This window comes from Phragmites australis, chromosome 18 (genome assembly GCF_958298935.1).
Source record: "Phragmites australis chromosome 18, lpPhrAust1.1, whole genome shotgun sequence".
NCBI classification, from domain to species: domain Eukaryota; kingdom Viridiplantae; phylum Streptophyta; class Magnoliopsida; order Poales; family Poaceae; genus Phragmites; species Phragmites australis.
The window spans coordinates 352,172-422,927 of NC_084938.1; the positions used below are offsets into that span (position 1 = coordinate 352,172).

Here is a 70,756-nt window from a genome sequence, read left to right on the forward strand (position 1 = left end):
TGATGAAAACTATTTTATATAATTAAACCTAATTTTTAAAATACCTAAAACATTTATTTACAATTTTTTAGAATTATTTTATAGCATAAAACTGAATAAACCAATTTTATAGAATTTGTTTGCATTTTTTAAATTAAAACTAATTTTATATGCAACAAGACATATTAAAATCATTTATTTAACTCAATAAAACACATTAAAACATTATTTGAAATAATCTAGATTTTCTAAAACCATTTTCTAATTAAAAACATTTATTCTTAATATTAAACCTACTTTCAAAATTAAAATAGAATTAAAAACCTATTAAAAACATTTAATTAAAACCTATTAAAACAGAATTAAAACCTATTAAAAACTTTTGTTTAAAAGATAAACTAATTTCTAAAAAATTCTATTAAAAGAAAACCTATTTTCAGAATTATTCTATTTTGTGATTTATTTTTCTAAAAAAATTGAATTATTACGCAAGCGCTGACATCACTGTTGAGTGGACTTGTGTGGCTAACATAGGTGACACGTGTCTACACGTGAAGCTGACGTGGACTATATAAACCCAATCATCAAAGTGGACATGTGGCGTCATCCTACTAGCTCGCAAAGGGTATCTCACCTTTTAATCTCGGCCGTTGATCTACGATCGGATGGTGAAGGGTGGGCTGCCTTGGCTCTGGTGCGAGGGCATCGTCGACGGTGGGCAGACATGGTGATGCGGCTCGGGAGGTTGTCGGAGTTGAGCTTCGGTGGCTGGTCTTTGACGGAGAGCAGCGGAGCACAGAGAGAAGACGACGGCAAACCCGTTTGATAGCTCGAATGTCGGCGAGGAAGATTAGAGAAGCACGGCGTTGATGACAGAGCTCGGTGATGGTTCGGCGGCAACGATGAAATTTGACGGCGAACGGTCAAAGACAATGATATGTGGTTAGTGAATGATGTCGTGAGCTCGAACAACATCGGAGCATCGTGAATCGGCTCGGCGACGGTGGCAAGGCTCGACGGAGCTTCGGCGACGGCATGGGAGCTCTCGGATAAGGGAATTTCGATGAAAAAAGGGGGCTTAGACGCGGTGGATCAAGAGGAAACTTGGCCGGGGTCGGAGCGGGTTTTATAGCAGTGAGAGGGACGGTTGCCGAGACGTGGCGGCAGTTTCGACGAGCAGTTGGGCGAGGGTGGGCCCAAGAGGTTGGAGCTTGGCGGTTGCGGAGACGGGGATCGCATGCTCTGGTTGGAGATGGCTCACCACGACGCCATGGTCGGCACCACAGGGGATTTCAACAAACGGTGCTCCATTCAGAAAGAGCCTTCACGACAACCACATCGTCGGTGCAACATGCCACCATGGTGGAGCCTGCACCACGATGGCATCATGGGCGTTGGCCTCAATAATCTGGAATGTGGGAAGCCAATTGGATACGACTCCATGGTCGATTCCTCGTCAACAGCCTTTGACATTTACAACTATCAAGGATAATTTACAAGTCTACTACTTCAAGCTCATGGAAATACTACAACATTTTCTACTGCTAGTCAATCTTGTTTGGTTAATGAGTACTTGCCATGAAACATAATTTGAAAATTTATCTACTGGTTCTGGCATAAATTTCCTTCCCTACTCATGTCTACGAGTTTTGCCATTCACCAGGAACACATAAATTCAGAAGCCATCTTTATTGAACAAAATCTGAGTACTATTTGAAAAGAATCAGAGAAAAGCACATCGGCTGAACACATCTTGTTTCATAGCAGTGTTATGCATTTACTAATCTCCAAAATCAAAAACAGATGTGATCGGTGAAGTCTGTTTGATCAGTAATTACAAGAGGATGAAAAAGCATACATCCAGTGCTGAAAACATAATTTGGAAGGAACAAGGAGGTCGATGGGGGGGGGGGGGGGGATTGGTACTGAGTAACCACTACTACACAACAACACATATATAGCGTCCTATCAGTGCCGATTCGATAGTAATCGACATTGAAGACATATCAATATCGGTTGTTAAATTTTTGCGCGCGAACAACAGCTGAAAAGATAAGAATCGGCACTGATAGTCACTATCAGTATCGGTTCCAGCCATGAACCGGCATTGATAGTCACTATCAGTATCGGTTACAGCCATAAACCAGCACTGATAATCAATATTAGTGTCGGTTCTATTTACGAATCACATTAAAAATTCATAACTTTTTCACATGAAGTCGGATGGGAAAAAAATTTATATAAAAATTGTAGCTCTCAACGAGATCTACAACTTTGTAGTTGATCACTTTTTATTTGAGGTCATTTAGATATCCAAATAGCTATTCAAACGTTCGGTCAGAAGATGTCAAAAAAGATTTATTTTACCACTATACTCATAGCTGAGATGGTTAGAGAGTTTATGCGTGCGCACATGAGGTCTTGAGTTCGAGTCTTGATTGTTGCATACGAGCGAATATCATGTGAGTTTGCGAATATTAGGCGCGGTCGGGTGGACGACCTCTAGTTGGGTGCCTTTGGTCGCGAAAAAAGAATTTTAAAATTTTTTTCGGCTTGAAAAACGTTGAATCGATACCGACTATCAGTACCGATCGATACTGATAGTGATTTTCAGTGACGGTTCTATACCCGGTACTGATAGTAAGTGACTATCAGTACTGAATAATCAGTGTCAGTTCAAAATCTGTCACTGATAACGATTTTAAAGCGATACTGATGAGATGTTTTGGTGTAGCGAAAGGTGGCCAGCACTGGTACGTAGAGGCCGTCTCCGGCAAACTCCATCGTGGTCCAAGCCCGCTCAGGCGATGCTGTGGCCCTTTCCATTCCGAGCTCTGTCCTAGTCAAAGCCATGACCGGCGATGTCGGTTGCGGTGAAGACCAATTCCTGCCGAAGTGTCGTCGCGATCGGAGCCGGCGATGTTGTTGCGGTGGATGTTGAGGAATTAGATTGGGTTTGGAAGTACGCGCAGCGCAGGGGGTCGGGAATGAGATTATGGGTTAACGGGGAGTTAGTGAGGGGTTAATATGAGTTAGTGGGTTATATGCTTTAAGATTTGTGCTGCCACATGTCATAATTTAGAGGGAGTCCAGCTTGATGAGCCTAGAGAAAACTGGTCTCGTAGGATTTTTCTCCTGTTTGCTTGCTTCTATGCACGTACCCTTCTAGCTAGTTTCGTTCCATGCATGCACGTGTGGTCGTCTTGTTTATTTGTATCTGATTTGGATTTTGTCTGCTTGTATTGTTCCCTGTGCATTTGTTGTAAAGGGCCGGTGTGTGCTATCTTGTGCGCTGGTCTTAAGTTCCAATAAAGTTTGCTTTTCAGATATGAAACTAGTGAAGATGTGTCTGCCAAATAAAACGGGAGATAATTTTCTGTAAAGTTACATTGTAGTTTATATAGAAAAGGAATTAGCATCGAAGATCAACTCTGCTGATATTATTAAATTTTATGATCTAATCGGTTATAGTAGAGCTAAATTAAAGTTAAGTAGCAGATATTATTAAATCTTATGATCTAATTAGTTCTCGTAGAGCTAAACTCAAATTAATATAAATGTAATATTTTTGTATTGTCAAGCATATGCTACTTATGTTAGAATTGATCTTGGTCTTATGTTTTGACGTGTTCCCTAACGTAACCGATAAAGAGTGGGAGTTTGTTTTCCTCTCCCGCGCTCTTATTGAAAGCCCCAACCAACCTATAGTTGTGATCCCACCTTGTGCTGCACTATATAAACCAAAGGGGGAGTCCCGTGCGGCGTGCAATCATAATACCCACGTTTGCCTTAACCTCCTCTCATATCTTCTAATCCAATCCTAAGAAGGCGCAGAGAACAAGGTAAAAACCGCCGCCGCCGCTTCGGGATCACTTCATCAAGCTCGGCTACCTCTACATTAAGCTGGCCACACCTACGCCATCTTCATCACGCCGACGATAACATCACTAACGATCTGCATGGCATAACCTTCGTCACCACGCAAGGCTACATCTACATCGTGGTCTCCGTCCTTGTCTAATGGCGTCACACAACAATAGTATGTCTACACGCTTCCACAAATAAGACGGTGTCTATTGCTAGGGCTATAATTTATGTTGTGATAGATTAAACAACCTTGTTTTGTTATCCTATATTGGTGCTAATTAGTAGAAAAGATAATTTATTTTTTTATCACAAAATATATGTTGCTATAATTATTATTTATACTCAGTTAAGTCAATATATATACATATATACTATCATATCATACTTCTTATCTGATAATTGTTGTTAACATTGAGGAGTGGCACCCCTCATATTCGATTCCCAGCTCGGCCTTGTGTTTAGCTTTTGCAAATTTTACTCTACAGTATGTTTAATTTATTTCTCTCTCTCTCTCTCTCTCTCTCCTCTGAATGGATTGAGAAGGTAGTGAGATAGATAGATTCGGCAGAGATCATCAAACGGGTTGAACTTAATCAGGCATGGATGCTGCCTGTCGTCCATTTTCGAGCAAAAGCATCATCACTCGATGGGCTTCGCTAGGTGCAGAAATGACAGCAAATGACCTACAGTACAAATCTACAATGCTAGCTAAATGGATCCTGCAAAAAGCGCGCCAACTTTGCAGTTGCCGTCTCGTCGCCGCTCCATCTTTACAACTTGGCCGTCAAAAGGTGGTGCATGCTGGCCACTGTTTGTTTTGTTTCCTCACGTTTCAAACTTGGATTCAGTTGAGTTTCAATGCCAACCCAGCTTGAAATGAAATGCATGCAGAAGGGCACACTCATCACTGCCTCCGCCTGAGCCGCTCCTCCACTAGTCTACTACTAGGCTGAGTACTGATCCATGAATGAATGCTTCTGGTGTTCCAAAAGAATATCCTCTGACTACATCGGCCGGCACATTTCCCATGAAAAAACCTTTCTCTCTCTCTCTCTCTCTCTCTCTCTCTATACTCTTTTCTTTTCAGCCATGTTCAGACTTGAGCATGTCGATTGCTTCCAAAAAACAAAAAAAACTGTCCTTCTAGCTATGTGCAACTTGTTTGCTTTGTTCCTGCCTCCTGGTACTGGTAGTAATCATCTATAGTGGAATGGTCTGTCACAGCATGCATCTAGGAGTAGTGATTTCACTCGATTAGTGTCTTGTAATTTGCATCTTGATTGACGCTGCTGTGCTGCTGTATAGGATACCGGAGTAGCAGTATCAATTGCGAGTGAGTAGCAGCTAGGCATGCATGATGAGTTTTCCGCACACCTAGGAGCAGAAAAGAGGATACAAATACTAGGAGCGAGTCATGTTCTACTATGTATGTAATCGATCGATCATTGCACAACACAGCTAGGCAGGGCAGCCTTATGCATGGGCATGGCCAGGCCAGCTGCAGCTACTCCATCTCCCTTGCTGCTGCAAGACTTTGGCTCCCTCATCGATCTATCGTAGACTACTGTGCTGTGCATGCAAATGCAACCATCTCAAAGCTTTTGGTCAAGTCCCAGCCACCCTACACCTACAGGCCTTTATCATTCTACTCTCCAGAGTTTTGACCATGTGTTGGTACTACTGGTACTGTATGCAATAGTGTAACACTTGTTAACACCATTTTTTTAGACACATTGTTCAGCACTAAATTGCAAAAAGGAATGACTTCCTATCAACATACGATTGGAGTACAGTAATACAGTATCACCAAGGCGCGTTGATGTGGCCACAGCTCTTCATTTGGACAACCCATGAAATTATGTCCTTCCGTCCTGGAGAAAAAAGTTGTCAAAAATATAGAACAAGCCAAATCCAAGTCACCGGAGGTAGGTAGCCTACTCCATGCTGATAAAAGGCTACTGTTCCAGACCAATAAAAGCATAAAAAAGAGAAAATTCACTGTATATACAGTAGCTGAGATACGTAGACTTTTTGTTCTCCTCCTTCCTGAGTGCCGTGGAGCCTGCCTACCGGTAAACCACGGCCGCGCAGGAGCATTATTCTTATAACAAGGCATCATGTCCTATAGTGGTGTGGACATATATATATATAATGGAGTGAGTATTCAAACATGATGAATCGATCTTAGCTAAGAACAAGTGGCATTGTTATACGAATAATTGGTTGGGAGGGGCAAACAACATACATGCTCTTTGATTTCCGCAATCAAATCCTAATCGTCCTCTCCTTCTCCCAAACCCCACGAGCGCCTAGACAATGGCAAGGGTCTAAACCAGAATTGATTCTATAAAATTTGCTTCTGTAAAGGAGACCCGCCCCGTCCTGGATCAGAGAGAGGGATCCTCTCCCTTCCCTCAAAAGGCGGCCATGGCATGCCATAGGGAGGAGGGGAGGGAGGGTCTGTACGGGTACAAGGAAACCCATCATTCCAGCATCGGACCCCAGCCAACCAAGTGTCCATTCCATTTCCATGCCCCCTGCCATGCCCCTGCCATGGGGACTTGGACTGAATATACTACTGCGGTAGGAGTATTACTGTCCTCCTACATCTCTCAAATACCGAGTACGGACGGACAAATCTCTCGGAATCCCTGCCCGCCTTTGAAACTTTGTCGTCCGACGACTCTCTATCTCACAAATCACATATGCCTTGGTGGTGTGCATGCATCTAGAACTAGAAGCACATACGTATATGCCTTGGAATGAAGATGCAGGAGGAGATGGCACGGCAATAAATACAATATAATCATCCTTCCCCCTGCACATGAGACACCCCATCATTACGGGAGATCCTTCCCAGACTCCCTCGTCCTCTCTCTCTGTTCACAAAGACTTTCATAAGATCTCATCTATACAGTGATTTAATAATAGAGAGAATGTGAATACGTGTCATCCTGTGATCCAATGACTGAGTCTTCCGTATAACAACCTAGTCCTATAATTTGCTTCCCTCCCTTGTGCTGCTGCTTCTGACTCACTCTCTCACTCAGGCTCTTCTTCTGTCTATAAAAACCCAAAGACAAAGAGGAGCCTCCATCTCCATGCACCACCACCATGAACTCCTTCTACTCCTCCATGGCGCACGGCCTCGACGCCCTCCACCGCAGCCTCGCCTCCTCCCCGCACGCCTTCCTCTCCGCGCCCTTCCTCCAGCAGGCCGCTGCGCTGCTCCGCTCCCTGCACTCGCAGCTCGTCCACCTCGTCCAGCGCCTGCACCTGCCCCCCGGCGAGAGCTGGCTCGACGAGTACATGGACGAGACCTCCCGACTCTGGGACGCCTGCCAGCTCGTCCGCGCCGGCGCCTCCGCGCTCGACGCCTACTGCGCCTCCACCGCCCGCATTGCCGCCACGCTCCACGACTGGCTCTGCAGCCCCAACCCCCACGCCGCCCGCCAGGTCCAGAGGGCCATCAACGCGCCGCGACGCCACGCCGTCGGCCTCCAGCAGGAGAACCGCGCGCTCGCCGACAACCGTCTCGACCCCGCCTCGCTGCTGCTCGACGACCGCTCCCCGCTTGAGTTCAAGCTCAACGCCTTCAACGGCTTCCGCGGCGTGCTCTACGCGCTCCGCAACGCCAGCTCCTTCCTCCTCATGCTCCTCATCTCCGGCACCGTCTCATGCCTCCCGGACCTCGCTCGGACCAGTGGTGCCGGCGTCGCAGCGCACCAGTTCCGCACCTCGGGCGCCGGCTACGTCTCGTCCATGGGGCGCCTGCGCCAGCGCGTCGCCGAGGAGATGGACGCCGTCGACCACTCTGGGATCATGATGTACGAGTTCCGGCAGGTCAGCGCCGCCATTGATAGCCTCAAGGCAGAGTTCGACAGAGTCGTTGCCATGGGGTACGGAGGCTCCGTCGAGATCCGCGGGAGCCTAGGTGACAGAGTGGAGATCGTCAATGGCTGGGTCGGGATGCTGAGATCAGGTGCTGAGAGTGTCATCGGTGAACTCGATGACTTCTTTGATGAGATCGTGGAGGGCAGGAAGATGCTCTCAGACCTCTGCAGCCATCGCTGAAAGAAACTTCATTTGCAGACTGAAGAGTTCAGTTCAGCAGGAACAAACAGAGCACGCGGCAGCAGGATGCATGGTGGAGGTACTATGGTAGATAGAAGAAGGCTAACAAAAATTTAGGTGCTTTTTTTCTTTTGTTTTCCTGGTTGGGTGTAGTGCAGTGCAGGTAGCTGTCTCTAATGCGTCTGTTACTCTCTGGCTAGCATTATAGGGTGTCCATACTTAAGTCATGCAGCAGGATCGTCATCTTTGTATTCTTCCTTCCTAATCGATGGTACTGGCAGTTCGCAGTGCTTAATCATGCCTATCTATTGTCAGAATCAGAATCAGAACATATGTCTGATTTATATAATATATATATATTTTTTAGATTGCCGTTCTATAAAGACACTAGTATAATAGTGTATGGTGAAAGGACGAATCTGCATGTGCGACCAATGAAATCTCGGAAAAAGGAAAGCAACTCTTTGCCCTTTTCTATAACTGGAAAAGTGCTGTGGAGGTGTAGGCAACTTGTTGGACATAGGAGACAAAAGGCTAGTAACTGGGGGGAAATTAGATCTTATAGTTGTCATTCCTTTTGCTTGTTCTTCTTTTTGTTTTTGGTGGTGGGCTTATTGCTTACGTTATCATTGATCACTCCACCAGTGCAAGAATATGGCGAATGGTAGCATAAAGATTGGTCATTTTCCTAAAACAGAGAATATGAAGGGAAGGAACTAAGAATGGTACCTTTGTGCGGCTTCGCGAAGTTTGTGAGATGATTCTCTTTGATCTCCAACAACAGTCACCATTTGGTTTGCGGAATGATGAGACGCCCTTCTGGAATTGGAACAGGATGATCACCTTGTGGACCTCAATCAGATGAAGAGGATTGGCAGGGACAGCTGAAATGCCAAATTGATTGAGCTGCCTTGGAGAGTCAAGAGCTAGAGAAATGATGGTAAGCAGAATTGCTATCCATATTCCATACTTTTGGGGTTGGGACTCTGCCTCTGCTAGGAAAAGCTGAATATGAATCCACCAAATTGAACCACTCATTCTGAAACGGCAACAAGGATCACTTCCTAAGGCAGGATTCACAAGCAATAGCCAAAGTATACACTTATACTAAGATTTGGTAGGTTCATCATCAGCTCCTGATAAAAAACAAAATGCACGTCATGAGTTAACCATTGAACTTAAAACTCCAATTCAACCTGACCAGGAGAAACCAGGTTAAAATTAGCCAACCTGCTGGAATCTCTTGCCATCAGTTATCTGATCAGGACAAAATTATAATATAAGCTCTAACTGGATTATTCTCCTCGATAAGTAACACGCTTTGGCTATAGAAAAAGAAGTGTAGTTAGCACCGCCCTGATCTGTGCAGTTTGTACTCTTTCTAAAAGGGGATAATTAACAGGTTAAGTTTCAGGAGAAGTAATGCATGATCAGAATAATTTGCATCAGCAAAGTTCAAGGCATGTTAATTGTTGCATAGCAATAAACAAGCATATAGAACAACTATAAAGAGTATGCACATCATCAGGCAGCCACTTTCTGATGCAGAACATTTGCAGAGTTGCCTCATCCCCAGGGAATTTTGTCTGAAATGAAAAAAAGAACAAATTACATTTTGTTTCATTGACTTCATATGAGAATGGTTTGGGGGCATAAATACATACTGCTACTACAGAAAAATAATACAGAACACACAAGTAAGCAACTTGATCTCACCCATTTTAAGTAATAACAGAACTCGATTTATGAATGGAAACAGTTAGTGGTATGTATCATACCTGAGGATCTGCAAAAGCTGTACACTGTACAGTAGTGAAAAATCTGCATTGTACTGTGTGCAGCAAGATCAAGAGGCATTTATGCTGGTCCTCACTTTCCGATGCAAGCAAAGCAATTAAATTGGATTCAAATCGAGATACTTTCAACAGAGATAGAAAATGTCTAACTTGGACATTTAGTCATGCCATGAGTGAAGAACAAAAGAGCAAGTACAGACTGCTTCAGCCCCATCGATGATAAGCGCAAAAGAATAATCATATAAATTTTGTAATTTCACTATAATAATTGTGAAATTAACAATGAACATTTGTACACGTCTTGTGGGCCTCACTTGCCCCAACGATTTTCCTAAAAGCTGCAAACTTTTGGAGAGATCAATAGTGAGGCCTTCCTATATACACCATTTTACAAAGAGAAAATTAGCTAAACAACAACTGGAAGGCTTCAACAGAACTGTCAGGAAATCCTGAATAGGATTAGGCGCATGCCTCAGCCTCAATTGGATGCTGAACCAGGCTATCCCCATTCTGGACTTCTACTGAATCGTGATTGCTATGACCAAAGGATTTGCATGACTTAGAAGGATTATCAGGACTCCAAGTATCTGGAACTGCAAGGAAGTACTTTGCCATGAACTTCCTAAACCTTTTCTTGTACTCCCTGGGAGAAATTACAGTTGGTGAAACATTCTTGGGTACAACCAGAGAAGTCTTCACCCATGTCTCTAGTTGTTTGTCCCAAGTGTACTGCCTCAGATAATCAATGATGCCAAATACAAGCTCATGCTTTTGTTTGTCCACTCCCACAAGCAGAGAATAGTCCATAACATTAACCGACTGCAAGTACAATAATTATATTAAGAAATGTTTTAACTGAAAAACCTGATTACCTGTAATTGTAGTGAACATTTGCTTTATACATACAGTGAGGAAAGATGTGTCATTCCAGATTGCACGCTGCAAAAGATGCTTTGTTCTTCCACCAATATAGATTGGAGAAACACGCATGTCCTCAACATAGTTTTGATCCAGGTAAACAGTCTCATGATCATTTGAGTCAGCAACCCAACGCGAAAAAATAGCACCTTTAAGATCATAAATCCGCGAAATATTGTGGCCAAAGAGAAGATTTTCCATCACCATCAGGTCGATCTTTACCTCTTTGCCATGCCTTATTTGCTTCACCTGAAAAGTGCAAGTGACACCACGTGAAAAAACATAAAGTCAGGAAAATGAATTGAAATCAGACTCGAGCTGTTGATATAAACTACCTGATAGATTCCTAATATTTTGGCAAGGCAAGTTTGGGATCCAGTGTCTAGAGAATGGTTAACATGCTTGAAGTAATCAGGGGCGAATTTAATAAATGACTCAAACTCTGTTTTCTTGATCTGCTTTATGATGAACCTATCATCCATTGTCTTTGCAAAAAAAGCTTTGCTCTTTCCACCTTGAGCATCCCACTTCTTGCAGCGGCTTAAGGAAGTAATATATGCAAGCTCAGATGGGCAGCACTTCTTTCTAAGAGCGTAGAACTGATTAGCATATATACTAGTAACCGAATATTTGCCTTTTAGTGCTATTTTCCCGTTGACAGTAATTTCTGGATGCATCGAGGACAATAAAGGAGAGCTATCATAACCGGAAAAGTCATCAAATGAAAATGACGAGAGAGACGACAAGCTTGCTTCAGAATCTAAAGATCCAATAGATGACCACGGTGATGAATTGAAAGAACTTTCAGACAGAAAGCTATAGGATTTCTCCATTGTTTTACAATGCGCTCCCCTGGCATCATCCACTTCATTCTCAACAATGGAATCTATTAAATGGTGACGTTCTTCAGATATGGCAAGAGCACGAGCTATTATGCTGGATACCTCATCCTCCAGCACGCACAAAATACTACTACTTGGACCAACTGCGAACTGCGGAGAGACCACCTCATCATGTTGTTCAAACAAGGGAGACAGATAGGATGGTGAATAATGGTTAATGAGTTCAAAAATTTCCAAATATCCAACTTGAATGTCCTTCCTGTAAGCCAGTTGAGACTCAGAAACTGAATTCCAAATCCACCTGTCCCTGTCATCCCAATAAGGATATCCGAACTGTTGGGGAGTGCTAGAAGGCTGCTGCACCATGGGTATTGGATCCGCCACCACCACATTGCCCTGGACCTCTGTATTGTTGGATATCTCGAAACAAGAAACTTTTTGGGTTTGTGTTGTGCTGTCTTCCTCGACATGACCAGGATCAATGGAAGATTCTGCATCTTTAATACCTCCATTGCAAGAAAGTTCCGAGTGGCCAGCTCCCTGAGTTTCATCAAGCAAGGATGCTGCAGCCTCCCCTGGTTGATGGGCAAGGTAGAGTTTGTTACTTGCGCACTCAGTGGTACTGGCTACCCCAAAAGCATTCTTAGTTTCATCACATGTGAATTCACTTATTTTCTTATTAATATCAAGGTTTTCACAGGAAATCCTATCAACAGAAGAGGCAGGATTCTTGCAGTTAGCAAAACTTTCTAGTCTGACAGATTTACAGTTGAACAGTTGATGTAGCCGACGGTCCCATATGTAAAGCTCAAGTAGAAGGTCCTGATAGGACCAGTTTATATTCAAAAGCTCATGCACAGATGAGGATGGTCTCCCATTTTGATCAATGGTCTTGCCTAGAGAACCCTGCATAACAATACAGATAACCAACCAATAAACAGAACAAATACCTAGGCCAATAGAAATCAGAACAAGGATGCCTACCTCAAAATTGTTTTTTTCTTTCATCAACAACTCTTCGAGTTCAGAGAAGTCCTTAAAAGGGAGTGAACTGCCACGATTGGTAGCCAACATTATCACATCAGGATGCTCATTCTTCAAGCGTTGTAGCAAGCTTGCAACCTCAGAAAACAGTGCCGTACCTCTAGCATGAACCTTGAAATATGCAACACAAACATTAGACACCATTTTACATGCACTGAAGATAAGTAATGAACGATATGGTTTGAGAATAAGCTCTACATGTCTGCTCTCTCCTTCGAACCAATCCTGTCTGACGGGGTTGTGGAATTGGAGAGTGGGTTGTGGTTTGCAGGTAGTGTAAATTTCAACTGATGAGTACCGGAACATCGCAACTTTGGATCCCAACCTGAAATCAGTAAAAGAAAAAAGAAAAATAAAGTATTCATCACCAAAATAGGAAAAAGAAATAGTTGCCCAACCTGAACAGAAAGGGTTAATCACTAAAATGGAAAAAAAAAGTTAATTGGCCTTGTTACGCTACAGGTGATTAAGGAGTTGCTTCCATTTGAATTATGTGTATTTCATGTAAAAAAAAAAGTATGCCTAGCATACCCAAAAAAGCGCAAGCAATCCCTGTTCACCAAATGTCCGCATATGGATAATCTTCTTGCTGCAGAGTGGCTTGAAAAACTAAGTTCCAGGAATTTCCCAAATGAGAGGTTGCGCGCTTCAGATGACATCAGTACTCTTGGATTCGATTTGGATATCCCATGTTCATGATCACATCTCAAGCATCTAGTCCACATCCATATTTTCCCTTCAGATTCACCAGGCAAACAGTGTTGGGGCACCAGATGCTTCACTAAAACAGTCAAATTTCCATTTCGATGAGTATAAGAGTACATGTGAGCCTCTGGAGGCTCTCCACATGAGGAGCAGCTCAGTTTCTGCTAAAAAGAAACACTGATGAGCTGAGCCTTCATCTAAACCAAATCAAATTGCGTTGCTAACACAAAAAAATGGATATTTCATGCAAATAAGAACAGATACTAAAAGGTGAAGAAGTTACCTGATTCTGCAAAATGTCTTGCAAATATCGCCCCAAGGACACATCAAAATTCCCATAGTATTTTATACGAGATAAATGACTAGGCTCACAGATAACCTGCTTTGCGATGCATTGGCTAGACAGTAAAATCAGTATGCTGTGAGAATCAAGTGCATCATCTGCTTGATCTTCCTCGACATATTTCTCTTTGATAATGATACTGGTACTAGAGTGTTCCCCGTTTTCTGCCACAACTGGTGATTCTTCATTTTTATCACATGTAGAAGAACCTGTTGGCATTATTTCTTGAGTTATTTCTTGTTTCTGAAGAACATCTGTGTGCTCCACATTTTCACTCAAAACTGCAGACTTTTCCACCTTTGAACCTACATGGATACCATTAGTAGCCGATTCTTGACCTGATTCAACCCTGCCTTCTTTCTGGTTACCATTTGTCTCTTGCAATGATGTGACAGGTAAATAAATATTCTGATGACATAACATGTCAGCGAATAATTTCCTCAACGGTCCTGGGACTGGTGATGTTAGCCTTTCAGCATTATGTGGTGGCCTCGAATCATACTGGATACTTGCACCTTCTCCAAGTTCATTTGCAGAGCTGCTTGTTGTTGAACTTGGAGCATCTAGGTTTCTTTGAGATCTCAAAGTTTTGTTCACATCAGCATAGCCATTAGAAGTGGCATGGTACAGTCTAAGTGCTGGAGAGTTATCACGTGAAGGAAAGCCAGGGATAGTACTACCAACAGCAATTGCTGAAGGCCCTTCCATACCAGTAACAGAAATTTCTTTTGAAACATTTTTATCATTTAGGAAAACCCTCTGATCTTCAAAGAAAGATGTTTCAAGGATTAAATGATATGCTGCGAAGACTGTGAAGTGCATGACTTGCTTGACTTTCTTCAATTCTTCGCTATTAGCTCCTTTTAGCAATATCTGAACAAGGAAGAAACCATTGTAACTATGCGGATAGTTCAAAGGAGTATCAAACACTAATCAGTTTGGCACTTGCTGTTCATTCAGTACAATGTAATTAGTGCGATAAAATGGACAGCAACTCAGTAGACGATGAATATGAACCAGACGTACCGTGCAACCCAATGGCCTTGGAAATCCTTCCAAGAACATTAGTGTTTTTGATGGCATCTTTCCACCTTCACTGGTGCTGTTATGCTCCTCGATAAATTTTTCAATATGGAAGTAGTCACATTGCTTCAGCTTTTGTTTATCCAAAACTTCTGAAAACGATATTATGGGAGAACCCGTACAACGTGCGATTCTATTAAGCCGGTTGAGCTTCATATCAAGAATTAGAGTGACACCTTCTTTCAGAAGAAGTTCTTGTATGTTTCGTGAAACAGTTTTCTCAACCATAACAACATTAGGCCTGCATGTTTCCATCATTTTACTAATAGCCCTCTCCAGAAGGTCTTTTTCCTAATTGTTAAAGATATGAAAAACAGAAGGTATTAATCCTCTATTCAACAAAACAGAACTATATTTATTAATTTTTGCATGCATACATATGTGAAGTCTAACCTGATCCATTGAATTAAATGATGACAAACCAACATCAGAATGCCCGAGGACTCCTTTGAGAAGCAGAAGCCTAGGATTGTGGCAATTGGTCGGCATGTGCTTATGAGCAGCATTCTTCTTGAAGATTAACCCCTTGATCACCTCACTGCAATCAATATTGCCATGTGAAGGGATATGGTTTGAAACAAACACAGAAATTCCAATTGTTTGGGGAAAAAATAGCTGAAAACAAATCTTGTTTCACCTTTGCCAGCGGGTACCAGATGCTATGCATTTGACCTTGATGTAAGATCCAGGGTCCATTTCCTTTCCCATGCTACCATCAGGTTTGATAAGTAGCGCAGCTTCCCACGACAGGGAGGTCACAATGCCAAGCCAACTCTCGCTGCCCTCTCCCTTGGAAGAAGAGATACCAGCAGTTGCCAGGAACCGACTGACAAGTATCTTCAGCTGTCCATTCATAGCTTCTAGCATCGCCTTTTCTCGTTCCTCCCTAGGATTGCTAGTGCTGGCCTCATGTTCATCACCAGTGGCTGGGAAACTTGACTGGACCCACTTTATTCCATCGCTATAATTATCGTCATCGTCGTCATAAGTAATGCTTGTGGCGAAACTCTCAGTCTCATCCTCCTTATCTGCCGCTTCAGGAGGTATCCAGATGCTATCATTTTCTAGACATGAGCTACCTGTAATGCTGCTTTTTCCATTGGTACTTTCAGCTCCATCAGAATCATCACCAGACTTAATTGAGCGGTCATCAACATAAGATGCAGATGGATCGCGGCTCATATCTCCGTGTCTGTGCCATGAAGCATTGGAGGAGAAATTGTCATCTGTGGACAGATTATTGCTGTACTTAGTGGTATCCCCAGACTCATGATGTCTGAAACGATCTGCATCATGCAGGCTGCCATCTAAAACCTCCAATGCAGCCTCCCTGTTGACAAAAGAAAAAAGGGATTAGAATGGAGCTGCAAGACATGACATATTTGTCCAAAATTAAAGCTCTACATGCCTAGCGAGTTGGATAAACGAATAAAAATATTTCGCTTCAATGTTATGCAGATCGAGACAGATTGGTGCTGAAGAACTGAGTTAGATTCTTCCAGGTGCCCAACACTGGAGCCAGAAAAGGGACTTATGCTTAGCAGATAGATGCTTTTAAGGTATGAAACAAGGCTGGTAAAACAAAAGGTTAAGGCAATGGAGAATTCTTGGCTCCACTAATCTCATACACCTGATTGACCACGAGAACGTTTAAGCATTGAACCAGGTGTTAAAAGTATGGAATGCTTAAAATATGCGAGCAAACAGGCAGCAAAAATTAGCATAGTCTGAAGGGACTACAATCCAGAGGACACTGATGGAGTATCGCACAATCAAGCAAAACCAGTGCTAATTACCGATGGCAAGTACAATGAATGCTGTAGTACCTTGTTGCGTGCTGCTGCTGGTCCATTTCCCGGCACATTGCCTGCGGCAAGGCAAAGGCAGGCGGCAGCGTCACATACCCTTGCAGTTGCTCCCCCGCTGGCCAGCGGCGGCAGGCTTCCTTCTCAGGCGCGGGCAGGATCCTCGTGCTGAGACTAGACCAGAGCAGATGAGATCTCCTACTCCTAGGAGGCGCCTATCTGTTTGACCTGGCCATAATACTTGCATACTTGATCAAAACCGTACTGGGTAAAAGGAAGAAAAAGAAATATTGGATTGCATTCATCGATGAGTAGAGTAGGTGCTCACGCGCTCAAAATTAAACAAAATATGATTGAATTTTGGTCCAAATCCAATCAACCGCAAAAACAAAGCAGCAGCAGCAACCGCAAAAACAAGATATATCTGGAAAGCTAAGCGGGTAGGGTAGTTGGAAGGATGGAATCCAAGCAAAGGGCGAGGCAGGCTGGATGAAGGATCCCCTCCCAGCAAAAATAAAAAAATAAAAAAATGCTCTTTTTATTTACAAGCACAAAGATAAATAAAGCAGAATCGAAAAGGAAAGGTGGCCCAAAGTCAATCCGGTCGTGAAGGAGCAAGAGTAGACGACAACACAAGTCATTGAAACCTGCAAGAGAAAAATCGAAGGAGGCTGGAGATGGATCCCTGATTCCTCCTCTAGTACGGTAGCTAGTCAGGCTATGAGGCTACTTCTTAATTACCGCGAGGCGCGGGCGAGAGGAGTGCTCTGGTGGTCTGGAGGCCGCTGCTTGCGTGCCGTAGGCGAGGAGGTGTTTCTCCGATGACTCGAGAAGAAGAGAAGACGGCGACGACCACCACGGCACCACGGGCGGAGGAGGAGGCGAGAAAATGGAATGGAATGGAATGCCTGCAAGAAAGAACCGCTTCCCTCTTCTTCTCGCCGCTGGGCCCACGCATTTCCTTTTCTTTTCTTTTCTTAATTCTTTTTTCATTTTTCTGTGGGGAAAAAAAAACTATTGCAAGCTGCTAAGCGCCGACGCGGTTAGGCCAGCCCAGGACAGGGCTCCTCTAAGTGTTTATCCGACAAATCAAGTGGAGAACAGTCTTGTTTAGATATGATAAGATATTGATAATAGTAGATTGTATTTTGAATTTAGTATGTGTTTATGAATATTTAATTTTGTTTATGTCTAATTTGAGTTGGCGGTGTTTGAAATTGACGAATTCTTCTCTGTATGCAGAAAAATTACACACCAGAAGTTCCAGTATGAACATATGATGTTCCGGTGTTCACCGAAAGTTTCGATGTAAACAGTGTATACTCATCGGACTATTTCATGTAGAGAGCAATTTTCGGACGAAATTTGAGATCAATACACCGAAAGATTCGATGAGTGTGGTGGCTACACCGGAGGGTAGCACCAGAGCATTTTTAGTGCTAAAGTAGAAATAAAAGCAAACACCAGATGGTCCGGTGATGGACTTTGAGAGCGCCGGAGTATTTTCTGCAGAGGGTATATTTTTGGTGCCAAGTTTGATTATGTACGTCAAATAGTCTGGTGCTGAGATTGTGAACACCGAAGAATACACTGGACCTTTTGTTGCAGAGAGGTTGCAGAAAGGTGATTCGGTGGATTGGCATACACCGGATTATCCGATGATGGATAGGTCACTATAAGCTTTCACCGGACTTTCTCTTTTCCAAAGAGCAAAAAATTTACTGGAACAGATGGTGTTACACTTACCGGATGGTCCAGTGTTTAGGAGAAGAACACACTGGAACATCCAGTGTTCACGTTTTTTCTGCAGGATGTGCTCTAAGTTGAAGTTTCTGGTTTAATGCTAATCTAGAGATGTTTTGGAGTGTGGAGAAATGCGTTTGCTTGTTTCAAGATGTGCAGGTGATGGATGCAACTTGACGGTCGACGACAAATGATCGGGGCTAAGCGGGTACTTGGTGCCGGACGATCAAGGAGGACCAGACAGAGTCAAGAGTGATTCTAGCTCTACACATGAAGGTCAAGCAAAGTATGAAACGAAGGATGAATATGATGTGTTGACAAAGTCAACCAAAGAGGATGCCGATGCAAGTGACAAGGTGACCCGAGGGTATCAGGCAGGAGAGACTTGCCGACGGTCAAGATCGCAAGACGGAGAACACAAGTTATCATCAGAGCGTTTGCTTCATGTGGAAGCAAGTGACGTCTAGTCACGCTTTGAGAAGCATGCTAGGATTTTGCGGTTTGGCCTCAAAACCGTAGGAGGAATGGAGGAGTGCGTGGCACTATCGAGAAGCTTGCGTCGAAGCGAAGATAAGTCGTAAAGGTGTCATGACCGTTCGATGAATGAAGAAGAAAATAGACTAAAATACCCTCGGTAGAAGGTAAAAGTGTACTACAAGAGAGGAGTATTTTTTAAAAAAAGCTAGAAAACTTGGGTGTCAAGTTTCCTAAGCATATAAATAGAGATGTAGGACTATAAGAGGGGATGAACCAGTCATTTAAGCTCCTTATGCTACCCATACGAGAGCATTGTACTATGGTTTTAAAAGAAAAATTTTTGTAATCCGCTTAAAATAGGGTTGATTTCTTTGAGTAATGAAGTTTATTATTTTATATGCTTGAATTATCCTCCTTCTAGTTTTTCTATCTTGGTTCTTTTGCCTTGTGTTCAAGTTTTTCTTATTTGATGTTGATTTTTGTTTTTCTTTTTAGCTGAAATTTTAACACCTTGAGAGGTTATTCTTCTTGATGTTAAAGACATAAAATCACATATACATGCATATGTGATATGTGGGGCTGGCCTTTTTCGGTGTTTGAGGTACCGGGTTTTCGGATTTTGAGATACCAAATGCATATGCTAGATTTGCAAATACGCTGATTTATTATCTATTTTGATAAATACATCGACATATATCATCTATTTTTACATTTACCTCGAATCCTGCTTGACGGTTAACATTTCGTATCTTCTTTGTTTAGGGTGAGTGAAACTATTTTTACGATCACAACCCTATCAGAGGAAATAGATTATTTTGACCTGAAGCCTTCATATTGTAGGTGATGTTACAACGCTGCCACGAAAAAAAATAAATTGTCGGTGTTCATTTCACATGGTTAACTCCAAATCGTGTCTCTTGCCCGTGCTATATAATATCAAGTATTTAGCGGAACAAACCAGAAATATATGGTCCCTATCCAGAACAACATTGTCGTTTTCATGTTTGAACCATCATTAGGAATTTTGAACAGGTATAAGTATGTGCGCGTATCTGCATGTTATTCTAGTGTTTCTTAAAAGAAGAGCATGAGGCATGGTGTCACTTGGTCCAATTTTTCGCACCAGCCAATTTAGTGAAAGCAACACTGTGAAAAAAATTACAAAAGTGCTGTGTTACGTACTCATTTTATATTTCAAAATGTATATACTGCTCTCGGAAAATTGTAGGAATGTTGTAATTTGGATCTTGCGTGACGGTTGACATTTTGCAACCCAGGGTCAGTACAAACTTTTACAATATTATAACAACGATATCGAATGAACTAAATTATTAATTTCACCACCCTCTTTTCTAATCTAACCCTCCGCTGTTTTGCAATAACATCTAATCCGTGACGTTTAGTTGTTAACAAGTAAATTTAGCAATGATGTGCCTTTTGGAGTGAACGAACAGGCAATCTCTCGTTCGTGGGCTGCGTGGTTTGATTCAATCTCGAATCACGATCATGTGCTAACCATATCTGGTCTCAATCTCTCGTTCGTGTGCTTTGTCGTGCGGGCCAGGATTTGTATCAACTATCAAGGGTCTGGAGCTTCTCTTCGACCCTTCATGGCTCAAGTTCAAGAAGGCGCTTCATTATTGCTGTACGCTGAGAGTACCACGAAAGATCCGGAGAGAATTAGCCTTCACTGCTTGTCCCCGTATCAGCATTTAAGTTTCTCCCTAGTCAAATCATTAATCCTTGGGGCCCCATCATGCTTGTGTTGTGCCCATAGCATCGTCATCCATGACTTCACCACACATAAGCGAGCTAGGTAGCCCATGAAATGATAATACGGTAGTGTATATAACATTATCCTTTTTTTACTGGATAGACAAAACAAATGAATTTTGAGGAAACAGTAGAATCGTCTCCTACTAATTATATATTAATTAAAGAGAGAAAAGTACAAAAGAGAATTATAAACCAAAAACAAAAATCAAGAAAAACTTATACAGGTTATTTTAAAGATACAAGTTATCGGTACATTAAATCTGTATAACAAGTTCTAGCACGATGGATAACCAAAGTAAATTTCTTTTTAAAAAGACTCCGAATTGCTTGGATTCAATCAACTCTTGGATCCTAACATAACAAATGGATTCAATCAACTCTTCGATCCAGCAGGACAGAAATTCTCTAACAAAAAATAAAGATACATTTTACGTCCTTAAACATTAATTCCTGCCTCGTGATCGAAAAACACAAATCTAGGTGGATGTTATGCACGTAGGAGTAGGACTTCCACTGCGACTTGTATCAAGAACACACTTCTAGCTAAGGACCAAGATGGTTTTGCAACCGCATACATTAGCGCAATAAGTAGTCAACAATTCAATTCAACAATCAAATATAAAAAGATAGAAGTCTTTCTACAAAATAGATATATAGATTTTCGTCGCGAAGAAAAGTCGTTGATGCACTTATCCTATCAAAATGAAGAAACGTGCACACGGCATCTGCTGTCCTGCTGATTGATGAGTGCGGTTCCCTGACAACGGGGCCAAGACAAGGGAAAAAAACAAGCACAAATTGAATTGCTTATAACCAAAGTCAAAATGATTGAATCCAATAATCCCTAGCTCCACTCTAGTACGGATCTTAAGACCTAACCTCTCTTATTGGAGAGCTTAGTTTATTAACAATTAAGGTTCATAGGAATAACTAAGGTTTGACCAGCTGGTTCGGTCGGCTTTGGAGCAATCTTCACGTCACGTACAAAAGATTCTTTGATCTCTCTTTTTATTTATATATTTATCTACCTTTCTTTAATCAATTGCTTATGTCCCAAGTCAGGAGCTACGACCATTGATATGTTCCTGAACAATAAAATTATGGGGATGTCTGAAAGAAATAAAGGTTGAGCGCACATATGCATGCATGCTAGCTGCCTGCAAATTGTAGTTCATTAGCATTTAGGTGAACTACATGCATGGTATACTAGAAGTAATATTATTTTTGTCAGCGAGGAAGAAGTAAATTTTAGCAAGAAAAAAGGTACATTATTTTTCCAACCCCACGGTATCTTTTTTCAGGCTTGTGATTTGTCCTCCCACGGTTTGCTACTTCCCTCTTGCTCTGACTCGAAGGACAGCAGTGGATTTGGGGAGAAAAAAATTAGCGAAAAGTGCCATATACTCTTTCCATATGATTTAATTAATACTGCAAAAGGTGCTGATGGTTTTATAATATGCTATATATCTGGTAAAGCACATACAATTTGTTAGCAATAGCAACTTATATTTAATAGTAGTTTTTAGGGAAAATATATAGAGAATACATGTGGGAGTATAAGATAAGTTCTCTAAGTAACCTATATGTAATGGATAATGACTCTATATTCCTAACAGCCTCCTCAAATGCAAGATGTATACAATAGTATTGTACTTAGAAGATGTGACACTAAGTAATAAACTTAGACTTTATATATAAAAAAATATATCTTCAAAGCCCACTTGCCTCTCTCGCCCGCCCCGCACTGACGCGCTATGCAGTTTCCCTAGCCGCCAGCGTCTCCCCGGCGTCGATCTGCCCTCGGCGCAGTTGGATCCGCGTCGGGCCGCCCGTTTTCACCTCGCCTGCATGCTACCGGTTCCATGCTGAGCTGCCCGTGTCTGCCTCGCCTGCGCGTCGCCGGATCTACGCCGGTTTCCCTTCACCCGGCGCATCGTCCACCCGGCCGGTTTCTGCCTGCCTTTCTGTTTCACGGGCTATCGCTTACGGTTTTATCCGCTCGTGAGTAGCAAAAAAAAAAAATAGTAGCACGCCGCTTCTTTTGTGCTATCGCCATTGCTGGTCTCTCTTTGTTTGCGTGCTCACCGCTTCTTTTGCGCTATTGCCGCCGCTTGTCTCTCTTTGTTTGTGTGATCGCCGCTTCTTTTGCGCTCTTGCCATTGCCTGCCTCTTTTCCCTTGAGCTCTTGTCGTCGTTTGTCACTTCTTCAGGATGTCGTTGAGCACCGTTTCTGTTCCTCGATGCTCAGTGATCTTTGATGGTGCCAACTATAGGGACTTCAAGTAGCATATGCACATCCACATGTGTGGGCTTCGTCTTTAGGGTATTCTATGTGGTGATGTTCCTTGTCCACCTTCTCTTGAGCTTTCGACGAAGTCCATGCATCCATCTGTTGACAAAAGGAGATAAAGCAGCTATTGACATCATCACGACTACTTATGAAAAGTTTGTCTCCGTCTATCATGAAGCTTTGGAGCTGTACCATGATCGGTTGTCTGATTGTGTTCAGTGGATGGATGATGATGCTCATGCAGCGTCTATTATGATTTATAGTGTAGAGCACATGTTTTCTTATGAGATTGTTGAGTTATCTACTACCTTTCAGATGTAGACTCATCTTTATCATATCTATGAGTAAAGATGGCCAAATGGGCCAATCGGGCCGGCCCGGCACGGGCCCATCTCAGCACGGCCCGAAATCGGCACGGCCCGATTGGCCCATTTACTGTTACGGGCCGTGCCGTGCCGGCCCGCGTGCCGAGCCGTCGGCCCACGGCACGGCCCAACTGTCACCGTGCCGTGCCGTGCCGGGCCGGCCCACGGCACGGTCGGCACGATGGGCCCGGCCGGCACGATGGGCCCGTTCGGCACGATGGGCCCGTTCGGCACGGTGGAGGCACGATAGGCCCGTTCGGCACGACGGGCCCGATCGGCACGGTGGAGGCACGACGGGCCCGGCCGGCACGGGAAGGCACGACGGGCCCGGCAGGCACGGTGGAGGCACGTTGGGCCCGTCAGCACTCAAAAAAATAGGAAAAAATCAAAAATAATAGCTAAAAAATCAAAAAAACAATAAAAAATATGAAAAATAAATACATAACATCTTTATTGATTGGTTGCCTCGTTAAAAACCTTTCTACTAGAAGGAAAAAAGAGTACAACCAATGATTATGCTCCGAAAATTACATGGTTTCATTAGAAACCCCAGAAATTTGCTTGCAATTTTTCATATGCTTCCTCAAGTGTCCCGTTCCATGTGAAGATCTGGCACCTATTTCTATACTGCATATATTACACTTAGCAAATCTTACCTATTCCCCGTTAATTTCTTTGAAGACCTTTTCAAAATGTTGCCACACTTGGGACCATACACCTGAGTTCTCGGCGCCTTGATCCATGAATTGAAATATGGAATTAGTTTCTTGATGTGAAGTGAATACTGGCTACTTGGCTAGCAAATAGGAAAAGAGAGATGGGTGGGCAGGGTGGAGTTTGAGATGGAGTAGATGGTATTTATAGGGATGAGAGGAGAGGTAGGTGGGGGTGGGGCCGTGGGGGGTATTTTAAAAAAATAAACAAAAAACATGAATAAAAAAACTTAGAAATAATAGGGGCACATGATTAATTCTAAAAATGAGCTTTATTGATAGGTTGCCTCATTAAAAACCTTTCTAGCAAAGGAAAAAAGAGTACAACCTAGCTCAGAAAATTTAAAATTACACGTTCTCATCAGCATCTAGATACAAATTTTGGAATGATTCTTCAAGCTCAGTATTTTCTGCAGTGTGTTGCATTCGTGCTTCAGCTTGTTCCCAATCCTTTACTATGGTGAGTATTTCAACCATCTCACTTGACAGATTTGTTCTTCTCTCTTCGATTATCCTTCCTGTAAGACTGAAGGCAGCCTCAGAAGAAACTGTAGATACAGGAACCGTTAACAAATCTCGCGCTAACAGTGAAAGGACTGGATAATTCGTCTTGTGCTCATGCCACCATTGCAGTATGTTGAAGTTTTCTTGTTCGTGGCTGATAACGTCACTGTCGATGAAGGTAGTTAGCTCCCCTCCGGATGTTGGAATTCTGGTGCCCGTAGACGATCGTGACGAAGAGTCTGAACTTCTTGATGAAGAACCTGCACCAAATATTTTTCCCCACGTTGTCGTCTTCTTACTTGTTGTGGGTGCTAGTGGAGGTCGTTGCAGGCGAACTCCGCCATACTTTGTTTCATATTTACTATAAACTTCGAATAACTTAGAACGAACATTAGTATAATAATTAGAATAATCATGGCCAAGAGCATCACCTAGAATTGCGAGAACTCTACAGAAAGCTGCAATTTTAGCTCTAGGATCTAAAATAAAGGCAAAAGCGTATAACAAAGGAATTTCTTTCCAATACTTTAAGAATTTAGATTTCATAGGAACTACACAATCTCTTAAAAGATTGTCATTTTCATAGTTGTTTAAATAAGTAGCAATTTCAACAATATTATACACTACTAAACAAGATGTTGGATAATAAACTCCTGATAAACTCACAGTTGAATCATAAAAAAATTCAAGAAACTCCAGTATCCTTTCAGCAACATACCAATACGCTTCCGTGAGTAAAGTTTGACCCCCATGCTGATGGTAATGTGTATGAATAAACACACCAAATGTGCTCTTATATGGTATAATATTTTTAAGCATCAAGAAAGTAGAGTTCCATCTCACCGGCATGTCCAGAGCAAACTTACGTGGACGCACACCCATTGCAACACAATACTGTTTATATGCTGCAATTCGTTGGTTAGAGGAGTTCACAAAAGATATTGCAGTACGAAAATCTTCTAAGTATCGCGATAACCTCTTCAAACCGGATTTTACTATAAGATTGATAATATGACAAGCACAACGTTGATGTAACAAGAAAGATTCAGCATAAGTACTAAACAACGGAGTAAGAATATCCATTGCTCTAGAATTTGCACCGGCATTATCTAAAGTGATAGAAAATATTTTATTCGTGAGGCCAAAGTCTGCAACTACTTGAGATATTTTTTCAGCAATATTTTCACCGGTATGCGCGTTGTCAATCAAGTGAAAACCTATTATTCTCTTTTCTAATTCCCAATCATTATTAACAAAATGAGCAACCACACTAAGATAATCCTCTCTAGCCCTACCTGCCCATATGTCCGAGGTCAAAGCAACTGAAAATGTACATGTTTGCAACATTTCTTTAAGTTTGCTACGACACGTATTGTAGTATTTTACCATATCCCTACTAGTTGTCTGTCTAGAAACATGCGTGAACCTAGGATTATGAGCTTGCTTAATGTAATCTTCAAATGCAGCAGACTCACCGATATTGAGTGGTAGATCCGCTCTTGCAATGAAACGACATATCTCTTTTCGAGCATTGGCAGAGTCGTACTCCCAATGATGAACAGAGCCGTCGGGGTTGTACTGCAACACCGTCTGCTTCATGGCTGCTCCACTCTTTCGCTTGCAACTTATGGCATGCCTCTTCAAGTGCCCCGTTCCACCCGAGGGCTTTGCAGATAATTCATTTTTACAAATATAACACTTAGCATACCTGACACTTACCCCATCTTCCTCTTTGTAGATCCTTTCAAAGTCTTGCCAAACTTCGGAAGTACCGGCTCTTGATCTTTTAGACCCGTTGCTTGCTAATGTGTGCGCACTTGTAGAGCCTGACGATGGCACTCCTGCTGCATCACCTGGATCTGGATGTGAACCAACCGGAGGTTCACCGTCGGGTCCATCATCACCTGCAGCACTAGTATCAAAGGGGCCGTAGTCCCCTGTGAGTCCTTGGAGAAAAAAATCATGATCTATGGATGTATCATGATCACCGGCATCCATGATCAATGTCGAATGACACTACAAAAATTGCAAATATTCAGAGTTAGAAATAATCAAATAATAAAACTAATAATAAAATAAGACTCAACAACGATGCAAAAAAATCACCAAGATTTCTTCAACTTCAAGATAGCAAATCAGCAGGATGACGATTTTGGAATTGCTCGGATTTTTTTGCAATAATTCAAACTAATTTTGCCAAATTATCGCTAATTCTCACGAACTTTGAGACAAGAATGAGAGGAGGAAACAAGAGAGAAAATGGTGTTGCTGGTGTGGAATGGAAGGGCAAGGTTCTCCTCTATTTATAGGTGAAAAATGGTGATTTTTGCAATTTTTTTCGAATTTTTTGGAGCTCAAACGGTCACAAAACGGCTATAAAATTCAAAAATATCAGGTTAACGGGTTAAACGGGCCGTTCCCGGCCCGTTTAACCCGTTAACCCGCGTGCCCCCGCCGGCCCATCGTGCCCCACGTGCCGGCCGGGCCGTGCCCCCCGCGGTGGGCCGTGCCGTGCCGTGCCGGCCCGGCCGTGCCGTGGGCCGCCGCGTGCCGAGCCGGCACGGTGGGCCATGCCGTGCCGGGCCGGCCGTGCCGTGATGGGCCGGCCGTGCCGTGATGGGCCGCCACGTGCCGTGCCGGCCCGGCCCGGCCGTGCCTCCTGGGCCAGCCGTGCCTGAGCCGGGCCGTGCCGGGCTGTGCCGTGCCCGTGCCGCCCGTGAGCCGGGCCGTGCCGTGCCGGCCCGCCGTGCCGCGCGCTCGGCCCAGGCATGGCCCGTGGCCTCGTGCCGTGCCGGCCCAGCCCATCTCGGCTCGGGCCGGGCCGTGCTTGGGCCGTGCCTACAGTTCCGTGCCTCGGGCCGGCCCAATAAGCACGGCCCATTTGGCCATCTTTATCTATGAGCCATCTGGGGATGCGCTCTATCTGTCTGTTGTTCGTCAGGAGTAGTCTCTTCAGCAACGTGATGCCACAGTGATGTGTTGTATGCTCAGATGTTGGATGTGTGGTATCAGTTAGACTCTTTTTGTGTTGCTAGTTATCACTATTGTTAGTAATGCTTGGGCCTACGTGTTGAACGTGATTTTAGATGCCTCTATGAGTTACTGACTTGCCTTCGTCCAGTGTTTAAGTAGCGTTGGGCTTAGCTGTTTGCACGATATCCTCGTGTCACGCTTGTGGAGGCTCTTACTGAGCTGCGCTCGGAGGAGACTTGTCTGCGTGGTTCTATACTGCTACCACTTCATTCAGTGTTGTCTACTCGTCTACCTGTTGACCGCCATTTGATTTGGCTCCTGATTGTTTTGAATTTGCTGGTGTTGTTCCTGCCGAGCCATCTTCTTACCGTGATGTTGTTGTTTATCAAGAATGGCAGCATGCGATGGTAGTCTCTTCGGCACATTGATACGTGGAGAAAATCAGGCAAGCGGCAATGAGCCGGAGCTACGATGTGGTGGTCGGGCGCGTGGGAACAGCGCGGCGGCGGTATCCCTTTGTCCAACAGGCTTCCGTCTCTGCTCTTCGTATAGGTTTCGACCTTCACCTCACGTTTTGGCTTCACCTTCCGAACTTCGCTATCACTTCCGCCCTTCAGTGTTCCTTTCTTGATACACTCCCTTCGAGATCATCGTTTACTTCCATGGTCCTCCGGTCACTACATAAGAGACCAGTAACGGAGACACCATATTAGTGATGGCTGCTCAACACGCGTCACTAATGTTCTATTAGTGACGGATCCAATAAGGACGCGTCACTAATGTCCATTCTGATCGGGATCAGATATAGACCCATCACTGATGATAATAGTGACGGGTCGTCCTAGGCCAGTCATTAATGACGGGTCAAATTGTGACCCATCACTAATGATAAGGTTATAAGTGACGACCTATCCTACGCCAGTCATTAGTGATGGATCAAGTTGTGACCCGTCACTAATGATAAGGTCATCAATGACGGGTCGTCCTAAGCAAGTCATTAGTGACGGGTCACAACTTGACCCATCACTAATGATTCATGACGGGTCGTCCTAAGCAAGTCATTAGTGATGGGTCATCATATGCGAGTCATTAGTGACGGGTCAACTTGTAATCCGTCACTAATGACGGTATTCACAAATATTTTTTATTTTTATTTTATTTTTCTCTTATATTTTCTCACCTCAGCAGCACTAGAATAGGAACCACTATATATTTCTGCTCAAGTTTGATGTAAGTGTGGTCGCTATAGACACAAGCGCGCGTTCCAAAAATAGTGTAGAAACTTTCGAGGGTGAAAACTCAATCTTTCAAGCCGTTTGGCTTCAAAAAATTCTCTAAACCCAACGAAGTGGGGGGGAGAAATGAATGTAACTTTTTTTAGATGTTTGTGGAGTCAAAAACGTCGAAATCAGAGTCCGCATGCAGAAGTTATGCTCGTTTTACCGAATACACTCTGGATCACCTATCAAATTATAACCCTCGACGAAATTTGGTAAAATTAGTCATTAGTGATGGATCATGGTTATGACGTGTCACTAATAACCTTCAGCAAAAAAGGTTAAAAAGATAAAATATCCGATTTTTATCACAACTACGTGATAGTAGTAGAGGTGGTAAGGTGGCTACACACGCGAGAAGGAGGTCACATGTTCGATTCCCCCGGAACGCAAACTTGAAAAAAATGTGAAAAAAGCGTGGCTTGTGAGGCATATGAGATGGGACTGCGTTAGTGTAGAGATCGGTGACGTCCTAAGAGGGGGGTGAATTAGGACATTTAAAACTATTTCGGCTCTAAAAATAACACAAGATAAAACTATATCAATTTCTATCTAAATATGCTCTAATTTTATCTAGTGTGTCTATTTTACCGATCAAAGCGCTTGCAACCTATCTAAGAAGGTAAATTGCAAGTAAGTAAATGTGAAAACGTAAATAAGGTAAAGAGAGTAAACTCGGCATAATGATTTTTTTCCTATCGTATCGATAGCATGAATACCACCCTTAGTTCACATTGGAGCTCCATGAAAGATATGCTTCCGATCGGCACCCGGTCACGGTCTTTGAGCCACCGAGTCATAAAGACAAGGCCTCCACCCAGATGAGCCACCAAGCCACCAAGCCACCAAGGCAAGGTCTCACCACTAGCCTCTCTTCCGGGTCCTCGCCGCTATGATCACTTCGAAGTTTGATCCAAGAAGACAAGGATCTCCACGTTCCCGCACAATCGCCTTGCCACCACTCCACACCAAGTCAGAGGGTTAACAAGCTTACCGGCAAGTCACCAAAACTCCAAGGTGATGGCGTACCAAGAGGTACACTGTTGGATCACTTCTTGATCCACTCTCTAGGCAGCAATCACCTAGCAACTCACTCTCTAGGCCTATAAGCACTAATCACTCATTAATCTTGTGCTTAATCACCTTGGATGATCACTTTAAGCACTTTGGTGGCATGTATATCTTCTCAGGTGTATATGAACTTCTCTGGACTCCAGCACACTTAAATGACTGAGTGGAGAGGTATTTATAGCGTCAAACTCGCGCACTAGTTGTTAACCTAACGGCTCTAAAAAGTTGTTAACACTGGATGATCCAGTGAGAACACTAGTACTAACACCGGATCATCCGGTGAGTACACTCTCATAAACTAGCCGTTGGAACCCCACTCAAGCCTCTGTGAACACCAGATTATCCTGTGACAACTCACTGAATACCGAACAAATGCACCGGATTATTCTATGTGTATATGTTTATTTTGGAGCTCTCTGGAAATAATAGTCCGGTGTATTCATTTTGTGAACACCAAATCATCCGGTGAGGCAAAAGACTCCGCTTCAAACTTTCTGTGAACACTGGACTATTTTTCATTGTTCTTACCGGATTATCCGGTGTAGCACCGGACTAATTTTGATGTGAGCACCGGATTATCCGGTCAGACAAATTTCAGCAGAACAACGTTATATATTTTGGGTATAACTTTTCGCTTCAAACTCCGATTTTGATGATCTTGGATTCTATAGAAAGTTTCTGAAGAGCTCTACAAGATTATACAGAAATCCATCCCATTTGATCCATCAAAATTCATGGAACAAGTCTAATTCATTCTTCTCTTTGTTTTGGCTTCGATGACTTCTCTTTTATTGCATTCATGAGACCTACTAAAGTATATACTTGACAAACATATTAGTCTCATTGACTATGTTGTCATTAATCACCAAAATTACAATCATTGCCTAATATGTCTATTTCGCTACAGTTAGCATGGCTCGGGTGAAAAAAATATTTTTTTAACCTTTTTGTGTTAAAAAATACGAAAAATATTCATTGGTCATCAACCTGTCACTAATGTTCAGTCAATAGTGATAGATCACGGTTACGACCCGTCACTAATGGTCATAACCGTGACTCATCACTAACATTAGTGACGGGTCATCGCTCGTCACTAATAACCTATCATTAGTAACGCAATAAGAGTGATGGGTACGAGAACCATCACTAACACCAGTTATCACCCGTCACTAATAACTTTTTTCACGTTATGGGTCCGCCGTCGTACATCCTTTGATTTTATTTCTGCAGAGCATAGTAAAAATATCTCTATTATAATATTTGTATTGCTACTTTGTCTTTAAAATTAATTGATGTGACCAAAGTCAACTAATGAAAACCAATATAGTACCGATCCTCCAATACTACCTCTTGCAGTAAACCAAGGGATCGAGTAGATATTCATTTTCCCCTTCCCTTGAAGTTAATGTGTGAAAAAACATGCAATTGTTTGCTAGCTAGCTAGAATGTGTACATAAGACTTTCCTAGAAAATGGCAACTAGCTATAGATAGATATTTATGGAGTTAGGCCGGTTATGTAGTGATGGAGTTTGGATTTAAATTTAGAGGGGCCGATAAAACTAAATAGACTCAAACTAAATTGTTGGAGGACAATCAATAAAATATGATAAATTGAGTTTAAAATATACTATAAAATACATAAAATTTATTGAGCCAAAAAATATAATATAAAATTTATTAGGCAAGAGACCACGGCCCCTTTGCCTACAACTATCCTCCGGCCCCTGGATATACGTACAGAAGAGTACGTTACTCTGAGAACGACATGCATAGCAACAGCATGGTGTGCGTGTTTCTTCTCCGCGTGAGACCAAGCTAGGCATGGCATGGCATATTCCATGGACCAGAATGGCATCGAAAGCGGCAGCCACGTTCATACTACACTGCACGCGTACCTGATTTTTTTTTTTTTTTTTTTTTTTGTGTTCTTCTTAACGTGATGGACAAGGCTCTCTTGTATCCTGGATCTCTACTGGGCCTCCAAGATGACTGGAATGAGTCAATATTTCGGCTCGGGGTGATGCAATGCACAATGAGATGCAAGTGCCCAAACAAAGCCCATGGACAGAAAAGGAGTGACATTTTCCGGCCCAATATATAAACTCGTCACCTTTTCAACTAGTAACCAAACTGATCAACTCGTCAGCTAATTTTCTAAGGGCTGTCTGACTTGCAACCATGCAAGTCACAAGTACAACTTGGACCAAACTGGTAAGATAGGTGTATCGCATGAACCAAACTAGTAACAACCTTTTTGTCTTTACATTAATTCCAGCGAAAAACAAACATTGCAAACATAGTTGGCAACTTCACTTGGGGTGCTGAGTATGGCAAGCAAACGTAAATGCTAAGCCGCGAGAGATGGTGACAGGAGGAACTCAACTGTTGGGGAAATAAAAGGATTTTTTTTTAAAAAAAATAAAGGCAACAGCACACCGTTTCATGTAAGAAAGGGTTGCCTTATATTAAGAGAAATAAGTCCAAACCGTACAACACTAGGTTAATTGAGGAAAACCGGGATAAAACCATCGACGGAGTGAGCAAACCGCATAGCTAAACTAGTCCTCGAGTACTACCATTTCATGTAAGAAATAAAAGGTTGCCTCATATTAAGGAAAACGAGAACAAATAGTACAACACTAGGTTAATTGAGAAAAATTAGGCTAAAATCACTAACACAACAGACAAAACATATAGCTAAACTAGACCTCGAGCACTGCAGAACGACCTAAAACCGTAACACATGGCCAACTACCTAGCAAAACTGGACCTTATGTGGTCAATGTCGCAGTCGATATGACCGATGCCGGACCCAAGCTAGCAGCTACATAAACACGGGGAAGTACCTCAAGGTGACGCATCCAAGTATGACATGATGTTGAAGATGATGGCCATTCGTAAAGCCAAAATTGGGTTTTCACTCGGAGAACTCCTTAGGGTAAACAGGGAACACCATGACAATGCCTCCAAAGAGGAGATTTGGAGAGCAGCGTCGGCGCCATCACTAACATCGACATAAAGCTGGGAAGGGCTTTCGCCCAATGCCCTCGCACCAAATAGCGCAAAAGGGAGTCCGACGTGGCCAAACCACACGGACAGAGATCGTAACCACTGGTACTGCACCGCCTACAATGCTACCACCCACAAAGGTACCACCAAGCTGTGGAGCTCCCTACGGACCATATCAAAGGGAAGAGATAGATCTAGCAAGGGGAGAAGCCTATGAGGCGCAGGGAGTCCGGGGAGCACGGGCAGGTGCCACTAGAAGAAGAGGAGGAGACTCCCCTAACAAGGAGCAATACACCCCACGTGGCAAGGACCTCACGTGGATCCGGTCTCGGTGGGCACCGAACCATGCAAGTTCCTTCAATGATTGTCATGCCGATCTCCTCGGTGTCATTGATCTGCCTAACACGTTAATCTCATTAGTCTCCACGACAACACGAGAGGCGCTAGATATGGAGCAAGTAAGGTTGGATCCGGCTAGCAGAGCAGCGACGGCTTCAAATCCAAAAGGCAATGAACTTATCGTCATGGAGACCGGCCGTGACCTCAACAGCCCCGCCGCAGGACCCCTCATCAACGTCTTCATTAGAGCACCTCATATGTGAAAAAGAGGGGGGGGGGGGGGGAAGAGGGTGGGGATGAAGGAGGGGGCCACTGCCGACAATGGCAAGGAGTCTCGGGGGAGGATGAGTTCAGGGTGAGATGGTTGCCTCCCTCTGCCTCGGGTTGAGATATGAGGGAGGGCGATGCATGCTTTCGTCCCCTTTGCTGAAACAAAAGGAATTACTTGTTTACACTACCACTACCACCACTCAATGACAGATCTAGAAAAAAATGATAGAGTGTCTCACCTGTTAGGTTAGAAGTTCGGTGCCCACTTATTAAGCTAAAAGTGTTCTATAAACCTGATACATATGATGAATTACTAAAAAATAAAAAATTACCTAATATCATATGCACTCCACCTTAAACATGTATCCATCCTTGCCACCACCAGTATAAGTCCCTTGTGGCCACACAAGTATCGAAGTCGCGAAACTTCGAGATTTCCTAGCTAGTGGCCTCAGCTCGGCATCACATAGCTCCCGTGACCTTAAAACCCCAATCCAAGCAACCGCACCCAATGTGTGGACAACAACTCAGATTCCTACTCGATCGTGATGATATATGATTGCTCAAGAGAATAATCAACGACCACGAAAAATATATATATACACGTATGTTGGTAAATATATATATATATGACACATATATACAGTTAATGTCGCGTATATCTTATGGTCTCCACACGCACGCGTGATCGTGATGACGATGATAGGCGTGGGGCTGTGTTGGACGATGAGCATCGTGTGATCCTCGTCGCCCCAGCCATCCCCGCGCCGATAAGCTACCCACTCCCAGTCCGCCACGTGGCACCCCATCCCCTCCCTCCTCGCTAACGATAAAGCTCCCGCCACCCTCCTCCGCCAATTGTTCCCTAGCTAGCCAAGCAGACACCTTCCACTCCCATTACTCCTCCCCCGCTCTCCCTAGCGCAATGGCCACCGCCCTGAGCAGCCTCCGCGCGCCGGCCTTCTCCCTCCGCCTCGCCCCGGCACCGGCTCCCGCCACCGTCGCACTGCCCGTGACGACCGGCAAGGTGGCCCGCGGCGCCAGGCTGCGCGCGCAGGCGACGTACAACGTGAAGCTCATCACCCCCGATGGGGAGGTGGAGCTGCAGGTGCCCGACGACGTCTACATCCTTGACCAGGCCGAGGAGGAAGGGATCGACCTGCCCTACTCCTGCCGCGCGGGTTCCTGCTCCTCCTGCGCCGGCAAGGTCGTCTCCGGCTCGGTGGACCAGTCGGACCAGAGCTTCCTCGACGACGACCAGGTCGCCGGCGGATGGGTGCTCACCTGCCACGCGTACCCCACCTCCGACGTTGTCATCGAGACGCACAAGGAGGAGGAGCTCACCGCCTGATCGATATGAGCTACCTATCTATATCTGTCGTCTGTCTTGCAAGAGTTGACGCCGACGCCGACGCCGGAGAAATTTCATAATACTATCATGCATGTCAATGTCAGCATGAGACCGAGCTTGCATCGACAGTACAGGTCCCTAGCTCTGCGTGTGTGCTTGGTTTCTATAATTCATTTTTACTGCGCATGCATGATCTATTATTTCGCTCAAGTATTTAATAATGTATTTGTTCCTCTCTTTTTTTTGTACCTTGCCCGCGCGCGACACAAACGGTCATATAGTATAATCTAGTGCCTGTAGTATTCATCTCCTGCAGTAAATTAAAGCTTTCTGTTGCTGGTTGATGTTGTGTTTTTCTTTCCGACTTTGGTATTGACCACCTGAGTTATATGGTACTTGCAATATGTGACGGAAGTGTATGCCTGTATAATAATCAGCAGGACAAAAAAGGAGGATTTCACTCGAATTTGTGACTGTTGGATAAGAAATCACCCAATACACAATAAATATAAATTTCACCTCAACTACCTGCCTGTCTCCTAACCCATCATGTTTCGGTGAATCAAAATGACGATGAACAGTGTAAATCTACTGTATATGATGATCCTACACGTATACGAATCCCTGAGGCCTCTAGATTCTCGAAGCGTATGATTGTATCTGGAAAAGGAGTCCCTAAACGTATGAAATTATTCACAGATATTAGAGTATCTCTTAAACAATGAAGTTTATCCCTAAATTTAATGATGACAGAGTTCCAATTGTAAAGAAATCCGGATGCTACACGGCAACCTCTATATTTGGAGCTAGGGGACCCTGCGAGGGAGAGGGCGATCCAGAGATAGAGACATCGAGATATACATCGACAACTCACCAGATAAAGTTAAGGAACCCTCGGCTAGCTGTAGATTCCATCTAGACTAGACACGACCCCCTTATAATCTGTCTCAAGCTCAATACAAGAACACATGACGTATAATTATTATCTTTCAGGAGGTCTAAACCTGTCTAAATCTCTGTTTTTTGCGCTTGATTCGCCACGAGGTATTATATACCCTATATTCATTACGTATTCGTAAGATCGACATGTTCACCATCGTCAACACAAAACCTTTTGAATCTAGTGAACCTGAACCTTAGCTTGACAGTGTTTGGATGGATTCTCACCGACAATATATATAGACAGTGGGTTGGAGCACAAGACTTGTGCAAATTCAATGATAACGGAGTCGATCGACTGATTTTCTATACTTCTTTTTAGCTGAGTGATATGTAGGAATTGACTAAAACAATCGAGTACTATGTTTTGCTACACTAGATGTGCACTGTGTTTTTTAAACATCGCCACAAAAATGTCGAACATTGATTACCATACTGTTTAAAATGCATGAATGGATTCCATAATAATTCTGCATGAAATTAACGGTTCAGGTAGAGCCTTGCTTGAGACAAAACACAAACGGAAAAGGAAAAAAAGGCCGATGGGGAATAGTTAGCTACATATCTGAAAACAAGGGTATGCCACATATACAAACCTACAATGTGATTTCAGATGTCTAGCCATACACGACAAAGAGAAAAAAGATGACAACCACACAACAGCAATCGTAATAGTTAGTATATGCATGCGCTTCACAAAAGAAGGAACAACTGTGCGTAAGTAATATATAACCTTTCACATAAAGATCATCGCAAGATCCTAATATATGACGTCCTTCTTCTGATTCAACTGTTAGCGTGTGTAAAAGAGAGAAAAAAAAAAGAGAACATGTGTCTCGCTGATGAAGAAGGGATCTTTACAAAGATCCAATCATATAAAATTTTCTTCCACTCTACGTATATTTGCAAATGAAAACAACCAAAATTAAGTAGATCCAGCTATACGTATGCCCACAGATCAATCACTGTACATCCGTGACTCCACACGCTGGATCAATCACTGACAGCGGGCCAACTGGTTGCCCATATATATTTTCCTTTCCATGCATCCTGGCCGCCGGTGACTAGCTAGCTGCTGGCTGCATTGTCGCTTGTCCCCGCGAAGAAGATAAGCCTCCGTCCCGCCACGCTGCACCCACCCCGTCCCTTCATTTCATTTCACACTACGCCAAGTGCACACGCTCCAGCCGCCGCAATGGCCACCATCCTTAGCAGCCTCCGCGCGCCGGCCTTCTCCCTCCGCCTCGCCCCGGCACCGGCGCCCGCCACCGTCGCACTGCCCGTGACGACCGGCAAGGTGCCCCGCGGCGCCAGGCTGCGCGCGCAGGCGACGTACAACGTGAAGCTCATCACCCCCGATGGGGAGGTGGAGCTGCAGGTGCCCGACGACGTCTACATCCTTGACCAGGCCGAGGAGGAAGGGATCGACCTGCCCTACTCCTGCCGCGCGGGTTCCTGCTCCTCCTGCGCTGGCAAGGTCGTCTCCGGCTCGGTGGACCAGTCGGACCAGAGCTTCCTCGACGACGACCAGGTCGCCGCCGGGTTTGTGCTCACCTGCGCCGCCTACCCCACCTCCGACGTCGTCATCGAGACGCACAAGGAGGAGGAGCTCACGGCCTGATCAATGAAGTGCCAACTATTTGATTATATATCGTCTCTGGTGTGTCTGCTTGTGCTTGGTACTATCACTAGCTAGTACGTTCTTGGAGTTGCATTTCCCGTGCTGAGTTCATCGATGGAGTTGGAGGAGCTATCATTCGTGCATGATGTTAGTGCTTAATTAATCGTTCCATCTAGATCCTTTTAATTTGTTAAGGCATGCATACATGTTTGCTTCAATATCGATCGCATATTGTCACGAAAACTGTTTGTCAAAGTGCGCCTTAATAATTACCAAACTATTTGCGGTGGAGATATATATTGGAGCATGTTTGGTTCGCACCCGCACATTGCCATGCTTTGAGTTATGTTTCGCGTGGAGATGAAGAAATGTATGAACTTGAAGAGCGTGGGTGTCGCTGAACGCCACCCGTTCACAAACAAGGTATTTCGGGAGATGCTATTTCTCAATCTCCTGAAATCATGCTTTGTTTCATTCGACAAGCATTAGTTGCAGGTTTCTGATCGAACGGATGAGAGATCATCTTCTCTTCCTCTGGACATCGAGCCTCAGCGATTGCGTCTTCTTTCCTTCTCTCACTCTTACAAATCGCGACGAGCCCCCTCTCCTGCTCCCATATCTAGCGGTGCCTATGCCACCGGATCCACACGCCAGTACTATAGTAATGTTCATAACTGTCGATTCAAAAACTGTATTATTATTGGTTTTTGAACCAATATTAACTAAACGCTAGTGATAATCATTAATTATCACTGTCGAATCATAAATAACCTCTGATAATGAATATCAGTGCTGGCGGGATCCACGAACTGACAGTGATAATTTGTATCATTGCTAGTTCTTAAGCATAATCTGTCGATTGATATACTTATCACTGTCAATTCCATATACGAACCAACACTGATACTCAATCCCGGGAAGAAAAAATCAAAATTTAAACAAACATACAATAATTTATCCGAGCTTTATATAACTAATCTCCATAATTACAGGTTTAATATCACACTGATATGACTTAATTCCTAACTCCATCCTTATACAATAAAAACAAAAGACATGGTCGCGCGCACAAAAAAACCCTTAACCCGCCGCGCATGCATCTACCACAGCCACTTGGGGGTCGGCCACAATGACAAGGAAATAGTCATCATCCTAGTCATCATCGTTGTTATCTGTGGCTTCCTCCCGCGCTCGGCCTACTCCTCCTCCTCTTCTTTCTCCTCCTTCGAGCTCTAGGGCCTCTTCGCATTTGGCTCATCGAGAAAGTAGTCCCAAATGTCATCCTTAGAGGAGGACTGACGATCCGCTAGAGTTCAATGACCATGCCTCGTCATCGGATGATAGCACGGGTGTGGGTGGTGTGGCTAGAGATGGTGGTGGAGGCGGCGATGGAGTGGCCGAAGCGGGAGAAGGTGGTGGCGGGTAATCCATTGCGTGGCGATGGTAGTGGTAGAGGGGAGAGGGCAGAAGAGATCGAGTGAGATGAGCCATCGAGTTAAATCTAAAGGTATTCGGGAGAAGCCGAGCAGGCAAGTGTTAGAATTTGTACGGTTTTTAGGCTATTACTAACGATTTAAAAACATATCTTTTTATAAACTGGTATCACTATCAATTCGTGTTATGAATCGTCTGTGTGGTGTTGCTTCAGCTTACACCCCCATGATTTAAACAATGTGAAACAAAAAATAGTAAAACTTAAAAATATGTGGAAGATCAACTTTAAAGGAAAATGAGAGCTCATGCCAAGGCAGTGCCCTATACTATCATCTAAGTACAAAACACATGCAAATCGAGTCAGAATATCAATTTTATCATAATTCGAAAAACTTGTAAAGCTTAAAGTGGCATATATGCATTGGTAAGAAGATATCAGATGACCTACTATGAATTTGAATATATAGATATTTGTTGTTTCATATGATCATAGGCGCAATATTAGAATATAAGAAGCTATATTAAAAAGTTTGGGTGCAAGATATTCATTGTTTGATGTGATTTTGTGTAAAGGAGCTAACACAACAGAAAAAATAGAGATTGGCAGTAGCACCAACTCAAACCAAAGACAACTGCAATTGCTGGTATTCAGTCGTTGCAATGATAAAAAAACTGAACGATAACATATTGATAAACACATAAAGGTCATTTTCTCCACAAACATATCTCAGAAGTATGCAAGAATCAGCAATATTAGCAAACTATAATAAACTGCTGCTAAGTGGAAAAAAAAAATCATAAAGTGTCTAAGGGAAAAATCCTATTTAGTTAAACTTTAAAAGCATTGAAAGTACAGCTGAACATAAGCATATGGAGAATACCCCAGAAGCATATGGAGAATACCCCAAAAGCATTGAAAGTAAGACAGTTGAATAAAAATGGAACTGAATATGGTATGTGAAAATAAACACAAACAGAGAGAAAATAAATAAAGAAGATGAACTTGATCCAAGAAACAATGTATAAGGTTCACCCATATACCTTATGAAAGAGGCTCGATCACAGAGTTATGAATAAATTAACAGATTTAATAAAAACTTATCAGGAGCTTGATCCAAGAAACAATGAGACAAAGATTAGAAGCAACGAATGAAATGAAGCTGAAACATGAACACGAGTACCATCTAATTTAACCGATCCTTTTTTTCTGGAGCCATAAAAGAAGAGCTAATATTTCTTTCAGAAAATGGTTGGCTCAACAGTTTAGTCAGTACAACACCAGCGATGCATAGAACTCTTAAGTATACAAGTGAGATACTACGCTAGTATCCTCCTCATAGGAAGAACGAAGCAAGAACAAGTGCCTGTAGCTCCCAAGCTTCATTCTATTCAAAGCCCTCACGAACTAATTCGACAAAAATAAAAAGATATCTTACAAGCTCAAAACTCAAAAAGGCAACCTGCGACTCAGATTCCTACTAACCTGCATCAGTACACTCTACACACTCATGGCATAAACACAGTAGCAGAATGTAAACAAACACATCAACACTTGAGTTATCACTTATGATTGTACACGTGCCTCTCCTCTTCAACTACTACGCAAGTAAAAAACCACTCCCTGTACACTCATAGCCATTTGCTTCTTCAAGACTCAACAAGTAAAATTGGTCAAATTTTGAGATCGGCTCTCTTCTTAGAAGCAGTTGAGTCACCCATTCTATTACCATGGTACCTGCAGAATACTTCTGTCGACAAGCCAACATTAACCTGCCAGTTCAGCAACCGATAGAGTTCCATGAAAGCTTTCAGGAATCACCATCTGAGTCTTGTAGGGCTCATGAAATGGTAAACTTCGCAACAGCAATCAGCATCCTGGTAGCGACTGAGATGACGTATCAGAATCAGGACAATGCTGCAGGTAGAACTGACCGAACGATTGAGTTGACGCGGCAGCTGATAGACTTGTCTCCGAGTTGGCTCCATGCTGCATCTGGGTCTGCTGCAGTGACTGAGGCACCATGGTAAACAGGCTTGGGCCTGAGCCGGTGCAGTGCCTCAGGTAAGGGTGTTGCCGCCCGGAAGATCCAGGGTAATAGCTTGGAGATCCACAGCCAGAATGGGACACATGTGATGAACCTATGTACCGACTGGGAGACCCATAGCCAGAAAGGGAGACATGTGGTGAAGCATACCTGATATTGATCGGTGGAGACAAATGGCCACCACACAGAGAGTGAGTGGATGCAAGGTGCGAAGTGCGAGACCATGGGGATGACATATTTGCAAGGTCTACGTTGCTTCTACTTGTGCAGATAGGAGGTGAGTTTGCATAAGACCTATGGGGGTTAGGGGTGGGGGGGATACCAGGACCTGAAATGGAGTAAGTGCGGGATATTGACTGTGATGAAGGTTGCCGGCTGATTGGCCTAGGGGGAGATGCTGCCACTATTGACCGGAAGGAAGCCAAAGCGATTGATTCAGCAGGTAAGCGAATAGCAGAAGAAAGTAAAGGAGTGGACTCTGATACTGGGGGGTTTGACGTTGTTCCAGCCCTTGCATCCCGCTTGCATACAGGGCAGAATGTTCTCCATGAGGTGAGCCACAGGTCCACACAGGCTGCATGGAACTCTGCAAAGTGACACAACCAAGTCCCAGGGCGCGAGTTAAGAATAAAGCTTTAGGTAGCAGAGGGATCAACAAAAATTCATCAACAAGCACGCCAGGTGATTGTTATAAATGCAAGCACTAATCATCTTGACATAAGTAACAAAGCGGAATCAATAATGCAACTAAAATTTCCGTAGATGCAACATTGCTGAATCAGGAAGCAAATATCCTACATGAAGTTGTCAAAATGCATGTAAATGTAGCAAAATCATATTCAATTGAGTTGACATACTCAAACTGACAAAAATTATACATTGAGCTATTATGATTATGATGGGATATTTCATCTATCACACACACCATTCTTACTAGCGCTCTAGTAGCTAGCTTGAATTTGCACTGTAATTCCTAATATGAAACAAATAAGTAATTGCTAGTAGAGACAGATTCATCCGACTGCACATAAAATGCATGGACAGTGAACTCCCAAATCATCAGTCAAATGATGCTATTGGAAAACAGTTGTGATCTCTAGATGTGATAGGAACATACTGTGTCGACAAGGTAGCACTCTTATCTTCTCTCCAACACTGTAGTCTTCCAAGCAAATGGCACATGTCGATGACGTACAGTTGTCTTCTTGCACTTTTGTGAAAATAAGACTTGGCATTGCTTTAACTAATTGACTGCTCATTCCATGAAATTGTCGAGCTTCAGGAATTCCAGCTCTGTCCCGTCTTATCTGGTGTCTCCTTACAAAGAAACAAGTGGCAAGGACGGCAGACATAGCAAGCAGTGATATGAACGAAATTGCCATGATAGACCAAGCTGAGTTCTCGTATGTTGGTATTATCCACAACTCCGCATCAGATTGACCTGAATATTTCTTCAACACCTCTCCTGAGGCCTTAGAGATGAACACTGCATATATGTGGATTCCAGACGAGCTTCCAGCCACTGTAACAATTCCTAGTTAAATACTATTAAAAAGTATGCACTGAGCAAATACTATGAATGGGAAAGTTTTATCACTGATTTCCTTTTATGGGGGACAGAATGCATAGGGTTGCTTTGTTTTATTTTACCATTCAGATTCAATGAAACTGATCTCTCTAATAATCTAGAACTATTTATTTGCATATTTCTTTTTCTTCTTCTCACCAGTTTAATGCATAGCTATTTACAGCATCATGGATTACAAATAATAATAAGATAAAAAGAAATATCCCTTTTTACGTGCTGATCATGAGTAAGATGTATACGGCATAAAAAAGTTGATGGCAGGAACATTACTTGAAATAAGGACGCCACTGTCTTCATTATCATATACTATCACAGCCTTGAATCCAGCATTCTGTGCATTTCTAACTTTGTCATCAAATTGGCAACCGCCTCTTGTAATCAACGCAAATGGAGATGCAGAACCTTCAGCCGCTTTTGTTCTCAATGGACTGCATGCATCCAGAGGTTCTGCAGCATAAATGAAGCCATTGACACCTGAACCTTTCACCGCTGGAGCTGCAATATGACCTAAATGTCAATAAGATCTTCCTGACACAAGCATATTGGTTCAGGCAGAGTACAACATCGCACATTATCAAACATAAAGAAACATTCATGGTGCCATACAAAACGAAATGAGGGCAGCCAAACAGCCACACAAATGGTAAGAGTCACCTAACTACCAAGGCGAAGATCAATTCATTATTCAGTAATCACAAAGAATTAGCATTAAAAAATATCAAAATCTAACCGTAACAATTAAATAAAGAATACATCATAATATGCAGAAGTGGCACCAAATGCATAAACATAATGCTTTGTTTATAATACCATATGATGACATATCGGTACTAAAATACAGGGATATTGTGTAATATATAGTACTCACTGAAGGTTGCCTCAACATCATCAAATGCTAAGGTCGTGTTATTCGTCATCAGTACCACATTGCAAGCTCCCAGCTGAGCCATGAGGCAAACCATCGTAAAGAAACAAAGGGGAAATGATCTCCTTCCCCTTGTACATCTCATCTTGACAGAGCTCTGCTCCTTTGCTACAACCGTAGAACAGGAGAGCGGGCACAGATGCGCCACTGCAGAACCCCAAACCTGTGACCCTAGAAGCCACTAATGCTGACCACTGCAGCTCCAAAGCACCAAGCACCTAAGACTCCTGCAATCGTACCACTAAAATTAAGCAAACAAAATACAATCAGGAACACTGTACTTCACAGTTATAGCACCCAAATAGGGTACATAAAGGAGAAACCTACAATAACAAATCACAGGTCAAAAAAGCTCCTCTGTTTTCAACCTTCTTCCGAAAAGTAGGAGCAAGATTGCATTTTCCATGGAAATGGGAGCCTCCCTCTGAAATTTACCCAAATCCTAAATCAGCAAGCGAGAGCAGAATACTAGGAGAGCATTGGTTTGGCCCAAAGATGTCATTTTGAGCACGATATCACCCATAATCCCTCCGAAAAGTGGTATCACACAACACGGCTCCCAAAATTCCGCACAAGATGAGTCCTAATCCGACCATAGAATACCCCCTCAAATCGAGTAACGACGTCATCTCCGGAAACTTAAACTAGCAAAGGCGGAATCTTTGCAGGTTGGATAAGCATCAACGCATCGAGAAAAAGGCCGCACCTTTGACGGATTTCCGATTTGATTCTCCACCAAGGAACTGAGAGAAAGAAGAAGAAGAAGAAGAGCCGCTGCTGCAGGGGGGACTAGGAATTAGCTGGTGCGGGCGGGTGGTTGGGAGACCAGAGGTTGAGGAGGATCGAGAGGCGGCGTGGGGATGGAGACGTCGGCTGCCATTAGAATATGAGTGCGAGGGATCGACGGTTGCAGGCGAGGAGAGAGAGAGAGAGAGAGAGAGAGAGAGAGAGAGGTAGGATGGAATTGGAGATGGAAATGAAATGGAGGATTGCTTGCCTTTGGCTCGGCGCTTGAGTTGATTTGGAGATCATCCGTCTCAAGTCCCGGAATTACGCCAGCCTTGTAATAGTATCAACGGCGTCTTTGATAGATACCGACGTGGCACCAAAAAAATCCATCCGTATTTCCTCCCTTGTGTTTATCATCTTTTTTGGGGGAAAAAAATCAATCTTTGCTTACTTCTTCACAAAGAAAAAACGTTTTCTCAGTCATTTATTTATAAGCAGCTGCGTTATCATGTCGTGTCGACAACACGAGAAAAAAGGGTAATGGCGTTGCTGTGGGCGTCTCGTGGATATTCCTGGACGCTCCAAGGAATACCTACCTGCCCTGTGATTTGGACGCTTTAATATCTAAATTTGTAGGATCGATGTACTTAGGGATAGATTGAGAAGATCGTCGTATGCTCTGCTCAACTTCAGTTAACATATAATACCTTCACCAATCACCAAAATAATAATCTAAAAATAGAAATGCAATTTATGTTTGGTAGAGGTTCTTTTAATTTAAATTTTATGTAGGAAGTGATTTTCTACATAAGGTGATTTTTTATCGAGAGTCATTCTTTTAGATAAATTTTATAGAGATAATAATTCTAGAAAGAAAATAAATTAGGGAAAATTGGTTTTTTAAACTCTCAGTATCTAGTTCACTTTAAAAAATCACTCACACAACATCACTCTAAAGCTAAAAATAATAAACTATTATTTTACAGAACTCTCACTGATTCTATTTTAGAAATTAGTGAAAGAGCTTTGTCAAACAAATTTCATAATACCAATATCTGATGAACAAACGAAGCCACAAAGCATATTTATATATTATTCATTTGTCATCTCATCCGATCATGTGAGATGATAAAAGAAGTTAGTTCACGGAGAGGAGGTCATAGAGGAGGTCATACGAGTGGCCTGGCCACTCACGACTGAGCTCGCATAGGATTCGGTTCACAGCGGCTATGCCACACTCTGCTTCTCCGAGGACGATACGTTTGTGGTACATGTACATTGGGTTCTTCCCCATAGGGCAGCTAAACACGTCGTTGCCATTCTTGCAGAACCTGAACGACCACTCCTCGCCATACATATGTGGTTCGAGGAGCTGAGAAATTTAGGGACCTAGAAAGGGGAGGCAATGCATGCAAGCATCACTTGCTGGGATCTGGGTGGGGAGGAGGGGAACCCTACCTAGACGGCGCTATGGAAGATGTCACTGAGGCCGATACGGTCCTTAAAGATACGATTGATCTGGATGATGGAGTTGTTCGTCTTCTCCAAGTCGCCTTTCATCACGTCATACATGTGGAGCACCACCTCCTTAATCTCACCCCCACGACATGGCTGCTCCTCCTCCTCTTCCTTCTCCAGTGGTAGTGCTTGCTGCTGTTGTTGCCACTGTACGATTGAGCATCTTCCTTCGGTGTCGGGCGTGTGATGGGAGAAGGAGGGGGCAGCGGCGGGAGGATGAGGGCGCTCGGGAGTTTGGCAAAATCGGGAGAGGAGAGGTCGAGCGCCATGGTTCAAGTTATATATAAACTAGTCATTAATAATGGGTTATAACTATTATTCATCACTAGTGATTTAATTATCAGTGACAGGTGTACAATTAGTGACGTGTATCCTCTCTACTCGTCACTAATGACTTCACTAGTGACGGGTTTTAAGGTGATATGTCACTACTATATTTAGTGATGGATCATTTCCATATCGTCACTAATGACTCTTTTATTAGTGACAGGTTTTGATCGGATCTCAATCCAGATCATGCATTAGGGACGCGTCATCACTGAAATCGTCACTAATAATGCATTAGTCACATGTTCTGGTCAGCCGTAACTAATATGGTATCACTAATCATGATTTATTACGTAGTGCTGATATCTTTTTTTTCTTCTCGAATCTGAAGTCGAACATAGATAGTATCAGATATTTATTATTGCATCCTATATTTACTTCGTAAATCTTAAAAAAAAAATCCATCCTGTTTTTTAACCCTATAAATGACGAGAAGGAAGCTAAAGGGATGAGGTCGCGTTCACACAACTGGTGAGATAGAGAGAGAACCACCGACTACGAGCCATGGGAAAGGTCTGGCTCGACCACTAGAGCTGATCGAGCGCTGGGAAACCTCCACGTGGTGGCATCGCGTTGCAGGTAGAGCGGCTCCGGTGCTATGTGGAAGTGAGTTGGGTGTGCGCGACAAGAGATGCTAGAGGCTAACCTCAAATTAAGGAATCTGCATATGTAAGATCATCCCTAACTATATTTCTTTCATTTCGTTTCCTTCCCGATTCCCTTCTTTGTTTCCATTCCTTTTATTTTCTCTAATCTTCAACAGTTTCACTTCGAGGGGAATCGCAAAGGAAAAGAAGAGAGAATCCCGTCCTGAAGGGAATGACTCTGAAAATCCCATCGTGAAGAGAACCGTGAAGAGAAACTATTAGAACGCTGAAGAGAACGAAAATACCTTCACGACGAGATTTTGATTCTAAAGTGAAACTGTTGGGACTAGCCTAATGACGGACGTACGTAACGTAGCCGCACCTGTCAGAGAAGCGTCAAGATTGGTTCTGACAAGTACATACATACGTACATGCATAGTTATGAGGTTCGGCGACTAACTCACGTACATGCATGGATCCAAAACCTATTTATGAGCTCCACCATCTGTTTGTGATGCAAAATGCGTACACATATACAGATCCATTTGTTCAGAGAATGTTCCATGAGTCACCCATATAAAATGTAGTATTTTAGAGACGGAAAGGGGGCTCCATCGATTAGACAGAGCTTGAGTGACAAATAACATCAGTTAATTGAAATCTGGTACGTACGGTTGGACCAACCCTGTTTAATCTGTACCTTATCCTTGCTGCTGCTGCAATGTTCCCATGGAGTCAACACCAGAACCACTTGGATCAGTATACATGCACCAGCTGTCTTCCTCTTCCAGCCTGATGATCAGATGATCAGCTAGCTGTTAAATTTTAGTCTCATCATCAGCACTCACTAACTGCTACTACTAATTGCTTGAGGATCTATTCTAGGTGAATGTGTTCTTCCCACTAAGATGGATGAGTCAACCAAGGTAACCCTACGAGAGCGCGGCACTACCGTATATGCCTGATATTGTTTGTTATATAACCATCCGATGCTTCCAAATACTTCATTTTAAGTTCAGAGTATACTAACCATCCCTATGAATTTCTGAAGGAGTACGTTATATGTTTCTTTAGAGCCTAGACTCCACTGTGGACTCACAACTTCTAAAATGCGTACTACTATCCTTCTGGTATAGTATAGGCAACGTAATAAATTTCCTCCACATAAACTACAACATACTATCATATTATCACACCACATTTATTAATTATAAACTCATTGCAAAGCATAGATTTTAGTTACTAGCATATATATAATTCAAACGTTTACCAGTATACCATAGGTCATGCGCAGTTGACATTTTACACTCTAACCTGACAACACCCTCTCATGATCCGGAGTAGACGTTTGAGATCAAAGCAAAAAAGCGACAATTTGGCATAATCTCCCTTGTCTCAATCCAGACCGTTTGGCGCGGATCTGACGTCCATAAAGCTGCCGAAATTTTACAGTTTAAATTTGGCGCGGGATCATCGGTTAAGACGCGGCTGCTCTGCATTCAGCCACCGCTGCCTGCCTACCTGCAAACTTCAATAAATCTGGCAGACCAAGAAATCCTCGCAACCCAACGTGATAGAAGACGAAAGGCAAAGGATTCCGATCCACCTGCAGCAATTCCAAATCCCGAGGTTCTCCCGCGCGCCATGGCTGTGCCGCCCCACGCCATGCCAGAGCAGCAGCAGGAGCAAGAAGAAGACGACGACTTCACCTTCCCCACGCCGCCGCAGCTCCCTGCAGCCGCACGCGGCAACGGTCGCCGCGTGTTCCACCTACCCTGCTCGGCGTCCTCGTCTTCCTCCCCGCCGGTCTGGCTGCCCTCCTCCCCCATCCGCCGCAGCTTCTCCGCGGCCGACTGCGCCGCGTCGCCGTGGCGCGCGCGCGTCCTGCTCGGCCGCCACCGCCTCAACGGCGCGTGCTCCCCCGCGCTCAGCGACTACGCCGCCGGCTTCTGCGACGATGAAGAAGAGGAAGAAGAGGAGACGATGGACAGCCTGTGGGAGGACCTCAACGACAAGGACGCGGCGGCCGGGGACGACCTGTTCCTCGGCTCCCTCGACGTGTCGCGCCTCCGGTCCATCGCCGGGCCGGACGTCGCCGAGAGGACGAGGAGGGCGGCCAAGGATCAGCGCGAGGCCGCGGTGCTCGGCGCGTCGAGGAGCTCGCGGCGGCGGCCGCCGGGGCTGGTGGTGATGATGCGCGCGCTCAAGAGGATGTTCGTCGCGCACAAGGACAAGAGCAAGGTGCACAGGGACGAGCAGAGCACCGTCTCTGATTCTGCTTCTGCTTTTTCCTGATCCCTGCAAAAAAGGATGAGCTGCATCAACACAAATGAAAAGTGCAATTTTTGTGGGTGAAAAAGACTCAGCTTAATACTCCAATATGTTCATGTTGATCGTGTTCATTACATCTTGCGGCTTGATCTCTTGATCGGATAGTCTCCACAGACGTTCTACATAGTTACGCCGGTGATGTTCATCGGAGTTCTATGATATGAATGTGTATCTTTGTGCATAGTTTTATCTGTCTTTGGTAAAAAAGAATGTTCTAGTTAGAATGTACATGTTACATGGACAGTTGGATATCAGTGATATTATTCACTTGTGTCCTCTCCTCTTGTGTGTGTTCTTAACTCTTATAATTTGGTTTGCTTGTATATTTGGTCTGAGAAATATATACCAGTGTAATTGCGGTTTACTTATAATTCTACGCAGCTGCATATTCCTTTTATTGTAACCCACCTATCTAATAATTACAAAGATATCATGTGACAGATAGATATAATTCTCCTGCATAATTAGCTGCTTTGCACGATTGAAATTACCTGCGTGTGTATTTGTCCAGAATCTCCTGTGATTGCGATGCATACTGCCAATGTACAGATAAGGCTTTTCTTGGACCAAAGACGAAGAATTAGGCACAAGTCCACTGTCATCTACTCATCTTCTTCCATGATTAGGATCGATTAGGACAAAACCCATCAGCTTAGCTAGGTTGGACCGTGCGCACAATGGACAAAGTCGGTTAGGCCATATGCATATTGTTAGATAATTGTGTGATCTTTGCTATTGTTTTGCAATTAGTCTATTAGTTAAGGGGCAGCCTGCTAATTGTGCAGTTAGGCTATCATTAGGGGCTAATTATCTAATTTTTGTTAAAATATACTGGCTTAGCCTATTATATTTGTATAATTTTAAATAAATCTTAAATGTCCAACCATGTGAAGGTGGATATGTATCTTTTAGTCCTACCTTGTTAATAAAGCTTAAGGGAGACCAACTTAAAAGGATTTCTCTGCTCCACCCATTTAACACGTGCGTGCTGAAGGCGACCATAGGAGCATTGAAGGGATGATCAAGGTGTTTTATTCGCTGCATCAATATCACCACCGCGTGGCATTTTTAATTCAGGTTCTAATATCAATTTCCACAATTAGGCTTGTGTGATCATGTTGTTAGCTAAGGTCCTTGTAATACCTGTATATTTAACGAAAAATAGGTCATTGACCATGGGACCCACGAGAGTGCAAAATTTGACTTTTTGATACATTACTCAGATGAATGATCGGAGACCATAGATGCATAGATATCATCGAGATGAGTCTATTTTGCTATCTAAACATCCCATTTGGATAAGACTTGAAATCCTAGTAAACCCAATAAATCTAGATCATTGGTTGAAAAAGAAAGAAAAGAAAAAAAAAAGGATAAGGCTTGGGTGGGGATCAGCCACCACCCTAATCCCATACATTCACGCCCTAATGCCACCCGCCCATGCTCCAAACCCTAGCTGCTGCCATTTTTACCAGCCGTCGCCCGTCGACCACCCCACCACAGGTGCCCATAGCCTCACGTGGCGCCGCGCGTCGCACCACCTCAATCCATCGACCGATTCCAAGCGATTGCCCCTGTTGGGGGATAATCCTTAACAATGAATCCGAAGTATACTGAATGACGTGCATGTTGATCAGCATTTCTTGTGGATGTCTCTAATGGGCTCAAGAACGCAAGAGTTTATCCAGGTTCAAGTCTCTCATGAGATAATAGCCCTATGTCTTGCGTATTTTCTTATGGATTAGATGAACTGGTTACAAGATCTATCTTGTGTGTTCTTGCCTTTTTTACTCTACAAGACGGATCCTCCCCCTGTATACAACAGGGGAAAATGAGTACATATAAACGAATTGTGCCAAACTCTGTAGCAGGCCTACTCCTGACGGAGCCAACTATTCCTAGCTCATCATGACGGGGGGCAGGCACGCCTGCCCTGCTCTAGTCGACTTTCCAGCCTTGTCCCATCCACCTACTGTCATCACACTCACCTGCGAGGTCGTCTCGTAGCATTAAATGCTACAGAACGGGTCACTACAGCACCACATATGCTCACGACCATGCTCGCCGAAAGTGAGTGTCTGTGGAAGGAAAACACTTAAGTGAACGGTATTAAATGTGATTGGCGGATTAGGTGAATACCTGCCATATGACCAGCATCAGCTGGTCATACGGTTTTGTCGATGATCAGGGTCTAGTGGTCGGAGCCCTGTCCTGATAAAAAAGATGAGGTTGTGGTCTTGAGGATAACCATCCGCCAACTGAAACTTGGCAATGTGGTGCCCGCTTGGTGGGACACCCCTTACCTATTATACCGACAGCCCCTTCGCTAGATGCATAGCTATCGACCAATTCGATCAGCCTATGATCTCTTACGTCTTTTTTGAAGGTGCGGATGATCGAGGGATTAATAATTTCTATGTTTCTTATCGTGCTAAACCACTTGATGAACCCATGAAGTGACTCCTTGGGTTCCTGTCATAGGCGGTGGACAACAGTGGATCTTCTAGGGAGCACAGGGGACTCAAGCCCCCCCCCCCTACCTTGTCGAAGTACGTGGGAGTCCCCCTTAAAAATCTTGGCAAGTCATTAAGAGCTAGGCGGTGCAGGCGGGTAGGCGACGTGGGTCGGCCAGCCCCCCCCCCCCCCAAAAAAATTATGCTGGATCTGCCACTAGCGGTGGAGATTGTCCTCCTTTCTAGATCGCGTGTATGTCCCTTGGAAGTTGGCACAAAAAATGTTGCAGAGTCATCCCTTCAAGAGCTATAGGCAGGTAATTGGCCATAACATATTCATCTCCCCCAGCTGCTTGGATAGTTATAGTTTAGATATGAAGAAATTCTATTGGGTTAGTACTTCCATTATATTTTTCAACCGAACCTGGTCAGAACCGTTGCGGCTAGCGCACCGATCGGAATTGAGGAGTGAAAACCAGGCAACTGGTAACCACTAGAATTCTTCGACCATCATCCCGCCCTCCGTAGTCTTGGCGGGGTCTACCTGAGGGTTCTCCATGATCCCTCATTTTGTTGTGTTGACTATTGACTTCATGACGCACGTCCTCCCTCAAGTTGTCCATGGGGTCCTGCAAGTATGGTGAGGAGAAAAGTTTTATGGTGCGTGCCTCAAGTCACCTCTCCTCGAAGGGTGCTGATTGCTAGGAGGCGTGGCGCCCTTCTGTCGAGCTGAAGCTTCGGGCATCTGCTAAGCTCCAACGATGCATCCAACCACCTCTTGCATATAGTGCGTGGCTCCAGCTTCACCCAATCTCTCAGGAGGAGCGGAGAGTAAGGTCTTGGTACGTTCTAGCAGTTGTGCTGCATTGGATGCATATTGTGTACTGGAGAACTGGTCGAACAAGTTCATTGGGATTAGAGGGGTCCCGTTACCTTCACATGGAGTCGTGCTAACCATCACAAGAGGGTTCGACTGAGTTATATATGTTCAAACCTCCAAGTTGGATAACAACCTTATGTCTTATCTTGCTTTGATTATTTTTATGATCAAATAGTACAATGATGTGCATGGATAGATCTAACTCTAAGAATTAGACAGATTTTTATGTATCTACTACTGAAGATCTAGTCGGGTAGAGAATTATTCCTGGCGTGGATCTGACGATCTGAAGGCGCGAGATGCTTAGGCTTGATTGCTTTGCTCTTGATTGAGGCCGTGGGATTTCGCTCTGATTGCCTTAGACGTACCATCTCCCCGCCATATACGTAACTGACGAGCTGTCAAAGTAGTTAGCCCGGACCCAAACCAGGTTCACTGATTCTTATATTCGGGTCAACTATGGGGAGATAAATAAAGCGCTAATTTGGTGGTACGTGCAGACTTATTGACATCTTGATGATAACAATTCTATCAGAATGTTCCGCTTTGCACCAGATGAGCTGGTTTTCGTAATGTTGCACTTGAAGCTGATTCGGTGGTTCTCTTTCTCTATGTGTGAAATTTGGTGTATCAAATAGAGGTCTTGCTTAGTCTTTGAAACACAAGATGACATAAATGATAAGAATGTTGAATTTGTGTGAAAGAAGGTTTGCTAGTACCTGGTGCCATGTGATTCACAATCCCTGAAGAGCAGGCAGTACAAGCGCATAACTACAAAGAGCATGTACTGACCACGTCAAGATGTATCGACCTAGATATCATTCACTCTTCTTGATTGCACTTGCCCAAACCCCAGACAGCTTGGGAAATTTCCTTGTAGATTTGAGTAGTACTGAATTACTGATCCTGTTACAACTTACAACTAGTGGCTTGAAACAGATTGAGCAGCACTGCAGCAGAGCTTGATGGCTGGTTACAGAGGCCAGGCATGATGAATGGGCAGATTGAGGGAGTTGCACTGTGAAGTGAAAGAAGACAACGCAGAAAGTCCCAAAGAACACCGGTCCAGAATCTCTGGTACCTAATGAGTTGTGATACTACACCACTAGCAGCAGTAAATAAGGAAGGAGACACTGCGTCAGTTAGTTGAAAGAGCAGGGTACGCTCATTTCGGTACCAATAGCATGCTTAGCTTGGTAAATGTTGCATTCAGTGGATAGATCAAAGTTTGTGTGCTGCATGTAAAGTTGGTAGAGGTACTTGAAAGGAAATAATTAGCGATCATGCATGCTTATGATCCAGAGTACATGCAATGCAAGCGCAATCCCCTCTCTGTGTAAACGAGAGCTTTGCTATGTTTGGGACCTTTTCAAGATAGTCCTTTTTTTAAAAAAAAAAACGAGATAGTCCTTTCGATGGCGTTTCAAGATGATGCAGAGTTGGTTCAGTACCGATCGATAGGTGGTAAATTGAGGCTGCGTTCAGATTCAGTGGATTGAGCAAATCAGTGTCGTGCATGCGCTTCAGATTCAGTGGATCCGAGAGGAGAGATGCTGCAATCTAGTACTGTCAGGTCGTGTTCCTAACTGTCCTGCTGCTGCCATTACATGCTGTAGTTCAATTCTATGTGGCCCAGACCAAACCGGTGCCAGCAAGCTGCAGACTAAGGGAAGAATGGGAGGGCATTCGGAATTCTCTAGGCTCCCAGCTCAGCTCAAATCCCACTTTGGAAGGGATTAGGAAAATTCTAAACCTTAGCTACAAGAATCTTCTTCATCATCTCAAGACGTGGCTGCTCTATCTTAGTACGTATCCAGAGGATCACGTGGTCAGGAGAGATGGTTTTATCAGACAATGGGTAGCTGAAGGCTTTGTCAGTAATTTGCACGAACAGGATTGGGACGAAATTGCGAAGAGTTATTTTAACGAGCTCATCAATAGGAGCTTGATTCAACCTGAGGGTACCTCACCGATTGCAGGGAGGTTTTGTTTTGTAGAGTACATGATATGATGCTTCATTTGATCATAAGGAAGTGTGCAGAAGATAATTTCATCAGTGTGGCAAAGAAATGGCCGCATCCGGATGGCCCAAGACAAGTAAAGGCCTGATGATTTGGGCCACTTCCTCGCATATCGGATCAATCATGCGCCAAGCGGTAGCCACCGGTGACGACGACGACGTCTCATTGGCGGTGGGGGCGGCGGCGATCATGCCAGATTTTCCCATGCTGCTTCTTGTGTGCTGCTGCTGCTTTTTGTGTGCTTTGGCATCGCAGGTGAACCCTCCCTACCCAGGACGACTCGGCGACCCATTGAGTAGGCTTGGATACTATCGAAACGTGCCACTGGACACAGACTAGAACGAAACTTCCATTCGACAGCGTCGCAGAAAAACAGAGGAAAATGACCTCTGCTCTCAGTCTCAGGGCTGAGTGCTGCTTCCTTTCCCTTTCCTACCAACGCGTGAAACAATAGAAATTCCTGCAATAATGCTCACACCTACTCCCCATTCGACGGTCTCCTCCGCTCCCCCGAATCTTCCTCTCTGCCTGCTCAACCCCGTCGCCACCTCCTCCTCCGTGCCCCGTCGCCGCCGCCCCCTCTCCTTCCACGCGGCCGAAGGTGTCGGATCCGCGTCGCATCGAGTGCGAATCGATGGAGGCAGCTATCGTGGTAAGCGTTTCCATGGGGGTGATGAACCCCGTCTTGGAAAAGCTCGCCCCGCTCATGGGCGACAAGTACAAGAAAGTCAAGGGTCTAGAGGAGAAGGTGTCCTCCCTCAAGCGTGAGCTCAGCTACATGAATTCCGTCCTTGAGAAGATGGAGCAGGACGCCGACAAACTCGACCAGCAGGATAAGATTTGGAGGAAAGATGTAATAGAGATGTCCTACGACATCGAAGATTATATTGACGACTTCATTCACCATTTTGGTGAAGACGGCGACAAGGTGGGTATGGGGATCCTCCAGAAAGCTTATCGCTACCTGAGAACTTTCAAGGATCGTCATCGCCTAGTAAATCAGTTCCAGGAGATCGAGAATCAAGTGATGCAAGTAAGCAAACGCCGGAAGAGGTACAAGCTTGATCAGTGCATCTCAATTACTACCCCTGTAATTGTTGATCCTCGCTTGTCAGCGTTCTACAAGGAGTCGGCAAGCCTTGTGGGCATTGACACCCAGAAGGAAGAGCTTGTCAAATGGGTAATGGATGAAGGGCAACAGTTGAAGGTGGTCTCGATTGTAGGGTTCGGAGGTTTGGGCAAGACCACGCTTGCCAACGAGGTGTATCGCGAAGTAAGCGGGAAATTCGACTGCAAGGCGTTTGTGTCCATTTCTCAAAAACCAGACATGAGAATGATACTCAACAGTGTGCTAAAGCAACTTGGGCTACAGACATATTCTTATGCTTGCGGGGAGAAAGACCTCATCGACGACCTCTGTGGACATCTACAGGAGAAGAGGTCCTCATTATTATTGCTTATTTTATTTAATTAGAGGGACTAATATCTTGTAACTAGTTCAACTTTAACACGTAAATCTCTTAGATTTTTTTGGCAAACTTCACTCCTACGTTTAGCATTCTATAAAGCAAATTAGTTTATTTTAGGTAGGTACCTTACAAAGATATTAGTGCGGCAAACCTTTGATTTGATTTACCTTTTAGGTTGGTAAGATTCACCTTGCTTTAATATTGATGAACACTTTTAAACTTTTCTAAACAAACTAGCAATTGCACACGTGTTTCACACACGTGGAATCAAATGTTAGACGTCTAGGTATGTAAGACATATAATGAGAGATTGAATATATAGAAAATAAATATTGGACGTCTAGGTATGGAAGGTAAATAATGAGAGATTAAATGTAATTTTGGAAGGAGAAACATGATCCAACTTTGCACTGTGATCATTTGATCAACTCGGATGGATAGTAGAGATGGATCGAATCTGCGACAAATCATGTATTTTATAGGAGTATAAATGATACTATGCGCCTTAGATGTTTTCAGGTTCGTATGATAATCTTTATCCCTAAAAGTTTTATCACTTAAATTTAATCCAGAGAAAAAGAAATAGATCTAGGAGGTTCATTATTTTGCTAGCTTGGTTATAATTGTGTACACATAATTTAATATTTACTTCAAATATCTCATGGATGTTTCAAATGTAACATATTTGTACAACGTATACATATTTTCAATTGCTCGAGATTTATGTATAGTTGGTTCTTTGTAAAGTGAGAGTGCTCATTCCATATATGCAGTTTAACATATGCTCTTTGTGAAATATGTATGTAGGTACTTCATCGTAGTTGATGATTTGTGGGATATACAAGCATGGAATACCATCGGGTGCGTTTTCCCAAAAAATAATCTCCGTAGCAGAGTAATGATAACTACACGAGATGAGGATGTCGCTAGAGCATGTTACGACAACCACGGATGCATTCATAATATGAGGCGCCTAAGTGAGCAAGACTCAAGAAAATTATTCTTTAATAGAATATTTGGATCTGAAGAAGATGCTTGCCCTTCTCAGTTCGAAGTAGTTTCATGTGAAATTTTGAAGAAGTGCGGTGGCCTACCGCTTGCAATTATTACTGTTGCTAGTATTTTAGCTTGCCACCAAAACCACAAAATACTGAAGGAGCATTGGGAACAACACACGAAACTGAAGGAGCTATGGGAGTACATACAAAAATGTCTTGCCACTAATGAGTTTGAAAAGGAATCTGCCTTGAAGGACATGATAAATATCTTAGACCTCAGCTACAAATATCTACCCCATCATCTAAAGGCATGCTTTTTGTATCTTGGTAGTTACCCAGAGGATCACGAAATTAGCAGGGTTGAGCTAGTTAGACGATGGGTGGCAGAAGGTTTTGTGAGTATCTCTAAAGAGTGGGATGTATGGGATGTCGCAGAGAGCTATTTCAACGAGCTGGTCAATAGGAGCATGATTCAACCTGTATATGAGGATCACTTTGGTATTGAGGAGCTAGTAGGCTGCAGAGTACATGATATGATGCTTGATCTGATCAGAAGTAAGTGTGAAGAATATAATTTTGTTAGTGTGGTGCATGGTCTTCAAGCCATGGGAAAAGTGCAAGACAATGTGCGCCGACTCTCTGTCGATTTGAGTGGTGGAGAGGATGCCACAATGCCTGAGCCCGCTACTGGCCACTTATCAAAAGTTCGTTCCCTTGCCATCTCTAGAGGATCAAAGTGGAAACCTCCTCTAGTGGAGTTTAAGTTTCTCCGGGTGCTCTTCCTTCAATTATCTTTTCCTGAGCAAGAAACGGCAAGGGACCTTACTGCTATCAGCCAATTGTCACATGTGAAATATTTAAAGATCGAAGGGATGTACAATGGGTACGAGGACTCCGTAATGTTACCTGCTAAGATTAGTGGGCTGCGACAATTGCAGACTCTAGAAATAATTGACATCCCAGTTTCCAACATTCCATCAGACATCGTTGACTTGCCCTGCTTGTCCCATCTAGACCTGACATCTCATGAGAATCCCTGCTTGCCGGACGGGATTGGCAAGATGAAATGGCTGCGCACTCTGAGTTGCCTCAGTCTGCGGAAGAGCACACCGGAGAATATTAAGGGCATCAGTGAGCTAACCAATCTGGCAGAGCTGAACCTCAACTGTAAAAGAGAAGAATCGGGATGTGTGCCGACGGCGACATGGATGGCTGCTTTGAGCTATTCCCTGGAGAAGCTCAGTAACCTCAAGTGTCTTTTATTGTGGTCTTCTCGTGATGCCTTCTGCGCTGATGCTATGAGCTCGTTTTCACCTCCATTCCGCAACATTGAGAAACTTTATCTGAGAGCATTGACCCTCCCTAGAGTTCCCAGGTGGATCAGCGATCTCCGTAGCCTCCGCGCCCTAGATCTTGGGGTGAAGGAGATAACCTGCGAAGATGTAGTTGTCATCATTGGGACGCTACCTGTCCTCGCCAGGCTCCACCTGCGGATCCCTGGCGTCCCGGCAGAAAGGATTGTGATAGGCTCCACAGTCTTCACGGTTCTCAAATGGTTTGGTTTCGATTGTGATGGGGCATCGTGCATTACATTTGAGGCAGGGGCTATGCCCAACCTTCGGAACCTCTTGTTACGAATCAATCCGCGTGAATGGGACAACGCTACACCTGTCGGTATGGAGCACCTCTCAAGCCTAAAAGAAATCTATGTAGTCTCCGTACTCTCTGGAAACCGAGACTCCATTTCTGAGGCCGATCCCGAGCCGCTCTTGAAGGTCTTCCAGGAAGCTGCTGACGCTCTACCGAGTCGCCCAGCATTTGGGAGCCACCGCTCTTGGATAAGGTAATTTTCTTTCGAACATAAGTTGTTTTTCTTTTGAATTCGACATACATAAGCTAGATGCTCTGAGTCATAATAGTTTCATTGTGCATGTATATATATACTCGCTCATAAATGTGCCGCTGACAATACAGACCGGAAGAGGAGGAGTAGAAGTCTCTAGAGGATGGATGGATGAATGGGAACCAAGTGCGGCGCGGGAGCTGCAGATTATCGATTGGTGCCTTGGTTCACCAATCGATAATCTGCAGCTTGGAAAAAAGAGCTGGAGTCCATTTGCTATACAAATGGAGATCTTCGAAGTTTGAATCAATAGCTTACGTCTCCAAAAGGTACTCCACTTCATTAAAACCAAGCACAAGGATAATTCCCAATGGCAGCGAAAGAATGTTATTCAGTAACACCATTGAAAACTCATTCAAATTGCCAGACTTGGTGGCTTGCTTAGCACTGTCCATTACTGAAACACCCTACTTTACAACTAAACATATTTTATTCGAATATAAAAAAATTTGACAGTATTTCCTCTATAGTTATGGTATAACTGACCACACACTTCACAAGCAGAAAATATATGATATAAACAACGTAACCACAACATATATCTATCTACACCATATACAAAATTACTTCTTCAAGTACAAAGCTTATTACAGCACAAACGACATACTACCCAAAAAAACATGGTTTTCAAACACAAGTTTAGATTATCGATATTGTGATGAGGTGGTGTGTGCAACTACCAAGTTCCATCCCCAAAAATGCACGTCGACAATCTAAGCGTACATGTAAAAGATTTAACAGGGGTGAGACAAGCTCAGCAAGTAACGGCTATGAATAAATACATATCTTACCTGGTTAAGAGTATTTTAGAAACAACCATTTTTCTCATAATGGAAAGCCAAAACACATGATTTTAAAGAGAATATCTTTCCACTTGACGAAGTATTTGTCAAGAGAACAACAACGACAATCTCCAACACAGTGTCTCACAAAATCATAGCATTTAACTTTCAGGATTCTGCATTCTTCAAATATCATATAAATGTAAGAATGCTATGATGCAACTCCATTTGAGAGTTTTGCGCTGGACGGTGCCAACCTCTCATGCAACTCCATGTACCAGTACGAGTCACGCACGATTGCAGTGATCGGCCTTTATCACCATATGAAATGCATAAATACATATGTATGCATGTGAATCGACGTCAATTCTTATATTCTTCTTTTGATGACTCATGTTGAATACATTGCAAATGATTCATGTTGCCACAACATATTCAAAATCAATATAAAAGACTGAATTTAAGTTCGATAGAATGTAATATCATCCATGCTCGGAATATATTAGAGAATATTGAATACTTCAATTTTACTTGCAGAGAAGTAAGACATGAATATAAACATAGCACTGAAGTCACCCCCACGTTACTTGCCTTTTACCGGAGGCGATGAAGGAATTTCGCTTAGGTACATCCGGAAGCACTACCACCTGCACAGGTACATTTTAGTACTAAAGCACATCTGAAACACATATAACGAGAAGCGTCAAACCTACGCCTGAAAACGTCGCATACACGTTATTATTTCAAAACACGTCGAACAGATATTCAAATAGCATGTGTGAGGAACCGTCCAAATAGTATTCTAATTAATCATCAGGAGGATCATTATTCATAATCACAACCTCGACGATTAACCAGAATACCATTCCGGTAGTCCCGGCACGTGTTTTGTGCCCAGGATCGGAACACATGCCTTCCAACTCAAATATCACAACACAGTTTAATAGAGAGCAAATAATTAAACTGGATTACCATTGTTAAACAAGCAACTGCTTCCACAATTTACAACAAAATAGGAACAACAACAACTACTACGCAGCGGAAGAAAAACCTATACAACAAAAGAGTATGGAGCCGTATGCCCTTAGGCTCCATACCAAAAGCGCCGGAGTTCGGAGTAGAAGGTGCTACTCCTGCCCGCCACCCTGATCGGCAGGCACAAAGTAGCCGAACACTGCCCCATCTTCGCCGACCTGCGAACCTGAAAGCAACTTAAGGGCAGCACCCTTAGTACGAAGGTACTAGCAAGTCTTACACAGTATGAGTATATATATTCTCGACTCCAAGGATCATGCATTTAAAGCTGTAGCAAGGATTAAGACATGTTTAAGTTCATTAAGCGGTAAGCAACCTAGACTCTAGGTGTAAGCAACTGACTTAACCAACCACCGACTCAAACCCTGCCAACCAACTGATCAAAACAGATATACAACAACAAGAGTATAAAAGCAAACCATTCCCACCAAACCACCAACCACATACCGACCAAACCACCCCAATCCAACCATGCCACAACCCACATCGAAACTCTACGACCAAAATATGGTCGCTCGGTGGAGATAAGCGATAGCGATGCTCATGACCGAGAGCGCGGCAGCTCGAACTGATTATACACCCTGCAGGGGGATACTCCTGGACCCACACGACACAGGGACCATACGGCTTGTGCCACCCGCTAAGATGCGCACAAGGGGGTACCCGTGACAACCTTTCCCAACCAGGCCCAACCATGTGGATCAACCATAGCTCGGCACGGCGGTATTAGAACTACTCCCCGAGCAAACTAATACCGCTAAAAGCCCGGACTCAAACCGGACTCACACCGTCTATGACGAGGCCCACATGACCACGTCTGCGAAGGTAATCGGCTCGCCTACCATTATATCAGCATGTGGTGAGTAAGGTATGTGCTAAAGCCGACTACACCGATGATCGGTGCTTAACCGGTGCAAGCGGTCTACGGTGTCCGGGTTCCCTCCCCGAACTGCCTGAGGACTCCTCGTGAGCAGATGACACCCCTAACACCGCCCACACCTCGTCTCAACTCACCACTCACCAAACCGACTCATCATCAACACAACCATAAGTGCGAACAAGTAATAAGTCCTAGGCTCGCGACAACGGTGGACGCCGTCGTCGACTTCTACCGGAAAGCCTAAGTACCACTAAGCATAGCGAACTAAAATTAGACCTCGATGACACCACTAGGCTCCTAGGAACAACACATGACACGTGACCGAAATGGGATAATGCATCGGTATAGGTTCTACCCAACTCAGTACCCGACACATGCAATGTATACATAAGCGTAGATAACATATTAAAATTTCAAGTAGACACGGTGCAATATGAACGATGCTTGCCTTGCTGCCCTGAAAGGTGGGACGCCTCACGATCGCCCACGGCCTCCGGGATCGACGGATCGGCGTTCACTACAGAGAGCAACGCGTGCAATGTAATGAGCATGTATGAAATGCGATCACGTAAGAAAAATATGCTCCACAATACATGACAATATTATTCCAAGATCGTACTGACCAAACCAGAATTTTCCAAGTGGTCTCAAAAAGTTTGGAGTTCCTACGAATTAACTACGAATTTTACAAGCTATCAGCTATCAGGAAAGCCTGATAAACCGTGCTCGGGGTGCCCGGGATGAACAGTACTCACGGGTACCCGGGGTGAACAGTACCGGGGTGCTCGGGTGAACAGTACCCGGGGGTCCTCGGGATCGACCGTGCTGGGGTGCTCGGGGTGAACAGTACAGGGGGGTGCTCGGGGTGCTCGGGTGAACAGTACCAGGGGTCGTCGGGTGAATAGTACCCGGGGGTCGTCGGGAGTGCTCGGGGTGACTGATCTCGTGCTCGGGTGAACAGTACCGGGGTCGTCGGGTGAACAGTACCAGGGGTGCTCGGGAGTGCTCGCGGTGACTGAGCTCGTGCTCGGGTGAACAGTACCCGGGGGTCGTCGGGTGAACAGTACCCGGGGTGCTCGGGAGTGCTCGCGGTGACTGCGCCCGTGCTCGGGTGAACAGTACCCGGGGGTCGTCGATGAACAGTATCCGGGGTGCTCGGGTGAACAGTACTCGCGCTACAGTAAAATCAGCCTCGCGCAGCTCCAGAACAGCAGCCATTACGAAGGGAAAAACTGAGCTAAACTAACCTGGGAGTCTCTCTAAATCAAAAGTAAAAATGCCTAGAAGGGTGTACAGGGTCTAGACTTTGTTCAACCGCCTAGCAACATGATTCCTAACTCAAATCCACATAAATCCTCATTTGTTCCCAGACTGTAGAACTTTAAGAACTTTGCAACCCTAGTTCCAGATCCAAGATCTATCCAACCAAAAATGAGCATACTTGCCATGGGAGCCTAGCAGACTCACCTAAGGTCCTTTGCTGAGGTTGGTGACCGCCAGTTGAAGGAGGAAACGACGGAAAATGGCTTGGAGAAGAGTGGAAAAACTGCTGCTTCCTTGCTTCACCCAAAGAACACCAAACAAGTTCAGAACCAGCTCGAATTCCTTCGGGGAAACTGAAAATGAATTGGATGGACGGGTAGTCCTTGAGCTGGTGGTCACGTGAGTACCACATACGTACCTTGATCTTGCTCCCAGAGGTAGGGATCCAAAAGGGGAAAAAGGGAGCCTAAGAGAGAGAGTGAGAGACAGCCAACTCCAACTTGCTTCTTCAAAAAGCCTTATCTGGTGGAGTGGGTGAGTAGTACGTATGGGCAAGTTTGAGGGGAGAGAGAGCTGTTGCCCACTTATAGAGAGATATTTTCCACCCAAGTGGGCCCCATTTACCTAGAGGAAAGTCCAGACTTGCTTCCAGCTCCTTTATTTCTCTTAGTTTTTCCTTCTCCCACCTCATTGACTCAAAGTGAAGTGCTCTAGTGACCCAAACTGGAACATGAAGCTGAAATTGCATGTTTTAGGATTAAAACACACAATTATGGATTTCGGAACGTGACAAACCTCCCCCCCTAAAAAGAATCTCGTCCCGAGATTCAGTACGAGTCGTGGAGAGAACGATGAGCACACTCATGTGAGAGATTCCAAATATGCCATATTACGACATCTTTCACAAGTCCTCAAAGAACTCAGGATACTCGGAGCGGAGCTTATCTTCCCGCTCCCATGTCGCTTCGGCTTCTGTATGGTGGCTCCATTGGACTTTCAGGAATTTGGTAGAGTGGCGTCGTGTCTTGCGCTCGGCTTCATCCAAGATACAAATTGGTCGCTCACAATATGTCAAATCCGGTTGCAACTCTTGGGGTGCAATATCAACGACTTCCGTCGGGACTCGGAGACACTTCTTCAATTGTGACACATGGAACACATTGTGTACGGCGGAGAGAGATGGAGGCAAGTCCAACTGGTACGCGACCTCTCCACGCCGAGCAAGAATCTGAAATGGACCAACATACCGAGGCGCCAATTTGCCTCGGACTTGGAATCGACGAACGCCTTTGAGAGGTGAGACCTTCAGGTACACGTGATCCCCCACCTCAAATGTGAGCTCTCGGCGACGTCGATCCGCATAGCTCTTCTGCCTAGACTGGGCCGTGAGAATACTCTTGCGGATATTCCGAACATGGTCTTCTGCCTCCTTGACCAAATCCGGACCCAGAAAAGCCCGCTCACCGGATTCGGACCAATTCAGTGGTGTACGGCACCTCCGACCATAGAGGGCCTCGAATGGCGCCATCTCAATACTAGCCTGGAAACTGTTGTTATACGAAAATTCCGCGAACGGTAGGCATATGTCCCACTTCTTCCCATAAGTGAGCACACAAGCACGGAGCATATCTTCGAGAATCTGATTTACCCTCTCCGTCTGACCATCCGTCTGCGGGTGATACGCCGTGCTGTGGAACAACTCGGTTTCCATAGCCTCCTGGAAACTTCTCCAGAAATGAGAAGTAAACTGTGTACCCCGATCAGAAACGATCTTCTTCGGCACTCCATGGAGACAAACAATTCTAGTGAGGTACAACTCCGCATACTGCTTAGCAGAATAAGTGGTCCTGACAGGAAGGAAATGCGCGGACTTTGTCAACCGGTCCACGATGACCCAAATAGAGTCATACCCACTCGAAGTCTTCGGTAAGCCGGTAATGAAATCCATCCCAACTTCTTCCCACTTCCAAGATGGAATGGGCAAAGGCTGGAGTGTGCCGGCAGGCTTGATGTGTTCAGCCTTCACCCTTCGGCAGACGTCGCACTCAGACACATACCTAGCAATCTCCCGCTTCATGCGAGTCCACCAGAAACGGGGTTTCAAATCCTGATACATCTTCGTACTGCCAGGGTGAATGGCCAGCAACGAATCATGAGCCTCGTCAAGGATCTTCTTCCTCAGCGCCTCGACCCTCGGAACCACTAGACGGTTCCCAAACCAGATAACGCCTTGATCATCCTCAGTAAAGCACAAGGCCTGCCCGATCTTCCTCTTCTCTCGAATTCGGGCCATACCCTTATCATCCCTCTGTGCAGCCTTAATCTCATCAATGAGCGTGGACTTGATTTCGAGATTGGCAATAAAACCATCCGGCACCATATCAAGCCCAAGACGCCGGAAATCATCACATAACGTGGAATCCATCGGCGAGGCTATAAGACAGTGACAATGAGCCCTTCGACTCAAAGCATCGGCGACCACATTCGCCTTGCCAGGATGGTAGTGAACCTCCAGCTCATAGTCTTTGATCAACTCAAGCCACCTGCGCTGCCTCATGTTCAAATCTGACTGCGTGAAGATGTACTTCAGGCTCTTGTGATCTGTGTAGATACGGCACAAGTTGCCCATCAAGTAGTGGCGCCACATCTTCAGAGCGTGCACGACAGCTGCAAGTTCAAGATCATGTGTCGGATAGTTCTCCTCGTGACGCTTCAGCTGTCGGGATGCATATGCAACGACTCGGTCCTCCTGCATCAAAACACAGCCGAGACCGATGCCGGACGCGTCGCAATACACATCAAATCCTCTGGTCACATCAGGTTGAGCAAGCACTGGAGCGGTCGTGAGCAGCTTCTTCAATGTCTGGAAGGCAGACTCACAGGCATCTGACCACTCAAACACGCTGCCTTGCTTCAACAACTGAGTCATCGGCTTCGCAACCTTGGAGAAGTTCTCAATGAACCGACGGTAATAGCCTGCAAGTCCAAGAAAACTCCGGATCTCACTGACATTCTGGGGCTGAACCCAGTCGAGCACATCCTGCACCTTGCTCGGGTCAACTGCCACTCCGTTCTCTGATAGAACATGTCCCAGAAAAGCCACCTCCCTGAGCCAGAACTCACACTTGCTGAACTTGGCATACAACTGATGCTCTCGGAGCCTGCCCAGAATAATACGGAGGTGCCCAATGTGCTCTTGTACAGTCTTGGAGTATATCAGAATGTCGTCGATGAAAACAATGACAAACTTGTCCAACTCCTCCATGAATACCGAGTTCATGAGGTACATAAAGAAAGCCGGCGCATTAGTCAAGCCAAACGACATAACGGTGAACTCATACAAGCCGTATCTAGTAGAGAATGCTGTCTTTGGAATATCCTCTGGTCGGACCTTGATCTGGTGGTAGCCCAGCCTCAAGTCAATCTTTGAGAAGACTCGGGCTCCAGTCAACTGATCAAACAAGATGTCAATCCTAGGAAGCGGATACACATTCTTCACAGTGACTGCATTCAGCGGACGGTAATCAACACACATCCGGAGAGTGTCGTCCTTCTTCTTCACGAATAGAGCCGAGCATCCCCAAGGTGAGGAACTAGGACGAATGAAACCCTTCGCCAGCAGCTCCTGGATCTGCTTCTTCAGCTCAACTAGCTCAACTGGCGACATCTTATACATCTTCTTCGAAACCGGGGCCGCACCGGGCACGAGATCAATAGAGAACTCCACTGCCCTACCAGGCGGCATTCCAGGCAATTCATCCGGAAAGACATCCGGAAATTCCCACACCACAGGAATGGTCTCCATAACCCTGGTGGGGACAGCCTTTACGGCGAACAGGCAGGACTTGACATCCTCTAGCTTTAACTGGACCCGAGTACCTGACAGACCATTGAGGGTGACGGTCCGTCGAGCACAGTCCAACACAGCCTTGTTCTTGGAGAGCCAATTCATTCCCAAAATAATATCAATTCCCTTCGAGTTCATCACTAACAGATTGACAAAGAAGGGAACTCCGTTGACAATTACCGCCGCTTTATTCACACACTGGTTGATTAAAACTTTGGCCCCTGGGGCGTCTATAAGGTACGGTGTGTGGGTAGCACTGACTCTCAACCCACTTTTCCAAACATAACCCGAAGATATAAAGGAGTGAGAGGCTCCTGAATCAAACAAAACCACTGCAGAAAAGATGTCAGAGTTGAAACTCATATCCAACGTACCCATTAGGACGGTGTCACCCTCCTGAACCTCGTCGGCGGTAGTGTGGCGAGCTCGACCACGCTTGGGAACGTGAGTCGCCTGCGAAGACTGCGGTGCTAACTGAGCCGACGGTGGTCGCGGGGCACTCACCGCGGCTCCCGGCCTCGGATACGGGCACTCCCTCGAGAAATGGCCGACGCGACCGCAGTTGAAGCACGGACCGCCTGAGCCACCGGTCACGCTCACTTGGGAGCCGGCTGGTCGTGCAGCCTGCCCCTGTGGAGCGGAGAACGCAGGACGTGGTACAAACCACATCGGTCGTGGGTAGCCAGCCGACGGCACTTGAGACTGTGGAGGCTGACTCTCAGTGCGGGCGCGTTGCGAGCTCCCGCCCATGACACGCGGTGATCGGCGGGGTGCATGGCCAGAAAGCCGGACCACCACGCACCCGCCGGGCCCTGAAGCTGATGGGCGGCGAAGAGCGCCTTCTCGTGATCCTCACAACGAAGAAGGGCGAGCTTCTGCTCAATCGTCCGGAGCCAATGATCAGCATCGAGAGGATCCTCAGCTCGCGAGAAGACCGGCGGCTGAGTCCGCAAAAAGTCCGAGAAGTCGTCTCGGCGCACGGCCCCACCTCCTCCATGAGGAGCCGCGTTGCGCACGAGAGCCTCCAGGAGCGCTTGGTTCGTCTGGAGGAGAGCGTGATTCGCTTGGCGGTTCTGCTCGATTTGCATGAGCACCTCCGCCATGGTCGGCGGTGGGGGAGGGTTGTTCTGACCGGAACCCTCCGGAACCTCCCCACTACGCCGAGTGACAACCATTCTAAAATGTAAAACTAAAAGGGGAAACGTCAAATTCCGACTCAGCACAATGCATTCGCCGGATATATTGTTAGAATCCCGTAATACATGTACAAACATGAATGCATGCATGAATGCCATGAAATGATGCATGCTCGAACCTAGCTACCGCTTCTTTCTCAAAATAAGAATCGCACCTGCAAGCATCAAAATCACAGGCAGTTTATAATATCCAAAACGTACCCTTCGCGCTAGAAAGAGTAAGAGCGCGAACGGCCCTTGTACCACATGCCGTACAAGCGACAATCCATACGTCGATAACGACGTATTCACTTCCCGTAGACCCTACGGGACATCTCGTGTAAACGCCACACGAGTAGACGACCATGTCTCCCATCGCATGGTGGATGTTCATACGCTATTGCTAGCGTATTCACTTCCCGTACGGATCACCGTACGGAACATGCCGGGCCTCTGCCTCGCATCCGGCTGAGCCCTCGGTGATTAACCGCCACCGAGCGTCGTACCTTACCTTCCGACGATGCAAAGCCGAAGATGCAATGCTCAACATGAATCAATGCAGGGTCGAAAGCAAAACAACGTGGTATAAGACATATAAACGTCCCTCATAATACGCATTTTAACTTAGGGGCATAAACGATAGCAGTTTAATACATATTAAACATGAAGAGGCATAAACATAAATTATGGGTTGTTTAGGTGAAGTTGTCGACTTACTAAACAACGCACTAATTATGTTTAGGCTACTAAATTAAACCAGGCTCTGATACCAAGCTGTGAGGAACCGTCCAAATAGTATTCTAATTAATCATCAGGAGGATCATTATTCATAATCACAACCTCGACGATTAACCAGAATACCATTCCGGTAGTCCCGGCACGTGTTTTGTGCCCAGGATCGGAACACATGCCTTCCAACTCAAATATCACAACACAGTTTAATAGAGAGCAAATAATTAAACTGGATTACCATTGTTAAACAAGCAACTGCTTCCACAATTTACAACAAAATAGGAACAACAACAACTACTACGCAGCGGAAGAAAAACCTATACAACAAAAGAGTATGGAGCCGTATGCCCTTAGGCTCCATACCAAAAGCGCCGGAGTTCGGAGTAGAAGGTGCTACTCCTGCCCGCCACCCTGATCGGCAGGCACAAAGTAGCCGAACACTGCCCCATCTTCGCCGACCTGCGAACCTGAAAGCAACTTAAGGGCAGCACCCTTAGTACGAAGGTACTAGCAAGTCTTACACAGTATGAGTATATATATTCTCGACTCCAAGGATCATGCATTTAAAGCTGTAGCAAGGATTAAGACATGTTTAAGTTCATTAAGCGGTAAGCAACCTAGACTCTAGGTGTAAGCAACTGACTTAACCAACCACCGACTCAAACCCTGCCAACCAACTGATCAAAACAGATATACAACAACAAGAGTATAAAAGCAAACCATTCCCACCAAACCACCAACCACATACCGACCAAACCACCCCAATCCAACCATGCCACAACCCACATCGAAACTCTACGACCAAAATATGGTCGCTCGGTGGAGATAAGCGATAGCGATGCTCATGACCGAGAGCGCGGCAGCTCGAACTGATTATACACCCTGCAGGGGGATACTCCTGGACCCACACGACACAGGGACCATACGGCTTGTGCCACCCGCTAAGATGCGCACAAGGGGGTACCCGTGACAACCTTTCCCAACCAGGCCCAACCATGTGGATCAACCATAGCTCGGCACGGCGGTATTAGAACTACTCCCCGAGCAAACTAATACCGCTAAAAGCCCGGACTCAAACCGGACTCACACCGTCTATGACGAGGCCCACATGACCACGTCTGCGAAGGTAATCGGCTCGCCTACCATTATATCAGCATGTGGTGAGTAAGGTATGTGCTAAAGCCGACTACACCGATGATCGGTGCTTAACCGGTGCAAGCGGTCTACGGTGTCCGGGTTCCCTCCCCGAACTGCCTGAGGACTCCTCGTGAGCAGATGACACCCCTAACACCGCCCACACCTCGTCTCAACTCACCACTCACCAAACCGACTCATCATCAACACAACCATAAGTGCGAACAAGTAATAAGTCCTAGGCTCGCGACAACGGTGGACGCCGTCGTCGACTTCTACCGGAAAGCCTAAGTACCACTAAGCATAGCGAACTAAAATTAGACCTCGATGACACCACTAGGCTCCTAGGAACAACACATGACACGTGACCGAAATGGGATAATGCATCGGTATAGGTTCTACCCAACTCAGTACCCGACACATGCAATGTATACATAAGCGTAGATAACATATTAAAATTTCAAGTAGACACGGTGCAATATGAACGATGCTTGCCTTGCTGCCCTGAAAGGTGGGACGCCTCACGATCGCCCACGGCCTCCGGGATCGACGGATCGGCGTTCACTACAGAGAGCAACGCGTGCAATGTAATGAGCATGTATGAAATGCGATCACGTAAGAAAAATATGCTCCACAATACATGACAATATTATTCCAAGATCGTACTGACCAAACCAGAATTTTCCAAGTGGTCTCAAAAAGTTTGGAGTTCCTACGAATTAACTACGAATTTTACAAGCTATCAGCTATCAGGAAAGCCTGATAAACCGTGCTCGGGGTGCCCGGGATGAACAGTACTCACGGGTACCCGGGGTGAACAGTACCGGGGGTGCTCGGGTGAACAGTACCCGGGGGTCCTCGGGATCGACCGTGCTGGGGGTGCTCGGGGTGAACAGTACAGGGGGTGCTCGGGGTGCTCGGGTGAACAGTACCAGGGGTCGTCGGGTGAATAGTACCCGGGGGTCGTCGGGAGTGCTCGGGGTGACTGATCTCGTGCTCGGGTGAACAGTACCGGGGGTCGTCGGGTGAACAGTACCAGGGGTGCTCGGGAGTGCTCGCGGTGACTGAGCTCGTGCTCGGGTGAACAGTACCCGGGGGTCGTCGGGTGAACAGTACCCGGGGTGCTCGGGAGTGCTCGCGGTGACTGCGCCCGTGCTCGGGTGAACAATACCCGGGGGTCGTCGATGAACAGTATCCGGGGTGCTCGGGTGAACAGTACTCGCGCTACAGTAAAATCAGCCTCGCGCAGCTCCAGAACAGCAGCCATTACGAAGGGAAAAACTGAGCTAAACTAACCTGGGAGTCTCTCTAAATCAAAAGTAAAAATGCCTAGAAGGGTGTACAGGGTCTAGACTTTGTTCAACCGCCTAGCAACATGATTCCTAACTCAAATCCACATAAATCCTCATTTGTTCCCAGACTGTAGAACTTTAAGAACTTTGCAACCCTAGTTCCAGATCCAAGATCTATCCAACCAAAAATGAGCATACTTGCCATGGGAGCCTAGCAGACTCACCTAAGGTCC

At 44.7% G+C, this 70,756-nt stretch overlaps 7 protein-coding genes across 16 annotated transcripts; 5 read left to right on the forward strand and 2 right to left on the reverse strand.

Annotated features, from left to right (window-relative positions):
* Window positions 1–6,881: 6,881 nt before the first annotated feature.
* Window positions 6,882–7,920, forward strand: LOC133899110 (uncharacterized). The gene has a single exon (XM_062340053.1). The coding sequence runs from the start codon at window positions 6,961–6,963 to the stop codon at window positions 7,918–7,920; it is 960 nt and encodes a 319-aa protein (XP_062196037.1). The 5' UTR covers window positions 6,882–6,960.
* Window positions 7,921–9,950: 2,030 nt separating this feature from the next.
* Window positions 9,951–17,379, reverse strand: LOC133899109 (1-phosphatidylinositol-3-phosphate 5-kinase FAB1A-like). Of its 3 annotated transcripts, XM_062340051.1 has the most exons (13): window positions 17,198–17,379; window positions 16,785–17,103; window positions 16,478–16,684; window positions 15,289–15,981; window positions 15,045–15,189; window positions 14,595–14,942; window positions 13,509–14,441; window positions 13,052–13,386; window positions 12,719–12,845; window positions 12,461–12,631; window positions 10,970–12,382; window positions 10,623–10,883; window positions 9,951–10,535 (listed from the first exon to the last, which is right to left on the reverse strand). In XM_062340051.1, the coding sequence occupies exons 3-13, from the start codon at window positions 16,513–16,515 to the stop codon at window positions 10,176–10,178; spliced, it is 4,824 nt and encodes a 1,607-aa protein (XP_062196035.1). In that variant the 5' UTR covers window positions 16,516–16,684; window positions 16,785–17,103; window positions 17,198–17,379; the 3' UTR covers window positions 9,951–10,175. The 3 variants fall into 3 exon arrangements, with proteins under 3 accessions (XP_062196035.1, XP_062196034.1, XP_062196036.1); XM_062340050.1 differs by lacking the exon at window positions 16,785–17,103; XM_062340052.1 differs by lacking the exons at window positions 16,785–17,103; window positions 17,198–17,379 and adding an exon at window positions 17,104–17,125.
* A 16,727-nt stretch (window positions 17,380–34,106) lies between these two features.
* LOC133898491 (ferredoxin) lies at window positions 34,107–34,957 on the forward strand. Its single transcript, XM_062339208.1, has one exon. It carries the CDS (start codon window positions 34,190–34,192, stop codon window positions 34,613–34,615), a length of 426 nt encoding a protein of 141 aa, XP_062195192.1. The 5' UTR covers window positions 34,107–34,189; the 3' UTR covers window positions 34,616–34,957.
* Window positions 34,958–36,610: 1,653 nt separating this feature from the next.
* On the forward strand, window positions 36,611–37,470 carry LOC133898492 (ferredoxin-like). The gene has a single exon (XM_062339209.1). The coding sequence runs from the start codon at window positions 36,750–36,752 to the stop codon at window positions 37,173–37,175; it is 426 nt and encodes a 141-aa protein (XP_062195193.1). The 5' UTR covers window positions 36,611–36,749; the 3' UTR covers window positions 37,176–37,470.
* A 2,324-nt stretch (window positions 37,471–39,794) lies between these two features.
* On the reverse strand, window positions 39,795–44,213 carry LOC133898845 (receptor homology region, transmembrane domain- and RING domain-containing protein 2-like). 8 transcript variants are annotated; one of them, XM_062339627.1, is made up of 6 exons: window positions 43,874–44,213; window positions 43,536–43,591; window positions 43,111–43,394; window positions 42,513–42,749; window positions 41,772–42,176; window positions 39,795–41,240 (listed from the first exon to the last, which is right to left on the reverse strand). In XM_062339627.1, exons 3-6 carry the CDS (start codon window positions 43,250–43,252, stop codon window positions 40,477–40,479), a joined length of 1,548 nt encoding a protein of 515 aa, XP_062195611.1. In that variant the 5' UTR covers window positions 43,253–43,394; window positions 43,536–43,591; window positions 43,874–44,213; the 3' UTR covers window positions 39,795–40,476. The 8 variants fall into 8 exon arrangements, with proteins under 8 accessions (XP_062195611.1, XP_062195610.1, XP_062195612.1 ...); XM_062339626.1 differs by having other exon boundaries at window positions 43,111–43,408; XM_062339628.1 differs by lacking the exon at window positions 43,536–43,591 and having other exon boundaries at window positions 42,513–42,737.
* A 3,530-nt stretch (window positions 44,214–47,743) lies between these two features.
* LOC133899430 (uncharacterized) lies at window positions 47,744–49,010 on the forward strand. Its single transcript, XM_062340415.1, has one exon. It carries the CDS (start codon window positions 47,973–47,975, stop codon window positions 48,621–48,623), a length of 651 nt encoding a protein of 216 aa, XP_062196399.1. The 5' UTR covers window positions 47,744–47,972; the 3' UTR covers window positions 48,624–49,010.
* A 5,464-nt stretch (window positions 49,011–54,474) lies between these two features.
* LOC133898898 (disease resistance protein RGA5-like) lies at window positions 54,475–59,892 on the forward strand. Its single transcript, XM_062339708.1, has 3 exons — window positions 54,475–55,453; window positions 56,290–58,323; window positions 58,455–59,892. The coding sequence occupies exons 1-3, from the start codon at window positions 54,648–54,650 to the stop codon at window positions 58,471–58,473; spliced, it is 2,859 nt and encodes a 952-aa protein (XP_062195692.1). The 5' UTR covers window positions 54,475–54,647; the 3' UTR covers window positions 58,474–59,892.
* The last annotated feature ends 10,864 nt before the right edge of the window (window positions 59,893–70,756 follow it).

What these genes read in the sequence shown, in the direction of transcription:
- LOC133898898 (XM_062339708.1), top strand. Translation starts at nt 54,648, where the DNA reads ATGGAGGCAGCTATCGTGGTAAGCGTTTCCATGGGGGTGATGAACCCC. An exon ending in GGACATCTACAGGAGAAGAG is followed by an intron (nt 55,454 to 56,289) that starts GTCCTCATTATT and finishes ATATGTATGTAG; the next exon opens with GTACTTCATCGTAGTTGATG.
- LOC133899109 (XM_062340050.1), bottom strand. Translation starts at nt 16,515, where the DNA reads ATGTGCCGGGAAATGGACCAGCAGCAGCACGCAACAAG. An exon ending in TCTGGTACCCGCTGGCAAAG is followed by an intron (nt 15,190 to 15,288) that starts GTGAAACAAGAT and finishes TATTGATTGCAG; the next exon opens with TGAGGTGATCAAGGGGTTAA. An exon ending in TCGAAGGAGAGAGCAGACAT is followed by an intron (nt 12,632 to 12,718) that starts GTAGAGCTTATT and finishes GCATATTTCAAG; the next exon opens with GTTCATGCTAGAGGTACGGC.
- LOC133899430 (XM_062340415.1), top strand. Translation starts at nt 47,973, where the DNA reads ATGGCTGTGCCGCCCCACGCCATGCCAGAGCAGCAGCAGGAGCAAGAA.
- LOC133899110 (XM_062340053.1), top strand. Translation starts at nt 6,961, where the DNA reads ATGAACTCCTTCTACTCCTCCATGGCGCACGGCCTCGACGCCCTCCAC.
- LOC133898492 (XM_062339209.1), top strand. Translation starts at nt 36,750, where the DNA reads ATGGCCACCATCCTTAGCAGCCTCCGCGCGCCGGCCTTCTCCCTCCGC.
- LOC133898491 (XM_062339208.1), top strand. Translation starts at nt 34,190, where the DNA reads ATGGCCACCGCCCTGAGCAGCCTCCGCGCGCCGGCCTTCTCCCTCCGC.
- LOC133898845 (XM_062339621.1), bottom strand. Translation starts at nt 43,252, where the DNA reads ATGAGATGTACAAGGGGAAGGAGATCATTTCCCCTTTGTTTCTTTACG. An exon ending in TGATGTTGAGGCAACCTTCA is followed by an intron (nt 42,750 to 43,110) that starts GTGAGTACTATA and finishes ATTGACATTTAG; the next exon opens with GTCATATTGCAGCTCCAGCG. An exon ending in AGTGCTACCTTGTCGACACA is followed by an intron (nt 41,241 to 41,771) that starts GTATGTTCCTAT and finishes GTCACTTTGCAG; the next exon opens with AGTTCCATGCAGCCTGTGTG.